Below are 50,922 nucleotides of genomic sequence, written 5' to 3' on the forward strand. Positions count from 1 at the left end.
ACAAGAAGATACATATATATTTTTTAATATAGTATCCAGTATAATTTTACAATACAATAAAATAGACATATCTAAATAAATATACTTCCAAATTAGTTTTTTTTTAAAAAAATGCTCTACATATAGTGGTCTTTCGGATGATTATATCTTTGATGATTTGGGTTGCTTTCGATTGTACTCTTTGATGATCTTATTCTTTTACGGTTGAATGTTTTAAAAAAAACATATTGCATGTTTGTTTCAAACACTCAATAATTGTGTGGAGGTAAGTTCATTTTCCACGCAGTTTGCGACATACGCGGTGTTTAATATTCATGAAAAGTCTCATACCTCTCGATGACTAACCTCATATGAAAGGTCAGGCTCATCCGAAATCCCACCAGATGAATACGGAAGCCGCTGGGACTTTGTCAAGAAGCTCACAAGATACTATTTTATGTGAGAAAACTAAAATTCAACCTTTTCTGGTCAAATAAGAGAGAGTTTTTTTAAGATTTTTTTTAATATGAGATAGTTGTATTAAAATACTCAAACAAGATCTCTTAAAATTTCACTTGTTCATCTATTATCAACCACAAAGGTCATAAAAAGAACTGCGATTTAATATAAATAAAATTTTAGAATTAATAGAGGAAAAATAGTTGACAAAAATGTAGAAGTTGTCTAGTTGACAGAAAAAAAGAGGGAAATACTATGTCAATTTTTAGTTTCAAAGAAAAAAAATACTATGACTATTTCAATTTAAGGAACTGGTATCCAATGTCTAATTGGTTCCAGACTTCCAGTCTCCAAATCAACTAGCTAGACTTTCTGGCATGACTACATATCAATATTGTAATATAATAAAAGAACTGAGTTGTTATATTATATTTTTTTTGTCCAAAAAAAGTTATATTAAAAGAACTGAGATCGAGAGGCCAAGCGCAGAACACAAGCCCGTATAGGTCAACCCTGACACTAAAACAAGTAAAGGAAAAAACGCGAAGAAAAGACAATGACACAGAGACCTCTGTCAAGTATTTGATCACGTTATATATAGTTTAAGGTTCAGCTACAGCTCATGTACCTATTAGTAATTGAATACAGTATTAAAAATAAATAAGAAGGATTTGGTAATGATTAAAGGAGTAAAGAAGGTTAGGGGGGGATAAAGAGATAAAAGCTCAAGTACAATGATAAAGAAAACAAAGATATAAAGGATGAACACAAACATCCTCTTTGATAAACAAACAAACAATCACACTCACTGCCATATTTGTCCAAATCCCATTCACCTTCACATATACTCACATGTAGATATATATATTGCTCAACCATTCTTATATTTGTAACCTATTCTTTGTGATTCAATATAGTTTTAGAAATTTGTCTTGGGAGTTTAAACTCCATCTAATTGTGTTTTTCTTAAAAATACCATGTAATTTATACAAATCTTTTAAGTTAGTATAGCTAAATGGTAAAATTTCTTAGTATGAAAAACCTACAACAGTTTACCTTCATACATATTCTTGAGGGAAATTAGAGCATCTCTAATTCACCTCTATATTTGCCTCTCTATGCTATAATGGAGGAAAATCTACTCCAACCCAGCTCTATTTCTTCCTCTATAATAAAGATTACTAATTTCTATATATTTAGGAGAAAAAATAGCATTCCTCTATAATAGAGATGTATTTTTTTTTATTTACAAAATAGTCTTTTAGCTTTTGTGATTATAACTAAAATACATGTTTACGAAGAAATACAATTTTTACATATAAATGCACAACTTTTTGTTTACATACTAATTTTTAATTTTTATAATTATAAATAAAATACAAAAGATATAAATTATTTATGTTTACATACTAATTATTTTATTTTAAAGTCAGATTTTTTTATTTAATGAATGATATCTAAAATTTTATATTGATAATTAAAACTATTAATTAAAATTTAATTATTAAAAGTTTCACATAATTTACATATTGATAACATATTAAAATTAAACTTAAATATTGAAACAACTTAATACTTAAATATTAATCAATACAACATAATGAAACAACTTAATACTCCGGTAAATTACTTCCGGATCCACAAAGATTGTTAAAATATTATCCAAACGACGTGGATAGAGGAGGAGCTAGCTGATTTAGTTTCTGGTGACTGTGCTTTTGTAAAATTCGTGCTTTCTCTTCTTGGAAATGTTCACAGACATTTGGATATTCTATGGAATTTAAGTCACAAAATAAAATTTTGTTTTCTTCCTTCGTCTCTTTTTAAAGCAAAATTTTGTCTTTGAATCTCCAATTGATGTTGTCTTTGTTCACTTGACTTCTTTAGGTTCTCTCAGAAATGTTTATTTCCTTCTTCTAGTGTATTGGAAGAGAAGCTCCACCCTCAGAAGTCCAAATACCACATGATGAAGATAACCGATTCCAAGAATTTCTAAGTCAATTCAGAAAAATCAAGAATAAGGAAGCTCATTTTTCACTTTGGAATGCATTAATTGACCATTTATGGAAAAACTATAGTAATGATGATGTTTAGATAATGTCTATTTTGTTTTATTATTATTTTCTAACGTCATTTGTAATAAAATGTTTAATTTAAATAATATTACAATTTTATGGAAAAAATCAAAAGTTATAATAAATGGGCTAATTTGCAACATTTATAAGTTAAATGTGTTATTTATAAATAAAAAGAATCTTTTAAGAATATTCTTTTATAAAAGAAAAAATAGAGAAATATATTGGAGAGAAACCACATCTATTATAGAGTTCTTCTATTACAAAAGAAGAAATAGAGGAATACATTAGAGATGGTCTTAGACCAAATGATCTAACTATAATTTATTAACTAACCAAAAACACACTCTTTCTCCTTCTTTCTTTTCGTATCTCTCTCTATTCTCTTATTACAAAACTAATTTTTTATAGACTATTTTACAAATAAGCGCTATTTTTGATTAGCAAAAAAAAGTAATAAAATTATTCTGTAGTTGAAAACCAATATTTAGAGGAATTCTTCCCACATAATCTAACCAATAAAAATTAGTATAATATAAATTTTTAATTAAATTTTAAAATCAAATAGAATTTAACCAATAGAATGAAAACAAATGGAAGGAAAAGCTCTTCTAGATTTTTTGAGCCATTTGCAAGAAAAATATACAATAAGTGCAAAATTTGCAAAAATGGAAAAACACAAAAAAACATGGTTGTCAGTAATCTCTCTCTAGAGTATTTTACTATTTGCCCCTTACTCTAACTAGCTAGTCTAAATTAATAAAAAAAACAATTATATTATAAAGTATATATATATACACACGTAATGATCGATCCAAGGCAAGCTTGAAATCAGGGATGGAAGGCTTCACCTTAGCATGAAACAACTTCTTTGCAACCAAAGTCACGAAAAAAAGAATCTGGTCGCTTATAGTCAAAACCAAAGAACCTAAAGTAGTGATGTTCATCTTAAGCACTTCTACAGCTATAGCCATAAGATCTTTACACAAAGAAACTCCGATTTTACTATTATCGTCTTCTTCTTGATACACATAATTGAAAGTTTTTCATTGGCTCCTTTATGAGAACTACCGGCTTGAACCATCTTGTACTTGGACCATCCACGCTCACTAGCCTTGTTATAAAACCTCTCAGTATATAGTAACTATGTGAGTTAGCTGGATATACTCTCATTTATATGGATAATTTTTAAATTAGCTGGATATACTCTCATTTATATGGATACTTTTTAAATTAGCTAGATATACTCTCATTTATATTGGTACTTTTTAAATTAGTATTGTTATATTCTGAATTATCTGGATATTTTACTTGTTAGCCATAAGATCTTTACACAAAGAAATTCCGGTTTTGCCATTATCGTCTTCTTCTTGATACACATAATTGAAAGTTTATCATCGGGTCCTTTATGAGAACTACCGGCTTGAACCATCTTGTACTTGGACCATCCATGCTCACTAGCCTTGTTACAAAACCCCTTAGTATGTATTAACTATGTGAGTTAGCTGGATATACTCTTATTTATATGGATAATTTTTAAATTAGCTGGATATACTCTCATTTATATGGATAATTTTTAAATTAATATTGTTATATTCTGATTTATCTGGATATTTTACTTGTTAGCTGGTATGTAATTTATATTTACCAACTATTTGATCAATTGATGGTTGTTATTTTTTATCAATTCAGATAAACAAATGACTAGATTACGTGTTCGGCTAAACATAGAAATAACTCTTTAACAAATTGCAGTACATATGATTAAAATAGTTGTTTAGCCGGATATAACTTTATAAGTATAACTATTTTTAATATTAGTTTTAATTCCTAAACAACATATAATTCTTATTTGATGTCTCTTCGGCGACATCACCGATGTAAAGATTTTCTGCCAAATCTGATCTTTCCACTGGAAACGTGGTTTACACTTCCTACATCTTCACTGTTTCTTACTCTTTGTGGCGAAAATCAACAGTTGACTACAACCTCAATCTCATCATTCGATCTCGTTTTTTTTTTGCTGTTCTCTCTTCTCTTCCGAAGGACTAGACGTAAGAGACGTTGTTATTAGAGAAAGCCATCTCGATCATGAATCAGCAAAAATGAAGTTCTAAAAAGAGAGAAACCAAGAACAAAATCCAGAAAAAAGAAAAAAACAAAGTTGTAGGGAGATACACAAAAAAGAGAGAATAATCACAATTCTTGAAATAAACGAATACATTACATTGCTTCCATGACAATGGAGATAAGAAAGACAAAGATTTAATTCAACACAAAGTAGAAAGAAAAAGAGAGTATTTTTTGCTTTAGATGAGTAGGGGTAAAATGGCTATTAGAAAAAAACAGATCATCATAAAAGTGGGTTTTCCATTTTTGCAAATATCATGGTTATCTGTGTATAGGAGGTGCAATTACTCATTTTTTAAAGTCTCTTTACCAAGAAGTGTTCTTCATTCATTCATTTTACTATTCATTTATTGTTATTATTTTTACTAGGTCCTTGTCCGCGCTACGCGCGGATAGTATTTTGATTTTTTTTCACTATTATATCAATTGTTTAGTTTTATAAAATGTTATGTTTTTACTGTAAATTTGAAATTAAAAATCTAGTTTTTCCTTACTGTAAAATAAATTAATTTATTTGAATCTTACCACAATACATTATACACGAAGAGAATATAGTTGGTCTTATATTTTTATTTGGTGTAATATTAAAAATTTTGATAGTTTGTTTAAATAGTTTTTTTAAATTATATATTTTAGGATTGATTTTCGTGACTATGTTCTATAATTGTCTAAAAAAATTGTTTGTCCCATATAGACATCCACATAAATATGGACTTCTGATAAATTTGTTCATTGAGATATTTAGTTTCACTTTCAACTTTATTCTCTTTTTTGGCACCCTCATGCTAGCTTGTGGGGCTAGCTAACTTGGTGCAAAAGGGTTTACAAAAGCTGATCGAGATGCGCGTGATCAGACACCTTTTGCTAGGCTATTCGTACGGAATTTTAAAGATCTAGGAATATAAGCAATAAAAAGTTCAGAAAATTCTTTGGATACAGCCTGTATTTCGTCGAGCTCCGAGTCCAACACAGGCTAATCTTCCTTTTTTTGAATGAGTATAACCAGTTGTTCACAGTCGATTGAAAGACCATCTCTCTGTGTCCAAACTTTAGTATCACTTGCATTGCCCATAGTAAACCTTCAGCTTCCGCTTGCAGTGGTGATTTGGTGTCTGTATATCGGCCCTTGCTCCAAACAGCATTAGAAAGTCACTATCCATTAACACAAAGCCAAGTCCAGATATGTTTCTTTCATTTATCCAGGATGTCTAGCAGAAGCGTTTCTTTACGGAGGAACAGTTGTGTCCGTTACCTCAACTCCCATATCAATCTCCATAATCTCGTCTATACGTTGAGTTATCCTCCAACACTCTGCTTCAATTTTATTCGCTAATGGGAAAGACATAATTCCTACGATACTATTAATGATTGTTTTTTTTGTAACACTGATACGGCAAACTTATGTTTTATTTAACAAAACTCTTATTTTAATTTGTATTAAAGAATCAATCATATTTTATATTATCCATAATTTTAGTAAATTTGCTTATTTGTCATGTTTTTATTAGATTTTAGCTAAATTATTGATTTATTATTTATTTTTAGCTAAGTCACAAATTTATTAATTTAAAAAATACCCTTAATTAATATTATATATATATATTAAAAATGAATTTTATTTTAATAATATTAAATTTCTATTTTATGTTAAAATTTAGTTAGTTTTTCTTATTTGTCATATTTTATTAGGTTTTAGACTTTTAGATAGGTTATTGATTTATTATTAATTTCTAACTGATTCGCTAATGTGTTAATTAAAACAATATCCTTAATGAATTTTATATATAATTAAAAACGAATTTTATTTTAATCATATAAAATTTATATGTTATATTAATATTAAATATTTGATTCTAAAATAATATAATAAAATTATAAAAAAATTTAAAAATAAGATAATTCTTATATGTATTTTGTTGCTATCTGAAAACAATATTTTTATTATAAAAGTTAAAAAGATACAATAAATTATAATTAAATATTATTCAAGAAAAAAAATTTATATATAAATATATTTTATAAACTATTTCTATGATATGAGTGTTTTAAAAAATTTAACACGGGATGTTTAGAATACGGGATTATGCTTATGAGAGAGTGGCTCGGGAGTGGGATAGGAGATGGGTCTAATGGGCTGCAAATTATTGAATTTTTTTTAATTGAAGCCCATTTCGTGATGACCTGACATATTGATTGGTCCTGAATATTTGTGCACATGTGGATAGGCTTAGGAAGCAATGATTTAGTTCCTTTTATATAGTAGGATGTTGAGAAACGCACTGAGGTACTATTGTTGCGCATGGCCTTATGTGTATTGTTGGCACTCACAATATTAAAGCCCACGAGTCAATATGAAAAGTAGTGAACGACATGGGCTTCTTGCTATGGTTGTAATTGTGCAACGATTTAGCTAACGATAGTGTTAGCCACAAACATAGCCACGGCAAGGCCATTTATCATCTATTTGTGCAATCAGATCAAAATTAGAGGTGATAGAATATATTCGAAGTTGCCACTGAAAAGCCTGTGGCAATCCGTGGCCAGATTCACAATATTCGAACCAGCTATTCTGCTATGAATTTTCGGTAGACATATAGCCATTGTCTTTTTCAATGGCATATGTATTTAGATTAAACTGTGGGGTAGGTCTGTGATCATTCTAGACAAAGTGTTTCGTCAGTAGTTTATAGGTGTGAATTTCTAGGATAGTGCCAAGGATTTGCTAATACTAACTCCACCCAGTCATTGCACTACAATATCTTTCTTACAAAATTATCAAAACACCAAACTTGATAATATATTTGGAATAGGTAGCATGTTCTCACTCACTACACACCTCCTTAGCCCTCAGACACTTTGTAGCTGCATATCATGACCACAAATAACTCCTTAAACAACACACACTAAGCAAACGACAAGACACAAAGTAACTCACAGATAATTAACAGTAACACAACTAGAAACGCCAAAACACCATATCATCAAGACGCTCGTTGGTCGGACTATTCCCACCGTGAACCAGCAAACCTTCCTCACCATCCTTAACCGCAACCGCAAACGCGCACCACCCACGTGGACTCGGCTTCTTCCCTTCCTCAGTACCATCCACAACCTTCTCCCAAACCAACGTCTCCGTATCAAGCCTATAAACCTCTCCAGACAACTTCCCAGCTCCCATATGCATCAGCTCATGCGGCTCCTCCTCACCACCATATACCACAATCTCTTTCCCCGAACGAACCGCCGGAAACACACTTCTCGCCGGCGGTACATCCCCGGTGGTCTCCACAGCGGTCCATTTACATGTACCCAAATCAAAGCAATGAATATCACCCAATTCATTACCGTCAAACCCAAACAAAACCCAAACCTTCCCTTCCACAACCACAAGCCCTGGTCCTCCTCTCCCTTTACAAGCTTCACCACCCGCCGGATACTCAACCCACTTCCGACCAACCACGTCATAGCCATGCAACGTGTTTACACGTCCTTTGGCCGTAACACCACCAAAGACGTAAACGTTACGATCATCACATGCCATAGAGTGGTAGCTACGACCGGGAAGCCCTTCCTCAACGGGAGACAGCATCTCCCACTTGTTTGTGAGAGTGTCGTAAGAGTAAAGGCCGTTGTATCTGCGAGTGTCGTCGCGGCCACCGTAGACGTAGATGGTGGTGCCGATAGGGACCATTGAGACACCGAAACAGGGGAACGGAGCGTCCCCTGTTGCTGGGGCTATGGACCATTCTTGAGTCTCGAGATCGAAGACGTAGAGATCGTTGTCGATGTGGATCGTTGGTTTAAGCTCCCCGCCAAAGCAGTAGACTTTGTTGCCCACGACGGTAAGTGCATGTGAGCTTCTTGGTCCAGGACCTGATCCTTTCTGACCCACCTGGTTAACAATATCAAAATTGAAACTTTATTGATCTTACAATCGTATACAGAGGATCAAAGAAGCAATATGATTTTTTTTACCTTGACCCATTTGTTCTCAGCCACAGGACTCATACTGCAAATTTCGTTCAAGATGTATAAAAAAAGTGTTGTGTCTATTGTTATTGGTGTTGTGTGTACTTAACTTTTATATATATAGGCAAATGCGGTATCAGTTATCACATCACCACAAGCTAAAATTCAAAGATTTCGTAAGACACGTTCCTTTGTTGCCAAATAAAATGGAGATACGTTACCATTTATAACACTAATTATTTTTGTATTGTGACAAGGAAAAGAAAAATTTGATTACGCAAGTGCAATGCTGGAATGCATTTTTATTGGTTGAAGGGACTAGGCAATGTAAGGTCTTTTGTATATTTGATTATAATATATCATCTTTTTCTATAATCATAATCATAGATATATATTTCTGACCCAGAAAGGACAAAATCATAGACATATATCATTATACATTGTTAATCATTCATATACATAGATAGTACCTCCGGATAAGAACCAACAAGGATATCACAATTTTTTGTATAGAAAATGTCAAACTATTGTTTCAGTATTTAAGTCTTGCCCATACATGATCTCTGATTGCTTATTCACGAATTCATAAAAGAGTTGCACATTGGTAATAAGATGAAAAATATATATATATGATAGCCAGATGGTGGCATGGCTTCACTTTGGTCAGGTTCACAATTTTTTGTATAAAAAAATGTCAAACTATTGTTTCAGTATTTAAGTCTTGCCCATACATGATCTCTGATTGCTTATTCACGAATTCTTAAAAGAGGTGCACATTGAGTAATAAGATGAAAAAAATATATGATAGCCAGATGGTGGCATGGCTTCACTTTGGTCAGGTTCACATGCCATTTTTGTACGGAAACAAATAGAGAACAGAAGCTGAAGGTAAAAGAAAAAAAGTACAAGAAGGATGAGTTTTGAGATGAATATGGACAGCGTATTAACTAGAATCAGGCTACGTTCAGGCTAAAATTTGCGGTTTCACAATTCTACTATAGTATCTTCTAATTAATAAGCCATAACTTTGCTGGTATGTCCGCGAGCTACCTCTTTATCGCTTAGGGCTTCTAGTCTTATTCATGACATCGATTAAATATTGTGTCTTTAATATTCAGTTTAGAGTGCTTGTGACTTGGGTTCCAAGGATGGAATGTTAACACTAAAACCAGTGCCATGCCAGCCTTTTCAGGGGACTCATGAATTTCTATACAATTTTAATAATTATTATAATATAATTTAAATGATATTAAAATATTAAAACAGAAAATTGAAATAAGTCTAGAAATGATAACATTTATAGATTTAAAATTACGTTTTTCTTATAGATAATATCAATATATGAGCATTTTTTATCTTTCTCAAAAATTCAGAAAAATAAAATTACTAGTGTTTATATAATAAAACTAAAATATGGCAATGAAAGAATAAGAAAATAGAAGCACAATAAGATTTTGTGAAATACATTTGAAAAAAAAAAAATAATTTGGATCTTTAGAACATCAAATAAATAAAATTAAAACTAAATCTTACTTCTTTTTATTGACAAATAGTTTATAACAATAATTTGGGTTTTGAGCTAAGTGCAAAATATAAATATTCTTGAACCATTAGGCTGACTTTTTAGAGATTTGGGACCCCAACTTTTATGAATTATGTGGGGATCTAAGGCTAATGTCTTTTTCCTAACACTATATGCACGTCTTCGACTCAAACTAGATCAACCAGATCAAATGGAACAAGTCGATCTGAATGGAAGAAATAATGTTAATGCAGATCAATTGCAATTATTCCAAATAAAATCATAATAAACAGGATATTGCTAAACAAACATAATAAACTGTATATATATATATATATATATATTGATTTCCTCATCGGATATATGATAATTGGTAGAAAAAGTAAAATTTGAATAGTTTTGTGAACTTAAAGAAGTTGTAAAAGAGTAATGAATTATCAAGAGGAATGAAAAATAATAATTAACAGGAAACGCCAACTATAAGAAACAAACTGTCAACCCTTGATTTGGGGTCATCCCAAGTGTGCCTACCTGTGTTAGTTCACAAAGAAACCGTTCACAAAATGCAATGTAGTGAAATTTCACATTTGTTATTCGTCTATATATCCAACCACTGACTACTACTAGATTCATATCAAGTACTATTATAATACTCTCTTATCAAAATGTGGACCAACAAGTTTTTCTTCCTTCTTACAGTTGCATGCATGGTCGTGTTCGGTACAGCTCAAACGTTGCCTTCGATACCTGGACAGGACCCAGCAGATTGTTTGTCATCGTTGGAACTTATTCCTAACTGTATCTCAGAAATTTTTGGATCGATAATAAGTGGACAAATCGGGACTATTGGTCACTCTTGCTGCCATGCCTTTTTGGGTCTCAATGCAGATTGTGTCACTCAGACGTTTGCCTCCGCTCCTCTCTTCCCTCCGACTCTACGGGTTCATTGTTCCAAACAATCGTAATGCCATAATTATTCTACATGTTCTAGGTCATAAATGTGCTAACAGTGTTATGGTTCGGCTTAAGTAACAACTTCCAAGTATGTGATCATCATTATCCATATTTCGTGTTGATATAAACACGTGAATAACTATATAATAATAATAATAATCTAAAGGATAAGTCTAAACCATAATATACTCATGAAAACATAAACATGTTTGGTTCCTTACAAAGCCGGTGTGTTCTCCTTTGGCTTTGGTTGGTCACGTTAATACCACAAAATGTGTTACTATCTTGTTCACACAATATCTTTCGGTATGCAAGAGTAAGTGATGGACTTATTACTATTTTCGCCGTCTTTAGCATTGGTTGGCCTGATTCAAAAGATGGCCACCACTTTAAGATTATTGCAGATCAGTTGCTTGTTATTGAAGAACAAAAATAGTACGAAACAATATGTATTAAATTATATCATAATAAACCCTACAGAATAATGTTTGGATAATAATCGCAAAAGCATAAAACCCCCATAACAGTCTATTTTGTTTGGTTTTGCCTTGACTTTTTTTCAGTTGACATCCTCCGATTGTCAAAGTACGATTAGTCTAGCTAGTTATAACAGCTGAAAATGTATTTATAGAATGTATGTTAGTTTATAAATTGTATTTTAGATATATATTAGGAAATAATCTGTACCGTACGCGGAGTGAAATAATTGATTAAATTATTTATTTTACGTTGTAATAAGAGATTTGTTGTTATAGTTATTTCAAAGGATGTGCATTAAGATATATGTTCAGATTCAGTTGATCTATTCGGATTTTGATTTTTAGAGTTCGAAATTTAAATATGAATCGGATATTTACAAATTTTTATTTGAATTTAGATTGGATTTGGTTCGAATCATTGCACGTTTGGTTCGAGTTTGAGGTCGGGTACTTATTTTAATTATGCAATTAAAAAAATCCAAATATACTTAATCATCAGAATCTGAAAATAAAAATAATATAAAAATCTTCATAAAATAGTTCAATTTAAATATTTAGATGGAGAAAAATATATTCAGTATTTTGAACATATTTCGTTATTTTAAATATTTTCATATTAATAAATATCTAATAGATATAAAATTTAAAATAACTAATATATGTAAGTCTATAATTGTGTTTTTTAGATATTTTTGGTATCTAAAATATTTCAGTTTGAATCAAATTCGGGTCTGGTTATCCGGATATTAAACTTTAGATTCATTTGAGTACTTAATCAGTTTTAGTTTGTGTTTAGTATTACTTTTAAATCAAGTTCGGTTATGTTCTTCGGATCCAAATATTTTACCCAGACCTACTTTCATCTACAAATATACACAAAAATAAATCAATGTAAAACTAATATATTAGGATTATTTTGCATACATAAATATTGGACCATACTTTAATAATACCAATAAAAATGGTCGAGCATCGTGTCAATATTGTTGGACATGTTAAATTTTGACATAGTCTATAACCAATAATGTGTATTTTCTTATAAATGTTTTTGGTAAATATGATAAAAATTCGATACAATCGAGTGAAATAGATTAGAGTTGCGTCAAAAATAATGTGATCTCTTTACTCGGTACATGAATTCTGTTTTTCCAATTGATTTTGTGAATTTTCTTTTCTTTTAAAGCTTTTATGATTTCAGATTTTTTTCTAACAATCTGATTATGTTTCTAATTCTTGGTTTGATATGAAAACTATGTAAAGAAAAATAATATTTGGCTAAACTAAAGATTCAACTTTGCGTGTGGTGTTTTTCACCTCGGTTTCTTAAATTCATAATCAATCACAATTATTTGTTGCTTTTGTATGCACAAACCTCAACCATGGCCAAGTTTGACAAGATACAAAACTATCAATTTCTAAAAACATTCTCATTCCGACATTTTAGTTGATGTGAATTTTAATAATTTTGTAATTTAATTATTTCAACAATGATATTATTCAGTACTTGCCGAGAGAAAACTTTAATTCACTAATATAAAGGTTAAAAATACAAAAAAAATAAAAATGAGCTGATTAAAAAAAATTAGTGTGTGAACACATTAAAGTGTTTGAGATATAGTTAAAAAAATTAGTGTGTTAATACATTAATTGCTAAATGATTGTGAGGTTGACACGTAAGCATTCTAAAGTTAAAATGATTGCAAACGCTTCTCTTTATGTATGTGTGAACATATTTATTGCAAATACTTCTCTTTTTATATATAAGATATAGTCAATTTTATAACTAAATATAACTAAATGAAATTTCCTAGGATAGCTCTTTTCAAGTTTTTATCACAAAAATAGCATTCAATAAAGAAATTGACCAAAATAAGTTTTATTAAAGGGTATAGATATATTTTTACCCTAGGGTTAACTAATCTAGAGTTAGGGTTTAGATTTAAGGGGAGTGGTTTTGGGGATAAGGTTTCAAATTTTAAAAAATAAAAGTTAGAAATTAAAAATTTCAAAATAAAAAGGGCTATTTTGGTCATTTTCTTTTTTGAAGGCTATTTTTGTGACGAAAACTTCAAAATGACTATTTGAGAGAATTGCCCTATAACTAATATATTTAGATATATCAGTTGTGTTTTTTGTTTTGTTTTTTCTGGTTTGGTACTCAAGTATTTTTCCCCATTTTTTAGAAATAGGTGTGTTGAATTGCAATATTCATTTTTTCCCTAACAAAAAGTATATGATAGAATTTTCCTAGTTACTACATTTTGTATTAAAATTTTTAAAAATTAGTCATATAATATTGAGAATTTCCTAGGATAATCTTTTTAAAAATTTGTCACAAAAATAGTCTTCAATGAGAAAAATGACAAAAAGAAGTTTTATTAAAGAGTAAAAATACATTTATACCGTAGGGTTAACTAATGTAGACTTAAGGTTTAAAGTTAAGAAGTGGGGTTTTGAGGTTAGAGTTTCAAATTTTTAAAAATTAAAAATTAAAATTTTCAAAATAAAAAGGGGCTATTTTGGTCATTTTCTTAATTGAATGTTATTTTGTGACAAACGCTTAACAATGGCTATTTGAGAAAATTGTCCTATATTATTTTATAAAACAAATAAAACTTAATATTAGTATATTTATACTGTAAAATAGTTTTCACCAATCAGATAGTATTTTATATTGTTTGTTTTATCAAAATTGAGTTTTTCTTAAATAATGCACAAACCATACTTTATTTCATATTGCTTATATAGTAAAACATCTATAAATTAATAATGTTAGGACTTCAAATTTTATTGATTTATAGAGATTTTAATTTACAAAAGTTTCCTTATTTAGATTTTTTTATTTTAGGATATATTTATTCTAAGATAAGAAAAATATTTGATTTTAGTGTATAGATATTAATTGTTATTTTTTTTTTGAAATTTGACATTTATATTAATTTTATTATATTATTTGGTTTACATAATATGTATTGCATATAACTTTGGTTTTAGATATAATATTACTAAATCTCATCAAAAATATATTAAGTGTTCAAAAAATATAAAAATAATTCCATTGTGAATATAAAACAAACAATATAATAATAGATTCTTATTTATATAAAATATGTTACATATAAGTTATTAATTTATAATTTTAATGGGACCATATATTTACATAGAATTTTCTAAAAAAATATTATCTTATTATTTTATTGATTTGTGTCAAATTTTGAACTGACCAAAGTTGGGATCGGCAAAGTTTATTAACTTATAGAAATTCTTAATTTATCGAGTATTAATTTATAAAGGCTCTACTGTATTCACAAATTCACAATTACCATTAGTTTCTTCTCTATAATAGAATTTTAGTCGGTGTGGTTAGATCATATGCATCGTGGGGTCCTTAGAGGGATTTTCAGGCATTCTGCAAAAAATGTAAAAAACCGGTAAGAAAAACTATGAAGTAAGGATCAATTATTTTTGGGTTTTTGTGATTTTTGCGAGTCTTATTAATATGTGGCGGTCCGCGATTGATTTTTTTTTTATCTTTTTTTTTAAAGATAAAAAAAAATTAAAAATCTGAAACCCCAAGTGGGGTTCCAGCGATACACATGCTCTTTGAGTTTGAAAGCAACAGTGACCCAAAAAAATAAGAGTGAAATTTATAAACCGAGTTAGTGGCTTTACTGGGCCTAGTAAAAGTATTGGGCGTATAATTTTATCTGCGAGACCGTTAAACGTGTGCACTTTAACCAAGAATAGTGGAAAAATCAAGACCGTCCGATTGACCATATATCCGTTATGATTAATGGAAAATTTTTAGGATGAAGTTCTTAGTGAAATATAAAAACCGTTTCTAAAATTAGAATGAGAGATTGTTGGATCAAATTCTCAAGTCCATTGGCTTAAAGAACATTGATTAAAATTGTGTGAAAAGAAATGTAATGGGCTACGTAATTAGGCAAGCCCAGAACAATTGAAATGTCAATATGACATTATGAAGAGTCCCACATCGGAGAGAAACAAGAGGAATGAGTTGTATATATAAGAGCACTTACTTAACTTTGAGTAAACGGCTCAGAGGAAGAGAGAGCTCCCCACGCGCGCGCCGCCGCCGTCCGGCTCGGCTGGGCTTGGGCTTGGGCTTGGGCTTGGGCTTGGGTTTGGGTGGAGGGCCTTTGGCTTGGGTGGAGGGCCTTTGGCCCGATAAGAACTATTCTTTTTGGACCAAGTTAAGCTCAATGCTTTGCCATTTAATTTCCGAAAAAACGACATGCATTTTATTTTAAACAACACGTAGTTCGTTTAAAAACAACACGCTGTCTCTCTTCTTGACGATAAGTATAAACGAGAAAAGATCTTGCGGAGGAAGTTTCGTAACGCCTCACCTCCGAGATCCTCGCGAGATTTCTGCCAACGTGCGCACGTGCGGCATCAGTTACGGAAAGTGGCTCGTCTTCTCTTCTTTATAAACTCGTCTCCTCCTTCATTTCTCTTTACGTTTTTCACAACAAAAACCAGCAAATCCTATAGCGTAAGTCTAGAGAGTGTTTCGTAGAAATATTAGTTCGTTAGAGGTTCTTCACGAGTGCTGCGTGATAACCTATCATGGTTTTATCCTGGGACTCCTATTCGTACAGATCCGTCGCACTAACGGAGCGAATATTAAGAGTTAAGGAAAGAGATTCGTCTCGACTCCATGGTTTCATTTCCGTTACGGTTTTGAATCGTTTGTATATTTTCCTTAACGTCATTTATATTATATCGTTTTTTTTATCCGGTTTTCCGGCTTCTACAATCTTAACTCTTAACCGCTTTACGTTTAAAGCTCGAATCGGGTTGAAGAACGATTTATAAATACAGGTTTTGGAACGCTGTTTGCGATTTGCTTTCTAGCACTTCCGCGAAACGTTTTGTTATTTATCTCTCATAAACGGTTTGCGTTTTGCTCTGTAGCACTATCGGAAAACGTTTTTTGATATACGATTCGGAAAAAACCTTTCGGGGTTCAATCAAACGATGTTTGCGATTTGCTATATGCTTATCCGCGAAACGTTTTTTATTTTGGTGAAAACGAGTTTTCGATTTGCTTTATAGCCCTTCCGCGAAACGTTTCTTATTTATTAATAACGCTTTGTGGATTGCTTTCTAGCAGTATAGCGAAACGTTCTATAAATGAATCGTTTCAAGATCGTTTTCTTAAGCGAGTTTGTGAAACATTCTAAGTCTATAAAAATGGTTTCTGCGAACGCTTTTAAGCGAGTTTGCAAAACGTTTTTTCAAGACCTATATCGATATGATTTGGTTCAAACACCAAAAATGAACATCGATTTTAGACTATTATTTTCTTTAAAATAATATGTTAAATGTTGAATGGAGTATTAATCCGTTTTCATGTTTTCTCTACAGGAAAATGACAAACGAAAACGACACCCCCACTCCCATGGACACCTCAGATGTCATTCAGACTCCACTCAACGCTGCAGCAACTGGCGTGACAACCGCTGGAAACATCACAGCGTCAACCACTGCAGCAACAACGAGCACTTTCCTCCCTGCGGGGAATGCTGCTGATGAAACCACTCGCCGTACCCTATTCGGTGCTGGTCTTTATCAGACGGGTTCAATTTCAGCAACTGCAAGTGGTCCGGTGGCAGTTCAAACTCCTCCGACTGTCCCTAGTGTGTTCACTCAAGGACTGATGCCAAACCAATTTGATGGCAAAGGCTTCAAAACGTGGCAGAAGAAGATGTTGTTCTTCCTGGCAACGATGAAGCTGGAGAAGTTCCTCCAGGAGGACAAGCCCCTTATGCCTTACGGGATTGATGATGTTCACAGCCTCGCAACTGTTGACATATGGGTGCATTCCGACTTCATCTGCAAAGGCTACATTTTGGGTCGCCTCATTGACCCATTGTACCGTGTCTACTGTGAGATCCCCACGGCGAAAGAGCTATGGAGATCACTAGACAAGAAGTACAGAGGTGAGGACGCTGGCTGCCAGAAGTATGTGGTCTCAAAATTCCACGACTTCAAAATGGTGGATTCAAAACCAATCATGGATCAGGTGGAAGCGCTTCAGCTCATTTGCCATGAAATCGCTGCTGAAGGAATGTCCATCTGCGAGACATTCACAACTCTCAGCTTCATTGAAAAGCTTCCTCCAAGCTATGCGGATTTCAAGAACTACTTGAAGCACAAGAAGAAGAAGATGGGGCTCGAGGAGCTCATCACGAGGCTTCAGATGGAATCCAGAAACCGAACTGCTGCAAAGGTCGGTACAAAGGAGCACAGTGTCAACATGGCTGAGCACAAAGGCAAAGGAAAGGCACACGCTTTTTCTCCTGCCAAGCCTTCCAAAACTGCTGCAGCCTTGAAGGCTTCTGGAAAAAACTTCAAGAACAAAGGTATTGAGATCAATGCGAATGTGGAGAAGTTCAAGGGGAAATGTCACTACTGCCACAAAGTGGGGCACAAAACTCTTGAGTGTCGCAAAAAGATCAAAGATGAGAAGGCTCAGACAAATCTCACTGAGGAGGATCTCGTTGCTGTGGTGACTGAAGCAAACATGGTTGAAAGCAACAACCCCAAGGAATGGTGGTATGACACTGGTGCAACCACCCACATTTGCACCGATAGGGCGATGTTCAGCACCTATCAGAAAAGCAAGACTGAAGAGAAGCTCAAGATGGGGAACACTGCAGTCTCCAAGATTGAAGGACGCGGCAATTTGATCTTGAAGATGACATCTGGACGTGAGGTCACTCTAACAAATGTGAAGCATGTGCCTGACATGAGGAAGAACCTGGTCTCGGGAACCTTGCTCAGCAAGAATGGATTCGCCACAAGCTTTGAGGCGGATAAGCTCGTGATTAGGAAGAATGGGATGTATTTGGGAAGGGGATATGTTAAGGGTGGACTTGTCAAGTTGAATGTAATGACAGTCACTCCAAAAGTTGTAGCTCCAAAAGTTTCAATGAATAAAAATGAGCCAGTTGCTTATTTGGTTGAGTCTTTTAATATATGGCATGAAAGATTAGGCCATGTAAACTACAAATCAATACAAAGATTAATGAATTTAAATCTAATTCCTAAATGCAAAACAAGTAAACAAAAATGTGAAGTATGCGTACAGGCTAAGCTCACAAAAACGCCATCACCTCGTGTTGAAAGAACTAATAAACCTCTAGATTTAATTCACACTGATTTATGTGATTTAAAATACTTACAAACTAGAGGTGGTAAAAAGTACTTTGTGACCTTCATAGATGACTGCACAAAATATTGTTATGTTTATTTATTACATAGCAAAGATGAAACCTTGGAAAAATTTAAAGAATTTAAACTCGAGGTCGAGAATCAGCTTAAAACAACTATTAAAGTAGTTAGAAGCGACAGAGGAGGCGAGTATGATGGTCCGTTCAATGCATTCTGTAAAGAACATGGAATAATCCATCAAACTACAGCTCCTTACTCACCAGAATCTAATGGAGTTGCTGAACGCAAAAATCGAACTCTAAAAGAGATGATGAATGCTATGTTGCAGGAATCTGGGTTACCCCAGAACATGTGGGGGGAAGCGTTGCTTACCACTAATTATATCCTCAACAAGATTCCACACAAAGTAACTGGCAAAACTCCATATGAATTATGGAAAGGTAATTTACCTTCGTATAAATACCTCAAAGTGTGGGGGTGCCTGGCAAAAGTTGCGGTACCGCCACCAAAGAAGGTCACTATTGGACCTAAAACAGTGGATTGCATCTTCATCGGATATGCACATAACAGTAATGCTTATCGATTTCTGGTACATAAATCTGAAATATCAGACATTCATGAAAATACAGTCATGGAATCAAGAAATGCATCTTTCTTCGAAAATATTTTTCCATATAAGGAAAAACAAGGTTCAAAACGAACTCGAGAAGAAAGAGACAATGACAAGAACTCAGAAACTGAGACAAACGTCGAGATTTCTATAAATGATATTTCAGAAAATGAAGAAAAAGATGAACCTCGAAGAAGCAAAAGAGCTCGAAAGGAAAAATCTTTTGGAGAAGATTTCCTAATGGCATTTTTAGTAGAAAATGTTCCAAAAACTTTGGCAGAAGCCATGGCTTCACCAGAAGCTCCATTTTGGAACGAAGCTGTCAGGAGTGAATTAGATTCGATTATGCAAAACTATACGTATTACATAACGGATTTACCACCTGGCTGCAAAGCATTAGGGAATAAATGGATAATGACACGCAAACCTGGTGGAAAATACAAGTCTAGGCTTGTAGTTCAAGGATTCCGACAAAAGGAAGGCCTTGACTATTTTGATACATATTCTCCAGTGACGAGAATAACATCAATAAGACTGATGATAGCAATCGCAGCCTTAAGAGACCTAGAAATCCATCAAATGGATGTAAAAACTGCTTTTCTAAATGGTGATTTAGAAGAGGAAATTTACATGAAACAACCTGAAGGTTTTGTCATTCCCGGACAGGAAGACAAAGTATGTCGACTTGTAAAGTCACTTTATGGGCTTAAACAAGCTCCTAAACAATGGCACGAAAAATTTGATAATACAATGATGTCAAATGGTTTCAAAATAAATGAATGTGACAAATGCATATACTACAAAACTACCAAAAATGCGTATGTTTTGCTATGTCTATATGTAGATGATATGCTCATTATTGGAAGCAATAAAGACATTATCAATCAAACAAAGAACATGCTCAAAGGGACATTTGAGATGAAAGACTTGGGATTAGTAGATGTAATTCTCGGGGTTAAAGTCACAAGAAATTCAAACGGAATTATCTTAACCCAATCTCATTATGCTCAAACAATATTAGAGAGATTTAAAAATTACTCTAATAGTACGGCAAAAACTCCGTTAGATCCCCAAATGCACTTGACAAAGAATTCAGGTGAAGCGGTTTCACAAAACGAGTATGCACGTGTGATCGGAAGTCTCATGTACTTGACAAATTGTACTAGAACAGATCTAGCGCATGCAGTAAACGTACTTAGTCGATATACAAGTAATCCAGGTCATACACACTGGAAAGCTATAACGAGGGTACTCAATTACTTGCGCCACACCAAAGATTTTGGGCTCCACTATGGTAAAGAACCAGCAGTTTTAGAAGGATACAGTGATGCTAACTGGATATCAGATTCTAAAAACTCAAAATCCACAAGTGGATATGTCTTTACATTAGGGGGAGCAGCAATATCATGGAAATCTACCAAACAAACAGTGTTAGCCAGATCGACCATGGAATCTGAGTTCATAGCCTTAGACAAAGCAGCAGAAGAAGCTGAATGGCTTAGAAATTTTTTGGAAGATATTCCTATGTGGGAGAAACCTGTGCCAGCTATACGCATACATTGTGATAGTCAATCAGCTATAGCTCGGGCTGAGAATAATCTCTACAATGGTAAATCTCGTCACATCAGAAGATGACATAAAACCATTAGACAACTTATCTCAACTGGTGTAGTCACAATAGATTACATCAAATCGGCTGACAACCTAGCGGATCCATTTACTAAAGGTATGCCACGAGATGTTGTTACTAAATCATCAAAAGGAATGGGTTTAAAGCCTATAACGAATGAGGATGCTTGACTGCAACCCTACCTATCATGACTGGAGATCCCAAGACGTAGGTTCAAAGGGAAAACAAAATCAAACAGAGTCTAACCAAAGCACTTGAGACAAAGTAGTCTCTTCCCAGCTCCTAAGATGATAAAAGTGCTAACAAATGTGTGAAGGATAAGCATAAGCTTTTAATGATTCCATAGCTTCTAAGCAGAGTATTACTCAATACTTTTCATGGTCAATCACCTAATGAGTGTGAAATGAGGCCGTTTCTAGGAGAATGAATGCAAGGCTATATTCTCTAAGTTCACTCATGAAAACCAGGAATAGTTCAGGGCCACAATGAACACAATAGAGAACTAAGTTCTACGAGGAAATAAAGCTGCGTTATGCCTGTTGTCTCGGTTTACATAAAACATCGGTTGGTTCAAGACATCATGTTCACCTTCTGGTAAAGTAAACCCGACAGATATTAACTATGAGTGGTTCAAGGCTTAAAAATGCCACCAACTCAAACACAGTGAATTTTTCGCAAACACTCTCGATAAGTCTGTCTAGTCTAGTCAAGATTAGAATAAGTCACTACAAGAAAAATGGCTTTTCTTAGCGGATAAAAAACGCTATCTAACGATACGATAGCGGTTTATGAAGCGTTGTATCATCGCCCGTCATAGTAGGTCAGACACATTGGATAGCGGTTTTTTGCACTGCTATCGTATTGCTATATATTATAGCACTTTTTTGTATGTGATTAAATGTTCTTTAATAGCGTATATTTTTTGTTATTATTTATAGTATTAAAAATTAAAAAAAATATACAAATAAAAATATTTTAAAATCTTAATATATCGATATTAGTTACATATTTGAAGATTGGTATATTAAACTAAACCAAACTAAACCAAGCTAAACCAAGTTTTGAAAAAAATAGAAACTAAACCTAAATTTCTAGGTTGGTATCTTCAATCATCTAGCCGCCACCTCTATCTTATTCGTGCTTGGCTCCACCTCCACACCACGACCCTAACTTCTGCCATATCCACACCACAGCTTCTTCAGATCTGACGATTCATTGTCTCCGCGGGATCCATCACCGCAAGCTCGTCACATTCACCTCGCCGCATCTCTTCTTCCTCTTTTATCTCCGCACCACCTCCGTCGGATCTTCTTCCTCCTCTTCATGACGTTGTCTCATTCTGTTATTAAGAACAATAATAAAATCAAAATCAAACAATGAAAGAGACAGAAACTGTCGATTAGAATCTCAAGCACATAAAAGATCCAAATAAATCAAAGATTAAAGAGAACAAGAAATAGATTCCGACGGTGATATGGCACGAGACGTTGGTGGCGCGAGATGTCGGGGATGGCGAGATAGGTCGGTGAGAATTGGTGGATGAATCAAATAAAACAAAGAGAGAGTGAAAGTGAAGATCTGTGTAAACCGTAAGGAGAAGAAAATGAGACAAACAAGAAAAATAAGAAAGACGAGGCAACCTTTAGCCAATGAAATTTCATCACCTAGATTAAGGTTTACCAACGGTTGAGATTAAGTTTTGCTTATCCCCACCAATTTTTATTAGCCAATAAGAGTTTTTCATTTTTGGTTTATCTTTTCTTTGCTATATTGTATTTTCTTGTCAATAAAGTTATAAGAAACTTAGTTTGTATTTTTTATTTAATTTATGTATAGAAATTTATTTTCATATTTTATTTTATTTTTTATAATACAGTTATATGAGTAAAAATATAAAATGAAGATTTTAAGTTGTTTTGGAAAAAAAAATAGAATATAGGATTAAAAGGTTAAGTATAAGAATTGAAATTAAAGTTTGAAGCATAAATTTGGATTTTATGCTTAGGAAAAGATTTAATATTAGAATTTAGATTAAAAATTGTAAGAGATTCAATTTTAAGAAGTTTAAGTTTAATGTTTGGGTCTTTTAATGTTTGTGATATATAGGGTTTGGAGTGTTGGAGGGTTAGATTTTATGTTTTGAGATAAAATTTAGGATTCGAAGTTAGATAATAAAAATGATTAGAGTTTTTAAGATTTTGTTAGAGTTTACAATATATAATTAATCTCGGTGTGTTTCAAAAAAAAAGTTTAATTTGGGGTATGATATATATATAAGTCTAAAGTTTAGGCTTTGAAGTTTAGATGATATTTTGAAATTAATTTTTTAATAATATTAAAATTTGAATTTAAACTTTGATTTGTGATTAAAATAAAAAAAATACTTTAACTTTAGGGTTTATGTTTAAAGTTTATGGTTTAGGGTATAGAATTTTTAAGAGTTGACAAATGAAATCTAGAGAGAGAGAAAGTGAAATAAGGATGAGAGGGAAAATCAACTATTTTCCCGCTTTAATTATGCATAGCGTTTCAAGTTTGAAAGTGCTATATATACTACGTTTCTAAAAAGTATTTTCAGAATTTAATTCGGATCAACCAAACATAGCGTTTGCAAAAATGCAAACGCTATCTAAAACTAAGGGGTATGTCAATTATAGCAGAAAGGTAAAAAACGCTATCCTGTATTGCTATCAAAACTCATTTTTCTTGTAGTGAGTATAGTTTTTTAGAGTCTATCGAGTCTGCATTTAGTCTGCATATGTTTAGAGTCATTTCTATTCATGTGGGGGATTGTTGGATCAAATTCTCAAGCCCATTGGCTTAAAGAACATTGATTAAAGTTGTGTGAAAAGAAATGTAATGGGCTACGTAATTAGGCAAGCCCAGAACAATTGAAATGTCAATATGACATTATGAAGAGTCCCACATCGGGGAGAAACAAGAGGAATGAGTTGTATATATAAGAGCACTTACTCAACCTTGAGTAAACGGCTCAGAGGAAGAGAGAGCTCCCCACGCGCGCGCCGCCGCTGCCGTCCGGCCGGCTCGGCTCGGCGTGGGCGTGGGCTTGGGTGGAGGGCCTTTGGCCCGATAAGAACTATTCTTTTTGGACCAAGTTAAGCTCAATGCTTTGCCATTTAATTCCCGAAAAAACGACATGCATTTTATTTTAAACAACACGTAGTTCGTTTAAAAACAACACGCTGTCTCTCTTCTTGACGATAAGTATAAACGAGAAAAGATCTTGCGGAGGAAGTTTCGTAACGCCTCACCTCTGAGATCCTCGCGAGATTTCCGCCAACGTGCGCACGTGCGGCATCAGTTACGGAAAGTGGCTCGTCTTCTCTTCTTTATAAACTCGTCTCCTCCTTCATTTCTCTTTACGTTTTTCACAACAAAAACCAGCAAATCCTATAGCGTAAGTCTAGAGAGTGTTTCGTAGAAATATTAGTTCGTTAGAGGTTCTTCACGAGTGCTGCGTGATAACCTATCATGGTTTTATCCTGGGACTCCTATTCGTACAGATCCGTCGCACTAACGGAGCGAATATTAAGAGTTAAGGAAAGAGATTCGTCTCGACTCCATGGTTTCATTTCCGTTACGGTTTTGAATCGTCTGTATATTTTCCTTAACGTCGTTTATATTATATCATTTCTTTTGATCCGGTTTTCCGGCTTCTACAAGAATATACCAAGGGCTTAAGGAAATCTTACCCAAAAGACTAAAGGCTCAATAGTTTACTACTACCCCCCGCTTATGAAGAGTCTACACAATAATACGGTCCATGACATTATAAGAGTGTGAATACTTAATACCCACAGCTTATGAAGAGTCCATGCACATTGTTGCTACCCACGGCTTATGAAATCGTTAGACAAAAATTATGGAATTGACAATGAATTCATTATTTTACTACTCACAGCTATAATAGAGTATGGTTCAGTTATTGGATGGAAAATGACGTACAACTTAAAAAGGTCTTTGGAAAACATATTCCTTGCTGTTGGAAGGAAACAAACTACCCACAGCTTTGAACGGTGTTAGACAAAGAATATGGTTTAGTTTTCCAGTTATCATGTTAAAGAAGTCTTGAGACAGAGACTATAAATGAACCCAATACAAATTATTTACATTACCACAAGGCTTAAATTCTTTAGAAAAAAACGACCAACGACTGAAAAGAGTTTAAGACAGACTAACAAAACATGGTTCTTACTTAGCGCAAGCCCTGGCAAAGTATTTAAACAAAGACTACGCGTGGGTTGTTAAGGACAAGAAAAATGACCAACGGTTTAGATAAGTCTTTAAGACAAAGACTGTAACCTAATCGATTTTTAGTTTGTTGAAAGGTAAAAACCGACCAACAACACCAAGTTTTAGACACTATGAACCAAAAATTGAGTCGGTTTTTGGCGTGTTGGATTGTAAAAATGACCAATGGCAAACCAAGTCTTAAGACATAAACTACGAACCAGAAAATTGAATCGGTTCTTGACTTGTTGGATGATAAAAAACGACCAACAGCTTAAGCTAGATCTTAAGTCAGAGACTATGAACCTAAAATTGACTCCTCACTTCACTACTTACGGGTTAGTAAAAATTGTTGTAAAAGTTGTTATGGAAAAACGATCAATCTCATAAAAGAAGTCTTAAGAAGACTATGAATCTATAGTATTTCCTTATTTTGTTTTGCTAAGAATATTTTCCTTACTTTGTTATTAGTTGATACAACCTATGAAAATCACAAGAATGTGACACATACACGAACTCACGAAGTAAAGGCTAGTTTCGTTTGTGTAGGTGTACTTCACAAACTGTTCAATATAACTCACTAGGGCCAATGATTTTCAGGTATATATTATTTTCTTAACTTTCTCTCTTATAAATTGGTAGTATTACATTATTATAATTTACAAACTAAGCTAAGTGATGTATAATTTACATTATTATAATTTGTTACAGTTTTGGGAACTTAAAAATGTAGTATAACCTTTATTTGAGGTCTGTGTTCAAAAAAAAAAAAAAACCTTTATTTGAGGTCATCCCAAGAGTGCCTACGTTGATTAACAAAGAAACCGTTCACACAAATGCAATGTAATAAAATTTCACATTTGGTTCTTGTCCTATATAATATCCAATCACTGACTACTATTAATTACATACCGAATATAAAAAAAACACTCAATAACTTATTACAATTCTCTAATAAAAAATGTGGATGATCAACAAGTTTTTCTTCCTTCTTCCAGTTGCATGCATGGCCGTGTTGGGTACAGCTCAAACGTTGCCTTCGCAGCCTATACCTGGACAGGACCCAATAGATTGTATGTCATCCCTGTATGCTATTCCGAACTGTCTCCAAGAAATTGCCCAACCGTTTGTGAACGGAGAATTCGGGACTATCGGTCACTCTTGTTGTCATGCCTTTTTGGGTCTCAGTGCAGATTGTATTACTGAGAGGTTTGCCTTATTTCCCGAATTTCCTCCGACTCTAAGGGATCATTGTTCCAGCCAATGATGATAATACCAATTAATGCCATTTTCCTTTCGAGTCTTTGTTTCAAGGGGGTTTATTATTATCCTACATGTTCTAGGTCATAAAAATGTGCTATCAAACAATGTTATGTTTCTGCTTTAATAACAAGTTTTAACTTCAATATTTCATGCTGATGTAAACATCTTGCGGATAACTAAATAATAATAAGGATAATTTCATATCTATGTACTTTGGTTCAAAACCTCGTGATAATAAGAGCAAGTTTGGTGCCTCACAAAGCATATGTGTTCTCCTTTGGCTTTGATTGGTCACGTTAATACCACGCTTTGTGTTACTATCTTGTACACGAAATATCTTTCGTGTGTGCAAGAGTAAATAATAGACTTATAAGTATATTATCTTGGTCTTTTGCATTGAGTTGGTCTGATTCAAAAGGTGGGGGTACAACATTTACAGATGAAGGTGAAAAGGCCTCTCTATACCCTAAAGAAGGCTCTCGAAAATGTTCCTCCTCCTAGAGACTTCAAAATACTAATGGTCATCTGAACGTAGCTCCCTTTTTTTGGGTCAAAATGTGAATTCATTTCATAGAAATGGCACTGAGATACAATAAACTTGAATTCTTAAATAGCCCTTTAATTTGCTTAGCATAGCTCCCTTTTGATTTTCTTTTTCTGTTGGTAGGTTCTAGACTTCTAGTCGGTTAATCTCTTATTAAACAAACGATCAGGGGAAAGGAATCAGATCTCGTTTTGGAAAAGATGTCTCAGGATGAGTTTTATGTAGAACCATTGTGTACAGAAAAGCTTCATTGTCTCCCTTTCTTTTTTTAAATGCCGCTCAAGCCAACAGAGACTAGTGTCCTTTATGTCCAGCTATTTTTTTGCCTTTCATACTTATACATTGCAGAAATGTATATTGTTCTGACGTTTTGATCAATTTTCCAACAGTGCATCCTGGACAAATCATTGACTACGATAAATTGGTTCATAATTTAGAACTGAGTCCATAAACCGAGTTCAAATAACTAAGTAGACTTAATAACATCAAAGATCACTCGTTTGGAGAGAGACCAACGAATATCAACCTTGAAGTTTTATTACTGACTCTTGGAAGTTAGAAGAGAGATACATATACGTCTATTTACTTAAACAATAAAAACACACATGGAGTAGATCATTAGTGTCAGTTTTTTTTCCACATTCTATGTTTTTGATCGACTAACACTACTCAGAATTTTACCTTGATTCATAATGCATCAAACAAGTTCAAGAACTAGTGTATCAGTAAAAAAAAGTTCAAGAACTAGCGTAGATCGATCAAACAGTTTAAGCAAAATTAATATTATTGCAGATCAATTGCTGTTATTCTAGAACAAATAGTACAATACCATCGTTTCATAATATATGATATTTTAGAAGGTTTTTGGTGAAAATATAAGATATTGAGATGTTTTAAGATTTATTTGTTAACTTTACTAGAAACTGTTTTACCAATTAAAATTTTTCAATTTTTTATGATTAGTTGAATTACTTTTAATTTATATTTTTAGTAAGGTATTGTAGAGAGTGTTTCAAAAAAAAAAGGTAAGGTATTGTAGAGAAAAGTAATTTCCTAATGTTCGTGTGTTTAAGCATAACATTCTACATTACGAAACTTAGGGAGTATTAATTTCTATCACACTAATAAACCATACAGAATAATATTTGGATAGTAATCGCAAGAACATAAAACCCCGTTATAGCCTAACGAATCGTACGTAGAAGAATAAGAGACCGAATAGTAAACTATCAGGAGGAACCACCAATAATACGAAACAAACTGTATTAACCTTTATTTGGGGTCATTCCAAGAGTGCCTACGTTAATTGACAAAGAAACCGTTCACACAAATGCAATGTAATAAAATTTCACATTTGATTCTTGTCCTATATAATATCCAATCACTGACTACTATTAAATCCATACCAAAGTTTTTTTTTTAAATAACTTATTACGATTCTCTAATAAAAAATGTGGATGATCAGCAAGTTTTTCTTCCTTCTTCCAGTTGCATGCATGGCCGTGTTGGGTACAGCTCAAACGTTGCCTTCGCAGCCTATACCTGGACACGACCCAACAGATTGTATGTCATCCCTGTATGCTATTCCGAACTGTCTCCAAGAAATTGTCCATTCGTTTGTAAACGGAGAATTCGGGACTATTGGTCACTCTTGTTGTCATGCCTTTTGGGTCTCAGTGCAGATTGTATTACTGAGAGGTTTGCCTTCGCTCCCGACTTCCCTCCGACTCTGAGGGATCATTGTTCCGGACAATGATGATAATAACAATTAATGCCATTATCCTTTCGAGTCTTTGTTTCGAAATGTGCTATCAAACAATGTTATGTTTCTGCTTATTAACAACTTTTAACTTCCAAATAAACACTATCTTACCAGCTTTAGCCATATTTCATGTTGATGTAAACATCTTGCGGATAACTAGATAATAATAAGGATATATTACATTACATGTTATGGTTTCCGACTTGAAAGTATTATGGTCTTGGTCCAAAAACTCGTGATAATATGAATAAGTTTGGTTCCTCACAAAGCATATATAAGTGTTCTCCTTCGACTTTGATTGGTCACGTTAATACCATACTATTTGTTACTATCTTGTACACGAAATATCTTTCGGTATGCAAGGGTAAGTAACATACTTTAAATTTTATGATGGGAGTTACCTGGATACAAACTGAGATATTAAGACATCATACACTACTCAGAATCTGAGTTACCTGGATTCATATTAATGCATTAAACAAGTTCAAGAACTAATGTATCAGTTAAAAAAAGCAAGTTCAAGAACTAGTGTAGATCAAACAGCTAGTTTAAGCAAAAACTAGATTCTGACCCGCGCTTTCAAAGCGCGGATTTATTTTTGTTTTTTTTTTCAATTGACAAATATTTAGTAAATGTCACATTTTCATATATTTGTGTTTTATTTTATAAAAGACTTAAAAATTTATCTTTATTTATCGTATTTCATTTTAAATGACTATTTATGTTAAAAAAATTAAACTTTATTTTTTTAATGAATTAAGTTGGTATAACTCTGATAAATTAATTTTATTATGGGGTTAATATTTTAATTAAAAATTATATACTTTTAATAAAGATTTATACTTTTCAATAAAAAAATTCAATTATTTTTATGAATGCTTAAATTATATTAAGAAAAGAAAAAAATAATAATTAAGAATAGTTGAAAAAAAATTATTTGAAATTGGACTCAATGGCCCAAAGGAAAAAAAAGTGAGAATTGAATCTGATTTTTTAATAGGCCCAAATGGTCCAAGAGAGATTTGATTTGGGCTGGATCCAAAAATAATGACCCAATATAGATTTATTATTAATATTACTTAATTACCCTTAATGAAACATGCAATGTTAGTGAAAGAAACATGCCCCTAAGGTAATTATGACAATAGGATCCTGCTTTAATAGTATAGATGAATATTATTGCAGATCAATTGCAGTTGTAGAACAAATAGTACAAAACCACCATTTCATAATATATGATATTTTAGAATGCTTTTGGTGTTTCAAAATATATTGTATTAAGATGTTTTGAGATTTCTATGTTAACTTTATTGAAAAACTGTTTTACCAGTTATATTTTTCATTCTTTTTTATGAAACGTTGAATTAATTTTAATTGTATTTTTAATAAGGTTTTTTAGAGAAAATTAATTTTTTAATCTTTGTGTTTAAGTATTGCATTCTATATTATGAAATATGGGGAGTATTAAATTCTATCACACTAATAAACCATACAGAATAATATTTGGATAGTAATTGCAAAAACAAGATGAAGATTGAGTTGAAGACATAGCTTCTATGAGTTTTTTGAAAAACAAACTTAGATACAAGGCAACAACAAATGTAAGAATATAAAAACTCTATTGATTTTATTTTAAATGACATCTTCTCTTAGGCATGGACTTTCGGGTCCTCTAGTCGGGTTCGGATAGGGTCTAGTCGGGTCTAGGTTCTTCAGATCTTATATATTAGGATTTAATAGGGTAATTAAAACTTATCAATTCATGATCAGTTCGGATCATGTCGGATCCAGACCATTTGGGTTCCAGTTGTCTAGGAACTGCTAATACGTACCCACAATTTTTTGGTTCCTAAAAATTTTGGTTTCGGATATTTAAGACCCGATTACCCGAAAAGAATCCAGAACCTCAAAATACCTGAAATCCGGAAAATACCTAAATTTTATCCAAAATCTAACCCGTAGACCAGAAAAATACCAAAATTTTATATGATTATCCGAGTTATTTTTTCAAAGATCTAAAATTTTACCCGAAACCCAAAATTATATTCGAAAATCCAAATCCAAAACTTAAAAAAGTATATCTATAATACCAAAAATATACTTAAACGCCCATATATACTAGAAATTTTGGATATTTCAGGTCTCATGTTGGGTTCGGGTCGAATCCAAAACCTGTGAATTCTATACAACAAAATCCAATAGGGTAAAATAGCATTACCCGTACCCAACCCGAATCGGGTTTTTTTTGTCGGTTCCAGTTCGGATTTGTGGGTCCGGATAAAATGTCCATGTCTATTCTCCGCTTTTTTTTTGACATATCTATTATCCGCTTATGTTCAAATTTTTATCAATACACTCATTTATGCTGATACCGAGATGGTTAAGGAAGTTATCACTACTATATAAAAGGGGCTAAATTTGAGCTTCCTAAAGCATGCCACATAGGCACAAATATTCAGCACCAATCAATATGCCATGTCATCCCGGATTGGGCTAAAATTAAAAAAAAGTTTGTCACATTTGCGGCCCATTTGATCCATTAAACCCATACCAGTCTTGAGCCTCTCTTGATTTGGTATTGGTCGAAGCCCATTAAACCCAGCACCCTCTATTGCACTTCACCTCCGGCGACTGCTGATATTGTTCCGCCGCAGCTTGAGCTTAATCTTGGCGGCAGGGGAGACGCGTGTTACCAGATCCCGATGGCGTGTCCTATATATTATTTAGACCTTATGGGAATCGGAGACGGAAGTCGTGCTGTTCCGCTTCCGATGTCGTTGGCGTGTAGTTCGCCGGTGATGCATGTTGCGGCGAAGATGGCATGTGGGGGCTAAAGCGATTCTGATTCGTCTTCGGTCGTTGATGGTGGGATAGAGAAGACTGCTCAGCTGTTGGAGCTAGACCTAAACTTCCCTCCTCCGTCGGAACAGGCCTGAACTGTTTCATGTTGGCTGTGTGGTTTCATCTCGAACGCTCATGCGTTTTTTTTTGTTTTGGAGCTGAGAGAATTCGTTTACTTTTCACAGTTTTTCTTCTCTCACACTCTAAAATAAAGATCGGTTTTTAAATGGAGATAGACAAAAATATAATGATAGCTGACATGGATCGTTATGTACATATTATTACATAACCGGAGATCTGAACTTTTGTTGTGTGTGTTTTTTTGCGACTTGGTTTCAACCATGTTGTTCCTATATGTAGGTTCTTTTTTGTATTGTTCTTCCAAATTTCAATTAATAATTTGGCAATTTTAGAATTAAGATGTTCATGTTAATATTCAAGATTTAATTATCACTACTTTAAAGTATTATTATTATATAAATAAAAAATATTCAATTCCAAAAAGGAATAATGACTAAAATTATTCCATTTATGAAGTATGATTGGAGTTTACTCCAAAATGATGTTTGGAATAGAAAATGAAGTAGAGTTGCAGATTCTCTAACAATTAGGACAAAAAAAAATCATCAACAACTACTTTATTAGGTAGAATTCTTCTGTTGTGGGTAAAAAAAAGATCTCTAACTATTTCTCAAGCTCAAATTTATAGATCTTTAGGATAAAGTTACTAAAGAGTGTCATATATTTGTGCTAATTTTTTTAAAAAAGTTATATAACCATATAATCCGCGCGTAGCGCGGACACGAACCTAGTTATTCGAATAACAAATAAATTTAAGTAAGATAAGTAAAATGTCAGGAAAATTGATAATAATTAGAAGAGAAAATCAAATTTGTAACAGTTTTGTGAACTTAAAAAAGAATCGTACGAAGAAGAATAAGAGAATTAATAGTAAACTATCAGGAGGAACCACAATAATACGAAACAAACTGTGTTAACCTTTATTTAGGGTCATCCCAAGAGTGCCTACGTTAATTGACAAAGAAACCGTTCACAAAATGAAATGTAGTGAAATTTCACATTGCTTAAAACATCAATAACTTATTACAATTCTCTTATCAAAAATGCGGATGATCAACAAGTTTTTATTCCTTCTGCCAGTTGCATTCATGGCCGTGCTCGGTACAGCTCAAACGTTGCCTTCGCAGCCTATACCTGGACAGGACCCAGCAGAGTGTATGTCATCCATGTTTGTTATTCCCAACTGTATCCCAGAAATTATCCAATCGTTAGTAAACGGAGAAATCGGGACTGTTAGTCATTCTTGTTGTCATGCCTTCTTAGGTCTCAGTGCAGATTGTATTACTGAGAGGTTTGACTTCACTCCAGAAGACTTCCCTCTGGCTCTAAGAGATTATTGTTCCCGACAATGATGATAAATAACAATGAATGCCATAATCCTTTCGAGTCTTTGTTTCAATGGTGTTATTATTATCCTAAGTACAATGTTATGTTTCTACCTAAATAATAACAACTTTTAACTTACATATTCCATATTTCATGTTAATGTAAACATCTTACGGATAACTAAATCATAATAAGGATAAGTCGACACTATAATACTCTTTCTTTTTTAAATATTGTACTAGAGCTTGACCCGCGCATCCGCGCGGATATTCATTTTTGGTTTACAAAAAAAAAATTATCTTATATAAATGGTAATATATGTTTTTAAAATTTATATTTATATATATATATATTAAATAATTATTTAATATATTTCTAAACACAATCATTTTAGAATTTATAATGAATAATTTTATTTTATTTTTTGAACCGTCAACTGTACAATCCTATTTTTAAAATATAATTCGTGTGTTCGTGCAAATGTATTTTTTATGGATCAAAATTTTAATATTAAATAAAATGGTTATCTATTTTTATATTTGATTTATACGATTAAATAATTCAATATATTATTTAAAATTTTGTGGTTTATATTATGTATTTTTATAACACTTTTATGTTTTTTAGATGTAGTTAATATACCAAAATAAAAATAACCACCCCATAATAATAAAATCTTGTTACATTTTTGACATTGATTAAGTATGATTTATTGTTTACCCAGATTATAGGAAACATTTTTTAAATAAATAAACATAATTTGTTATACTTTATTTTAGGAAAATGCATTAATTAAACTATAAAAGACAAGAATACTAAAAAGTAGGTAAATTTATTACTTCAGTGGCATTCAAATGTAAATAACTTTGAAAATTAAGGGACAATTTATATTGGTACTTCTCTTTTAATAATAGAGATGTTTTAGAAATTTTACACATACTAATAAAACCTATTAAATTTTAATTACAACAAATACATAATTTTGTGATTATCTATTTCCTACAATTCTAAACCAATAAGAATTTAAAATATACAATTAATATTTTTGAAGTTTATAATTAATTATTATTAATTGATAAAAATACATTGAAAATAAATAAAAACATAGTTTTTGATTTTTTTAAACATGTATTTTTATAAAACGGAAGAAATACATATTATATTATGGTTTCGACTTGGTAAGGGTTGTAACTTTATATTTTTTGCTGTAAAATTTAATCTGTAGATTTATCTGCTGTAACTTTCATTGTTGTAGCTTTCTAAAGACCTAATTTTTTTGCTCTGAAAATAAAGCTCTCTATAGCCATATTTTGATTTTGCAGAGAATTTTTTGATGTGAGTTTTTTAAGGAAAAAAAACTCGATTGGTTGTCATATATATAGCTCTAGACTAAATTTTGGCTGTACAGAGCATCTACAGCCACAACCAGTCATCACCCTTATGTGTTCTCCTTTAGCTTTGATTGGTCACGTTAATACCATACTATGTGTTACTATCTTATACATGAAATATCTTTCAGTATGCAAGAGTAAGTAACGGACTTATTCAAAAGGTTGAGGGCACCACATGTACAGATGAAAAGAAGAAAAGAAAAATTACTGCATTTTCCTTGATTGTAAGAAAGACAAACAGGGGATATTCAAAAGTTCATGACGAAAGGGAGATGGATCACGTTCTTGAAATTTAAAGAGTGGAGCTCATTGGTAAAATCTTGAACGAGACATACTTCAAAACTAGAAGTACGAACCAGACACCGATCGAGTTCAAATAATTAAACAGACTTAGAAACATCAAAGATCACTCGTTTATTGAGAGACCAACTAATATCAACCTTGAAGTGGGATTACTGACTCTTGGAAGTTGGAAGAAAGATACATACGTCTGTTTAGTTCACCAACCTGAACAATAAAAACACACATGGGAGGAGATCATCAGTTTTAATCTTTTTTCTCTACATTCTATATTTTTGATCGATGAACACTACTAAGAATGTGAGTTACCTGGATTCATTATAATGAATCAAACAAGTTCAAGAACAATAGCAGAAGCACCTCCTCCACCGTTACACACTCCTCCCACACCATACTTGCCGTTTCTATTCTTTAGTATCCCAAGCAATGTGATTAGAATACGAGCTCCACTACAGCCTAGAGGATGTCCTAAAGAGACAGCTCCTCCATTTACATTCACCTTCTCCTGTTATAAAGCCAAAAAGGAACAAAACCCATGTTATGAAACCACTTGAGTAAGTAGCTTGACAAGATGATGACTTAAGATATTCTATGATGCAAGATACTGACCGGTGTAATCCCAAGTAGCTTCTGATTTGCGAGTGCTACAACCTGTGAATAAAGTCAGTTCAGCCAAAAGTTAGGAATCACAAATATTTGTCTATTCCTTAGGGGAAGAAAACGGATTTTCTTACTGCAAATGCTTCATTGATCTCATAGTAATCGACTTGAGAAGATTCCAAACCAGCATGTGCAATAGCTTTTGGTATTGCCAGAGCAGGAGCAGTAGTGAAAAACTCTGGTTCCTGTTTAAGTCTCACTTAGTGAATGGAATAAGACATTTAAAAATGTTGTACTTAAGAAGGAAAGGCACTATTATGAGTAATGTACCTGAGCCGCATCACCATAACCTTTAACTTTTGCGATTACTTGAAGTCCTAACTGAAGCGCCTTCTCTCCACTAACTAGGACAAGGGCAGCTGCACCATCACTGTCAAAGGGATACAAAAATCTACTTAAGAAAAAGAGAAGTTGCAAGACTAACAAAGATCCATGTAAAGGTTACATGGGTTCTCGAAAAAGACCTTATGCTAGACGCATTTCCAGCTGTAACAGTGCCTCCATTCTCCTTGAAACTCGGACGGAGTTTCCTCAATTTTGCAGCATCAAACTGAGATATTAAGACATTATACATTTAGCAAACCATACTTATTTAGTTCTCAATTCTTGGATTTTTCTAATCATCATTTTCTTTTTGTGACTTGTAATGCCCTCATACAATAAAAGATACAAATATGACTGGCACACATGGGATAAAATTCTAAATAATTGTTTACCGACATATAAAAATATGCAACACGTGAGTAACAAGAATAACAAAATCAGGTTCACTAAAGAACATATATCAAGGCACCAATGCATAATCTATAACCAGAAGGGGACATAAATCACCTTCCCAAGACCTTCGTCCTTGTCAACAATGGTTGATGGCCTACCCCTTCCTCCAGAAACTTCAACCTGTATGAAAAAGTTCCCCATATTGTGTCCACCATGAAATGCCATCAACAAAAAACTTGAAAAATAAACTAACCGGGACGATTTCCCATGTGAAGGCACCAGCTTCCTGGGCAGCAATACCACGTTCAAAACTCTGTACAGCATAGTCATCCTACATATCAATAGGGTACACAAATCAAGTAGTTAATGTTTTGAGTTTCCATAAACAGTGCAATAACCATTTTTAAAAATTTCAAAGTTTCATCGATACGAATAAAGTATCAAAGTTAATTATCAAGAACAATATTTGTTAAAAATATCAAGAACAATAAAGATAGAGGAGTATCTATCAAAGCAAAATTAAAGTTAAAGGGAGACAAATATGCAACATGATTTGTAACATGGTTAAGATTGTTTGTCCAAGAAAATTAAGGAACAACATACTTGCTGCTCCCTGGTTATCTCAAATTTCTCAGCACATAACTCAGCACAACTTCCCATCCCACAGTCGTTATAGACATCCCATAGTCCATCCTTTAGCATTCCATCTACGAGTGAATCATGACCAAATCGAGATCCTTTCCTGCATTATTATCAAAAAAATAAGAATCTACGTAATGAAAAAGACCAAAAGATTGCATAACCACATTATTTTCACCTTGCTTCTGCCAGATATTTTGGTGTATTAGACATGCTCTCCATGCCACCTGCCACGACTACATCACTGATACCCAACTGTATACTCTGAGCAGCAATCATCACCGCTGAAACCACACATAAACTATTGTCTCTCACCTCATCTTAAAACCGTTAAAAACAGAGCCTAGAGTTCTCACCTTTCATGCCTGAAGCACAAACCTTGTTGACTGTAGTACAAATAACAGAGTTAGAGATTCCTGCACCTAAAGCAGCCTGACGAGCAGGAGCTTGACCTAAATTAGCACTAAGAACATTCCCAAATACAACTTCTTGGACCAGAGACGGGTCAACATTCGCTCTCTTCAGAGCAGCTAGAGAAGTTAAAAGCAAATGCCATATCAGTTACAAAAGCCTACACAGTAAAAAAAGGATTCTGTTTTTAAGGAATCAAACCTGCAATAGCTACGGATCCAAGCTTTGTAGCAGGTAAGGACGAGAGAGATCCGAGAAAGCCACCCATTGGAGTGCGTGCAACACCCACGATGCAAACATCTGCATCAAATATTTGTTTATCAAAACATTCTTCCCAGGAAGAGAAGAGCGATTAAGTTATTATACCTCTTGGATTGACGGAATCTGCTGAATGAGCCATCAGAAAACTACAAAGATAGGTTGAAGCTTTTTTAACGTGAGTGAAAGTCAAACAAGAGACCTGTAAAAACTTGATATGATATTGTAACCTTTTCATACACATGCGCTAAACTAATTTTGTCCTTTATCACAATGGACTTAGGAATATATATCTAACAAATATATTCCCTAATACTCTAGATAAAAAAAATCCTAATATAGATTGGATTCCCTAATAAGACCCTATCTAAATGATCGCTTACCTGATACGTCAAAACAGAGAGCGAAGCGCGGGAAGGACAAGCTGAAAGAAAGTGACTTGTGCTGTTGAGGATGACCACAATCAATTCTACAAGATAACACTAACAGAGAGAGAGACTGTGTTGTTGTAGGTGAATCAGCGATATTAACTACGATGACGAGCAACACGACGGCTATGTGATCTCACTTTTTTTTTTTAAACTAAATTAAACTATTGTATATTTATTCGATCAACCCCTTATTGTACATAGTTCTTATCAAATAGCGATATATTTAAAATACTTACTGAACTAACACGAAACTTTAGTTACTTGGTCAAAAGCTAGCTGAAGAGGAAGCTGCCAAGAAGGCTAAGGGTCAGGCTAGAAAGGCAAACCATTTGGTTTCGCATGAGAAGATTATTATAGGTGTTGCCACTAAAGGACGTATGGTTGCTTCAATGCTGAATAGTTCAGTGAACTCTATCTTTCATATTGTTGGGGAAAACATTGAAATCAGACACTAATGTAACAGCAAGATTAAAAGAAAAAAACAGTTTTGATTTTTGTGGTTGGCTCTGGAAAAACAAAAACACAGATGTAAATATAGAACATGGCCTCTCTGGTACTCTACTCTCCTACATGACTGATAAATAGTGCACACAGATTAGAAAAGCATATGCAGATTTACATATAAGTAACAACAAGTATACATTCCTAGTCTTGCTTTGGCTACAATAGAATAAAATTTTAAAGATCATATGCTTAAGAAGCAATGACAGAAGCATAAGCCCTCTAAGCAAGAATGAAGATTCTGTGGCCTAAAACTGGTGATCCTGACTCTGCCCACTACTTTCATCTCTTTGTCTGATATCTCCATTTTGTGGCATCCTCAGTAGCTTCTTGCTGGGCTCATCGGGTCGTAATCATAAGCTTCACCTGACTTGACAAACCGTCCCTTCACACGCCTCCTCACATCAGCCCTTTCTTTCCTAGAGACATACCTCACTCTCTTGTCAAACCTATTCATACAAAACATGTAAACCGTAAGGAATGATTATCCTTCACTCCCATTACAAAGTGGTTTTAAAACTTACTTGCGAGCCTTCTTCTTTTCCTTATAACGCAAAACAGCATTGTTACGTGTTGTTGCATGTGAGGAAGCATTAGTCTCCTCCTGTGATGTTATCTCTCTTGAAAGCTTCTGCATAGATGACGCCCCACAATCCTGAAAATCTCCAGCATTACTATCTCCCATGACGACAGAGAAAGATATATTCGAATGAGCTGGCTGTGATGAGAAGCAAATGATTGGCTCGGTTCTGCAAGTCATGAAAGAATCCTCAGATGCAGCATTGCTTCCTGCTGGCTGCTGCATTGCCTTTGAGCCCTCATGTTTCTCGAAAAGACTTCCTATTCCACCATGTTCAAAAAGATCTTTTGAAGAGTTGTAAGCTGTGCCAAAGAGCTCGTCATACTTCTCAAAAGCCAAATCCACTTCATCCATCATGAGATTGCCACAAAAATCATCTTCTGATACTCCAATATCCTACAACCAAAAAGAACAACAAGAAACATTTAGATAACAGTTTGCTTTTGCTAATTCTTGAAGTGTCTTTGTGCACCAGTAAAAACTCAGCACTCAGAAAAATCGAAGGCCCGCAGTACGATATGCCTTTTAGAATTAGAAAAATTACTTTTTTTCTAGGATGAGAATGAATTTCTAAAGAATTAGAAAAATCGGGTTTTAAGGCTATTATAATTTGTTCATTCACATAATCAAATATACAAACCATAAACTGATATTTGCCTCAATTCGTTTTTGCTCTTTAAGTTTTTTTTTCTTTCTCCAAGTTTAGTCGAGGTTCGTTCATAACAGCTTTCAAGATTCAAATACTATGAAGAAACTCATGGGCATTACCTTAGCCAATGCAGAACTGGTTCCAGGCTGATCTAAATTAACATTTTGTACGCCTGGTTTATCCTCTCCTGTGCCTTCATCAATAGTCATCAAACCCATCTCTTGCTCACAAGCAGATTGTCCAGCAGAAGAGAAATTCAAATCCAAACAGAAAGACCATATGGAGGCAAGTTCCTCACTAGAAGGGCAACCAGAATAGCAGTTGATGCTTTGTCTTTTATGTTGTGAAGTAGCATCATTGTTGTGGCCTGACCAGTCACAGTTCTGACAGAGAGAAACCCTCTCATCGCTACACCGAACAGAAGCTGGCTGAGCATTGCACCGCTCACATATCAAAGTCCGAGAATGACGTTTTGATAAAGCGTTAGCCGAGTGAACGTTACGGTCACAGGAGAGACACAAACACGCTGCATCGGAGCGGCAATACACCATTGATCTTTGCTCATTACAGAAGTCACACATGTAACCCATTTTTTCAAAACTAAACTAATCTTAGGCTCCACCTTCACGCTCTAGAAAGCAGAATCCTTTCACTGAAAAATAATTAAACCGTTTATGTTAGTCCTCTTGACTTAGATACATTATAATTATATAAAAGTAAAGATTCAAACTTGGTATACAAAAGCTAGTCCAGAAATATAAGAAAGATTCAGTCTTTTGAATATTTGTTTAATAAAGGTTGTAACTTTCTATAAACAAAAAGCAAACGAAACAAAACAGAGCAAAACAGAGTAAAACAGAGCAAAACAGAGCAAAACATAGCAAAACAGAACAAAACATAGCAAAACAGAACAGAGACTGCTTGTAATCAAAACAAAACAGAGAAACCAAAAAATCACAGAAAGATTAGCTCAAGCTTCAAATTATCAACCAGAAAGAACCATAGAGAACACCAACATAGATCCATTTCTAGATCAGCCAAAAAAGAACTCACACTCAAATAAAAACGCTAGGGTTGTAAGATAACAAGGACTCACGTAACAGAGATCGTCTGAGTATCTTTTGAAGCAGAAACAACAACGTTTTCAACACAAAGAAGCTTGAGAAGGCTTGAGAAGAGAAGTGATTTTGTGTTCTGCGTGTGAAAGAGGGTAAAGAGAGATGGATAGATAGACAATGGGTTGGGTTGTCCTCAATGGGACATGTAGGCATGTGACATAAGATAGAACTATTAAAAATTTATGGGGAAAAAGTGCAAAAAGTCTCATTTTTCGAGGACCCCACAGATATTTTAGGTGTGTTATCTCACGCGCTTTCGTGTAGGGAAAAAGAGTCATACTCGCGATGTGGAGTGTACACGCCAACCTCTTTTATGCTCCTTTTAGATACTTTTACGCTTTCATTACAACACTGTGGTCTTTGCTTTGACCTTGCACAACCAAAATATCTGTTGTGTGTGTGTTTTTTTTTTTTCACACTCACATGAACAAATATCTTTTGCCTAAAAGTGGAGATATTTATGTTAGATACGTCTACACAGAAAGATATTTTGATGTAATCTGTAACCACTGACACGCAGTGTCGGTATCTACTTTAAAATAATTGTCTGCTCTTTCCCCTTTTAACGATAAACAATGCATGTGTTATATAATGCGCACCATGCTATTGATTCAACCAATACAGTGGCATTTCACTAGAGATGAAGTGTATATCTTTACAAGTCTTTCCTACATTTGATGGTCCTAACTTCTTGTAGGACATATGTATATAAGGGTGTTTGAGTCATTATGTAATCCCTAGTATATACCTCTTGTACACAGTATAAATACTGTTTTATACACTCTAATAAACTCATTCAGTCCAATACTTCTATGCCATGACTTAGTTGCTATGTATAGGTCTGGCCCCTGATTGGCTAATTGTTACGGTAAGTTTTTTGGGAAAAAAAATCAGACATGTTAAATTTCCAACGGTCGCACAAATGATTATATTTGTTTTGATTGGCAAAGATTGAAAGATTTGTGTTCCAACTCATGGGCAGAACTAAAATTCAAAAGGTTATAAATATTTTAATTTAAAAAAATGGACAATTTGAAAGTCATGCTACATATATAATAACTCTTAAAATTTTGGAAACCAAGTATTGATGGTTCAACTTACATCATGTTAATTAATGCAGATCAGCAGCTCTATAATCTCTAAGCTGAAAAATCATAATCTTTCTTTCTACTCTAACCTAACCAAGAACATGAGGCCCATGCATTGGTTTTTCTTCCCATTGGTTAGAAAATTGTTTTGGTAGTTAGAAATCAAGGTTCACTATCTTTCAACATTGTTGTAATTCCTCTTAGCTATTCAAGACCTCTTAAATGACAAATCTTGAAAACTAGTCTGGTCTCGACCCCAAATCTATATAGGTTATCAAATAACTTAACATAAGATAAGTAAATTAAAAAAGCACTATCAAATTTGCTATGGTATAAATATTTCTCACACAACTTTCCAAGCATACAGAAACAAACAAAAGTCATTTAATGTCCCATAACCACTTGATGCCGAGTTGTATCGACTCAAAGGACTACTCCCTCCTCCGCTGTCTCCTTCCTCCGCATCGCTAAAATACTCATCTACCATCCCTCCAACCGCCACAGGCTTAAACACAAACAACCCTGAACTTGCCGTCGACTCTGAACTTCCAAACAACCAATCATGCACATCGTAGTACACCATCACATGAGTTTTGTCCACCAACACCATCTGGTTCCCCCTAAACTTCCACTGCAGATTCTTCACGTGCATGATCACGATCCCGTCCACGCTTATCCACATCTCTGGATCATCTCCACCGTGTGAGCTCTCCACCACCACTTCATGTTCTTTTCTCTGCTCGTCGAATCTTGCTCGAGTTGAAAAAGTTTTCTTCCCAAATATGCTCTCTTTCTTGAAATATATATACCCTTCGACCAACGCGGGTCTTGACTTAGTCCGCTTGTAAGCCTTGTGCTTTAAATCTCCCAATAACAAAACAACCTCTTCATCAGAAACTATTGCCACGTAATAATCTGACATCGGCTCGGGGCTACCGTTTCCTGACAACTTCGCCGCCCTTAGATCCCAGAAGACTTCCACAAAGTTTCCTTCTACGTCGAATGACTTTGATCCTCTCTTGCTCCAGAACTGCCATGGCTTCACGAGATCAATCTTGCAGCAATAGTTCATGTCATTGTCTAAACTCGAGACCATGACGGTAAGGGAATGGTTCATGAGATTCTTGGACCATAAAACAGTTATGTTTCGAAAGAAACCCGCCACGTGAGCTTGATAACCGCACGTGACTGTGCTATGAGGCGTGGGGGTTGCAGCTGATTTGAGTTGTGCCACGGTCTTTGTGGTGTCTGTTATTTTAGCTGCAAACGCCGTAGGTTGGGTTCGGATAGATGGGATTCGAAAAGATAACATCTCTATTAGAATCAACACCTAAACAATATATAACAAAGATTTTGTTCAACATGCAATTGCAAATTCTTGAGCAACTGTAATAAGAGTTTTGCCAAAATGGTGATTTTGTTAATGGTTTTTCTGTGTGATTATTCAAATTGACAACCGAATCAGTTTGTTTTGATTCAGTTGGGAATAGATAGAAACTTTTTAAGTTTGGCAAGAGGGAGAGCAAAGGAGAGAGGGAGAAGGAAGATTCTTGAGAGATTGGTTGATGGAACACCGATAAAGAAGGAGTCTATATTTGAGACATGTTAATATTGGCAAAGAAGGTAAAAATGGCTTTGTGAAGTTCAAACAAAACGTATGTAACATGTGATATATGTCACAGCTGACATTTTTTCTATCTTCATAATGTTTTACACTCAAATAAAGTTTGTATTCTTATATAATTTTTTCCATAATATTTTACATACAACTAGAATTGATGTCCTAAGCGACCAGTTCATTTGCCTTGTTCCAGACCGATAATGTATATGATATAATATATAAACACTATAAGAAAACACCCGCATAACTAGAAGCATTTACGAGAAATATTGGTTGTCGTAAGTAACGAGTAAATTACGTGGAAAAACAAATTCATCGTAAAGTACAAATAAATTTACAAGGATATTATTACCTAAAACACATGTAATTTTACGACGACTCTACGACTAGATCACTAGAGTGAAATTTCGTGATTCGTCTTAACTCAGTTGTAAAATAACGAGTATTTTACAAGGATCATCTTTATAATTATTCAACGACGAATGTCTGAGTAAAAGTGAAATGGTTGGTGAAAACGTATTTGTAGTGGACTATACCTAACATGTTTTCTCATAAAGTTGTTGTTATACCGATGTAAAAGATTTGTAAACCATTTCGTTGTAGTCAGTTGTTTTTCTACCAATGACGAAAATTTATTTTTCTAATTAATCTTTTATTTGTGCATTCCATCCCCGATCAAATTTGTACTTGCATGTCAATATATATTTCTTTGTTCTTGTTTACTGACTAAAGATCGTGAAAATGTTGAATGCGTGGACATACATAAGCAACTAGTATTTAGTCACGAGCTTTAACAGAATCACAAACTACAAGGTTTCTTCAATTTGTTTATTTTATAATTTCATTTATCTATTTGTTTTATTGTTTGATAAATCATTATATATTTATTGTTTAAAAATCAATAGTATTTTTTGTTGTAATCAAACAAAAACTCTCAAGGAAACCAGGTAAATGGTTCATCGACCAATGAAATTAATGGTACCAGAACAAAAGGACCAAATAAGTAGTTCATCTGCAAATCAATCTTCTAGACATTAGGTATATTTGTCATTTTAGAGTACTTGCGTATACACATTTTAAACTGGTTATGATAAGCTAGTTTGCACTTTTATATGAGTCACACATTGATTTATAATTTAAATAGTTTTAACACTTGTAACACTTACCAAAAAAATATAATTCTTTTAAAATTAAAATGAAAGAAATTTAAAGTAGAAATAAAGGAAATTTAAAGTAGAAAGAGAGAAAATTTAAAGTATAAAATAATATTTTTAGCAAACTTTTAAATTTACTTTGTATATATTAGTTTATAAATTTCATATTAATAATATACTAATTAGTAACTTATATTCTAGTTTTGTATTGTTATAATTAAATAGATGTTAGGTATAATATTAGAGGATAATTAGTTTAAAAAGTTTATTTTTTTACTTGATATATGTGTATTCCACTTTATGGATGGTTTTAGCATTTGATATATTATTCAAACAATTGAATTGAAGTAAAACAAATATATATATATATATATACATATTACAACATTTAAGCAAGGGAGTCAATTTTTAAAATAATATTTCTTTTATCAAAAAATTAAAACAATTACACAAAAGTGAAATTACAATGGCCTTTTTGTGTGTAAAACACTATATAATAGTTTACTAAAAATTTAATTTAAATTGGGCCGGCCTAAAAACATAATGGCCTATGTATATATATATCTTATGGCTTAATATATACTTTGAGAAAGTGAATGTGATGATTTGTCATGTTCTCTATAATTTTAGGTTTAGTCATATTTTATGTTCAATCTTATATATTAAAACATAAGTCACAACCTTGATTCATGTATGATTTTTTTTAAAAATGTACCTAATGGACATATTTCTAAAATCTCATATTACATTTAATATATAATCTTATCATTTAAATTTTGGGTTTACGAGAAATTTTTATTGGGCTATCAATAATTGAATTTAAATAATAGATGATCCATTAGATTTATAGATAGTATAAATTAAATATATATAATTTAATGTTGTAATACTATACCCCTATATGCTAAATATTTAAATATTTGTCGATGTTAACATTTAAAATTATAAATATTTTTTTTAAATAACAAAAATCATATTATCTAACAATGATTAATCTTTACTATCTTAAACAAATGAAAAAAAATTAAACTATATAGTTTATTTTAAAAATTAAACAAAAATTAATGTTTAATTATTTACTCGATAATATAAATCAATGAAGCGAAAAGTTTAATTTTAAAAAAACTTTCTAAATTTGTGAAATGTTACAATATCTTTGAATATGACAATAAAACAATATTTTACTAATCTTTAATATATAGTTACGAGTTTAATAATGAAAATAATATTCTGAAAATATATATAAGAAGAAGATACATATACATGTGAAAGTTTGAAACAATCTATTCAATGAAAAAAATATACAGTAAACTTATTAGGTTTTAAAAATTGATAGACACATATATATTATAATATTACCGATTTATAATTGAAAACAAAATATTTATATACAAATAAATGAAAACAAAAATCCACGCGGTTGCGCGGGTCGAGATCTAGTTATTAATTAATTTTAATTGATCATTTTAGTAATTTAGCTTATAATTTTATTACTATCCTGAGGATAATAAAAAACTTATTGCGATAATATCATAGTTAAATTTATATTATATTTACTTTAATAATATCAGAGTTAATGTATTATATATACGTTATATTATATTTGGTTTAGTAATATTAACCCGACCCTATTATATTATATATATATATCACATAAGATAAAATGAATTATCAATCTTTTTAGATAAAGTTTTAGGACAATCAAAATCACTCGTTGTGGTAATTTCTGAAAAGTTATAAATAAATAAAAAAATAATTATAATATTATTTTCAAGTAGTTTTTCTTCCTCATGTTAAAAGTTAAAGCATTAAAATTCTTATTACCCTTAATAAACAATTAGAATATATTTGTTAATATATAATACTTACCCATTAATTAGAATTGAATTTCATTAGTCTGATAATCATCATTATCTAAAAGATTCTATATTATGTTATCCAAAATATTTTACATCATATTATTTTAAAAATTAACATAAATCCATGAATATAGTTTTATGTATATATAAATGTTTTAAATTTATTTTACGTAATAGAATATATTTTATTAAAATATTAAAATTTATCGTATATATTTTTTTAATATTTAATTAATTAGTAAATATTTCAACATCATAAAATAAGTTATTCTAATGTTTTTAATTCATAATATCTATCTATAGATTTTTGTAAAATTATTAAACCCGCAAGTGCGGACAGAAACCTAGTACCAAATAAAACAAACTCTACGTTAACTTTCATTTAGGATAGGAAAAAGTTATTAGTAATATCAATACGTTTTTGTCTCTTTACCATTTCTTTTCTTCGTTTATTTAGGTTTGTAGGTTTTCATTTGGTTTCACCAAGCATGAAACTGACAATTTCATACAGATTTCAAAATTTAAATCCTTTTCAGATGTTATCAACTTGCAATCTATGAATAAATCAGAAGAAATCAAGTTTCGTTTTGCTGTTATGCACATATAATGATCTGATTTCCAAATTTTGATTTCATAAACATGGCTTTATAAGATCTTGCTATAAGTACAAATCAAATATCAGTGGTTAAATTTTTATGGTTTGATTCATCGAAATGTCTTCGTCTTCTTTATCGTGAGAGGCACAAATCTCTTCTACTTGGATATGATTCAATGTGTTATCAATTACACAGTTCACATACAGATAATTGACTTGTTTCGTGTTCTACAATCTAAACACACTATGGGTTTTGCCTGAAATGATATCATATTCATTGATTCATAGCTTTACTTTATGTTAACAGCATCTGACCAATTAATTGGATCGAGTCTTCTTCACATCCTGAATAATAGCTTGAGCAGGTCTACAAATACTTATATGAAGTCGGGTTCCTTCCGTATCGAATAAATGGCCGCTTGAAAGATCATTTTGATAATGAGAAGGCTATTAGCATCCAAAATGGGAGCCTTTAACCATCGCAAACAATCATCAAACAATACCGGAGGCACCAAGTTGAGTTGGGAACAAAAGTAATTCCTTACCTCAGCACTAAAGACACAGTAAAAAAACAAGTGTTGCCTGCATTCATCAGCTCTTTAGCAAAGCAAACAGCTCGATGAAATATTGAGTCCCATCTTCTCAATCTATCCTTCGTTGCTAGTCTGTTCCAAGCAACTAGCCATGAGATAAATGCATGTTGGGACTCTACCTTTAAACCATATATGCGAGTGCCAAAAGATTGAAGGTCTAGCATGGTGAAGAGCAATCCATGTATTTGCTGTAGAGAAGCGTTTTGAAGGGAATCATTTCCCACTTTCCAAAGTAAGTGTCATCAGTAGATGACTGCACAATAGGATCAGGCGATGGGAGGCACTGTTTTAGCAAGGTGATGACGAAATTCCTGCTACGAGAGCACTCAACCACCACTCACCGTTTACTATTGCATCTGCCACTTTCACGTCTTATGCATACCCGAGACTGCCGGGCCCGCTCACCAGTGAGATGAATCAAGGGACCAAGATCCGTCCAATTATCATGCCAAAAGCCAGTTGTGATCCCCCGCGCACCTCTCATACAAAAAGTCTGGCATTTGATCTTAGCTTGCATAACTTCTTCCATATCCAACTGTCTCCTCGACGAGGTTGCAGCTCTGAGAAATTGGCGGATCCAATCCTATTTAATCTTATCCACGAACCCACAAAGACCCTCTGGCTGCAAACAACATCCATATCAACTTAGAGCTAAGACTGTTGGAGGGTGGCCGGAGGGTGGGTTAGGATCCAACACAATATTAGTCCAGATGCTCTCAGAAGGCACATTATTACGTTATTTTGCTCTTACAAATTGTTTTAAATAAATAGTTGGTCTAGAGGCTCGTATAAATAAATACTTCATATGTTTCAGAATAATACACATTTTAAACTTGTCACACATATTAATAAAATATATTAAATTTTATTATATATGCATAATTTTTGTAATTATCTTTTTCACATAGTTCTAATCCAAACACAATTGAGTTTTTTGAAACTTGCAATTAATCATTACTAATTGATAAAATACGCATTGTAAATAAATAAAAAAAATCATTTTGAAACAAATTATTTTTCTAAAATATGTAACATTATGAAATGGAGAGAGTATGTCGTATTTCTTATGAACTCATCGCACATGAGACCATTATTATGTTGTATATACTCATCTTTTGAAATAATTTCATGGCCCAAATTTCAGAGTGGCGCGAAAAACTTTTAAACTCTTTGGAAGTAAGCGGTAAAGGTCCCGTGGGGTCTTGCCACGATGATTTTAATTGGTCCATAGTAACATCACGCGGATGGGTTAAGATGCTTAACATGACGTGGCCTGTTTTAATTGGTTAACAAGAGAACACGCAGATCGACATCTTAAAAATATCAGCCGTAGATAGCACTTCCGAATCCAACGGACTAAAGTTAAACAAAACTCATAATAAAAGCAACTCATCTTCTTCTTCATTCCTCACAATCAAATCTCACATTCACATTAACCATCTGATTTCGTTATGGCTCGTACCAAGCAAACCGCCAGGAAATCAACCGGAGGCAAAGCCCCGAGGAAGCAGCTCGCGACCAAAGCGGCGAGGAAATCAGCTCCGGCCACCGGAGGAGTGAAGAAGCCGCACAGGTTCCGTCCCGGAACGGTGGCGTTGAGGGAGATCCGGAAGTACCAGAAGAGCACCGAGCTTCTCATCCGCAAGCTCCCCTTCCAGCGTCTGGTCCGCGAGATCGCTCAGGATTTCAAGACGGATCTGAGGTTCCAGAGCAGCGCTGTGGCTGCTTTACAAGAGGCTGCAGAGGCTTACCTCGTTGGGTTGTTTGAAGACACCGAATCTCTGCGCGATTCACGCTAAGAGGGTTACGATCATGCCGAGGATATCCAGCTCGCGAGGAGAATCCGTGGCGAAAGAGCTTGATTGGTTCTTCAATGAGCAATCTACTTGGTTTGATTAGGTGTAGTTGCTTTGTTAAGTTAGTACTTAGGTGTTCGACGAAATATCCCAACGAAAGTTTCTCTTGTTCTCTTGTTTAATATAAGTAATATTTTCCCATGATTTCGATATGTTTTTGCTAATATGGGTCTCTGCTCGTTAATTCACTCGGTGACTAAATCATAATGTTACATAGATTGAAAACATTCTGTTAATTTCGGAACGTTTATAACACAACATACTATACATCACATTCATTACACAAGCTTAGTTTTTTTGTTTGGGACAAAACACAAACACAAGGTTAGTGTAGTCGTCTCTTTTTAACTGGTCTAACCAAAAAAATAAAATAAAATAATAATAATTCGGTTTGGAAGCCCACGTCTTGGTTCTTTGTTCTTCTTGATGAGAAGTTTTGCACTGAAAACTGCTGTAGAAATGTCCACGTTGACCAAATGTAACAGAAGATATTCTATGTGAAATGGGTTTGATGGAGAAGAGAGCACAGTTTGTGAAATGACCAAATGTAATGATTTTTTTTTTTTGATCAACGACCAAATGTAATGACTAAAGAATCAATGTTATTACTATTTGGTCACATGAATAAATCTCTAAGCCAAATCAACGTACTGATATCTTCCCATGCAATTATAACACGATAATTCTCTTTATGCATTGCCTAATTGATATTAGTATGAGCACTGCACAACCATAGCATTTGGATAGCAATCTGTTTCCTTCCTTGCATAAATTGGTAGAAGCATAACTTATACATTTTCCTATTAAAACAGTATTGGGATGGGGTTCTTAATCTCTACAAACTCAGTCACTGACCTTAGTTTACACTGTAGAGAAAGATGGAAGGCTCTTGGAACTCAGTGAGTATCACTCTCTCTTTTTTCTCTTCCTCTTTATTGCAGATTTTGTAGGCGCATCTGAGGATCCATCTGTGCCTTTAAGACCAGAGGGATGCTCTTCTAGAGTTAAAGAACGGGTTCAAACAATCTTTTCGGATAACACGTCGGGGTAGTGATCGGGCTAGACCTTGGTGTGAATTCCCTTGAGGGAGAGATTAATTCGAGTAGCAGCCTTTTCAGGCTAAAGATTAATTCTATCAGTAACCTCAAGCATCTGAATGTTTTGAGACTCCCGACTACAATTTCAGTGGCTTGATTCCTTCTTCACTTGGAAACCTTTCTCGTTTAGCCCATATCCACCTCTCTGGTAACACTTCTGGTGGTGAAACTCCCACACCTTCTTTTGGACGTTTGAACCATTTTGACCACTTAGATTTGATTCCAATACTTATCGGTACCTTTTCCATCGCACTACTCAATCTTACAAAGCCTGACATATCTATCACTCTCTTACAATCAGTTCACAGGGATTCTTCCTCCAAAAA

General features: G+C 33.4%; 6 protein-coding genes and 1 long non-coding RNA gene across 9 annotated transcripts; 2 read left to right on the plus strand and 5 right to left on the minus strand.

Moving 5' to 3' along the window:
- Positions 1 to 7,415: 7,415 nt before the first annotated feature.
- Positions 7,416 to 8,789, minus strand: LOC125603759 (nitrile-specifier protein 5-like). Its single transcript, XM_048774568.1, has 2 exons — positions 8,619 to 8,789; positions 7,416 to 8,535 (listed from the first exon to the last, which is right to left on the minus strand). The coding sequence occupies exons 1-2, from the start codon at positions 8,649 to 8,651 to the stop codon at positions 7,600 to 7,602; spliced, it is 969 nt and encodes a 322-aa protein (XP_048630525.1). The 5' UTR covers positions 8,652 to 8,789; the 3' UTR covers positions 7,416 to 7,599.
- A 1,970-nt stretch (positions 8,790 to 10,759) lies between these two features.
- LOC125603760 lies at positions 10,760 to 11,380 on the plus strand. The gene has a single exon (XM_048774570.1). It carries the CDS (start codon positions 10,800 to 10,802, stop codon positions 11,097 to 11,099), a length of 300 nt encoding a protein of 99 aa, XP_048630527.1. The 5' UTR covers positions 10,760 to 10,799; the 3' UTR covers positions 11,100 to 11,380.
- A 10,589-nt stretch (positions 11,381 to 21,969) lies between these two features.
- LOC106449094 lies at positions 21,970 to 23,673 on the minus strand. The gene is made up of 2 exons (XR_001289061.3): positions 22,479 to 23,673; positions 21,970 to 22,349 (listed from the first exon to the last, which is right to left on the minus strand). It is a non-coding gene; the product is annotated as an uncharacterized LOC106449094 (long non-coding RNA).
- An 11,063-nt stretch (positions 23,674 to 34,736) lies between these two features.
- Positions 34,737 to 38,004, minus strand: LOC111212455 (acetyl-CoA acetyltransferase, cytosolic 1-like). 2 transcript variants are annotated; one of them, XM_022714001.2, is made up of 14 exons: positions 37,838 to 38,004; positions 37,563 to 37,603; positions 37,398 to 37,496; positions 37,142 to 37,315; positions 36,964 to 37,069; positions 36,750 to 36,888; positions 36,400 to 36,477; positions 36,261 to 36,326; positions 35,894 to 35,979; positions 35,700 to 35,799; positions 35,504 to 35,614; positions 35,379 to 35,420; positions 35,079 to 35,274; positions 34,737 to 34,976 (listed from the first exon to the last, which is right to left on the minus strand). In XM_022714001.2, exons 2-13 carry the CDS (start codon positions 37,594 to 37,596, stop codon positions 35,098 to 35,100), a joined length of 1,212 nt encoding a protein of 403 aa, XP_022569722.1. In that variant the 5' UTR covers positions 37,597 to 37,603; positions 37,838 to 38,004; the 3' UTR covers positions 34,737 to 34,976; positions 35,079 to 35,097. The 2 variants fall into 2 exon arrangements, with proteins under 2 accessions (XP_022569722.1, XP_022569723.2); XM_022714002.2 differs by lacking the exon at positions 37,838 to 38,004 and having other exon boundaries at positions 37,563 to 37,783.
- Positions 38,005 to 38,480: 476 nt separating this feature from the next.
- LOC125574952 (zinc finger protein CONSTANS-LIKE 10-like) lies at positions 38,481 to 40,894 on the minus strand. 2 transcript variants are annotated; one of them, XM_048774565.1, is made up of 4 exons: positions 40,712 to 40,894; positions 39,735 to 40,267; positions 38,911 to 39,362; positions 38,481 to 38,835 (listed from the first exon to the last, which is right to left on the minus strand). In XM_048774565.1, exons 2-4 carry the CDS (start codon positions 40,203 to 40,205, stop codon positions 38,706 to 38,708), a joined length of 1,053 nt encoding a protein of 350 aa, XP_048630522.1. In that variant the 5' UTR covers positions 40,206 to 40,267; positions 40,712 to 40,894; the 3' UTR covers positions 38,481 to 38,705. The 2 variants fall into 2 exon arrangements, with proteins under 2 accessions (XP_048630522.1, XP_048630523.1); XM_048774566.1 differs by having other exon boundaries at positions 40,669 to 40,881.
- A 727-nt stretch (positions 40,895 to 41,621) lies between these two features.
- Positions 41,622 to 44,196, minus strand: LOC125603758. Its single transcript, XM_048774567.1, has one exon. The coding sequence runs from the start codon at positions 43,131 to 43,133 to the stop codon at positions 42,165 to 42,167; it is 969 nt and encodes a 322-aa protein (XP_048630524.1). The 5' UTR covers positions 43,134 to 44,196; the 3' UTR covers positions 41,622 to 42,164.
- Positions 44,197 to 49,036: 4,840 nt separating this feature from the next.
- On the plus strand, positions 49,037 to 49,580 carry LOC106437086 (histone H3.2). Its single transcript, XM_048774569.1, is given in 3 exon segments — positions 49,037 to 49,418; positions 49,420 to 49,459; positions 49,462 to 49,580. Coding segments are annotated over 3 exon segments (408 nt in total). The 5' UTR covers positions 49,037 to 49,094; the 3' UTR covers positions 49,506 to 49,580.
- The last annotated feature ends 1,342 nt before the right edge of the window (positions 49,581 to 50,922 follow it).

This window comes from Brassica napus, unplaced genomic scaffold (genome assembly GCF_020379485.1).
Source record: "Brassica napus cultivar Da-Ae unplaced genomic scaffold, Da-Ae ScsIHWf_389;HRSCAF=611, whole genome shotgun sequence".
Classification (NCBI taxonomy): domain Eukaryota; kingdom Viridiplantae; phylum Streptophyta; class Magnoliopsida; order Brassicales; family Brassicaceae; genus Brassica; species Brassica napus.

Bases quoted from the DNA above. Each gene is read 5' to 3' on its own strand.
- LOC125603759 (XM_048774568.1), bottom strand. From the start codon at position 8,651: ATGAGTCCTGTGGCTGAGAACAAATGGGTCAAG. The intron at 8,536-8,618 runs GTAAAAAAAATC...ATTGTTAACCAG, and splicing joins CTGAGAACAAATGGGTCAAG to GTGGGTCAGAAAGGATCAGG.
- LOC125603760 (XM_048774570.1), top strand. From the start codon at position 10,800: ATGTGGACCAACAAGTTTTTCTTCCTTCTTACAGTTGCATGCATGGTC.
- LOC111212455 (XM_022714002.2), bottom strand. From the start codon at position 37,698: ATGTGTATGAAAAGGTTACAATATCATATCAAGTTTTTACAGGTCTCT. The intron at 35,980-36,260 runs GTGATTTATGTC...TTAATATCTCAG, and splicing joins AGGACGAAGGTCTTGGGAAG to TTTGATGCTGCAAAATTGAG. The intron at 35,421-35,503 runs GTAAGAAAATCC...CTTTATTCACAG, and splicing joins AGATCAATGAAGCATTTGCA to GTTGTAGCACTCGCAAATCA.
- LOC125574952 (XM_048774565.1), bottom strand. From the start codon at position 40,205: ATGGGTTACATGTGTGACTTCTGTAATGAGCAAAGATCAATGGTGTAT. The intron at 39,363-39,734 runs GTAATGCCCATG...TTTTGGTTGTAG, and splicing joins CCAGTTCTGCATTGGCTAAG to GATATTGGAGTATCAGAAGA. The intron at 38,836-38,910 runs GTAAGTTTTAAA...TTGTATGAATAG, and splicing joins GAAAAGAAGAAGGCTCGCAA to GTTTGACAAGAGAGTGAGGT.
- LOC125603758 (XM_048774567.1), bottom strand. From the start codon at position 43,133: ATGTTATCTTTTCGAATCCCATCTATCCGAACCCAACCTACGGCGTTT.